The sequence below is a fragment of the Adiantum capillus-veneris genome, chromosome 30, assembly GCF_014529385.1.
Source record: "Adiantum capillus-veneris isolate H3 chromosome 30, ASM1452938v2, whole genome shotgun sequence".
Lineage (NCBI taxonomy): Eukaryota > Viridiplantae > Streptophyta > Polypodiopsida > Polypodiales > Pteridaceae > Adiantum > Adiantum capillus-veneris.
The window spans coordinates 70,300,771-70,372,859 of record NC_140960.1 but is presented as its reverse complement, the minus strand read 5'-3'; the positions used below and the strand labels follow the sequence as shown (position 1 = coordinate 70,372,859).

Here is a 72,089-nt window from a genome sequence, read left to right as displayed (position 1 = left end):
ATTAAGAACAATTGTAACCTTCCTTTAACATGGTACAAGGAGTTGTTAGCTTATGTGATCGTATTTCTAGTAGGGGCCAACTCAACTGAAGAGAGAAACTAAGTACCCCAAATCAGAATCTGCAACAACACATATTCACATGTCATGCAACATCGGATCATAATTGCAATGATTTGGAAAGGGCTATCCAACATCTTGTGCAACATTTGCAGAATCCTTAATAGAGAAAGAGGCCTCCAAAACAGCCATGTTAGCCTCTTTCTTTTCACCTCTTTTGCAAACAACTTAAGACATTGGTTAATGACATGATCATTAGCCTTTTTGCAAAATCAAATTTTCTTAGGTTTCTTCTCATCCTTATCACTAGTAGTTGCAACTTTCTGCTTATTTTCTAGTGACAAATACAAATCTCAACTTACTAATAGAAGAAGCTAGCATAGCCTAATATGCAACACACATCTATTGTTCCCATTTTGCTTGGATTGCTCCTCTTACTGTGATATCAAAACCAACTCGTAAAGTGACTGGGCATTTGGATTCCTTTCTTTGTCAAACGGAGCATAGATGCAAAAATATGATGATAATCATGATAAAAATTGAAAGCAGCTTGCCCAAGCTGAATGTCAGACAATATTTCATTTACAACATTTAATTGCTCCTTGAAATTGTGCATCTTTGTCAAAAACTTGTTAAGAGAATCACCTCACTCATATCCTCACTCTTTGTCTGCTCATAGAAATAAGGAGCAAGAGCGTCACTCTTGACTCGATGCATATTTGCAAGTGTATTTCATGCATCATCAACTGTCTTGTTCAAGCGAACATGTGGAATGAGAGAGTGTCTAGCAAATAATGCTATTGTGGCATGAGTGTGATCATCTTTACCATGCCAACAAATGCGCTCAATAGTAGGTGTGTAGCATTGACACTACTTCTGTAAGAACTTGTAACTCCTAGAGTAGCATTGGGATTGGAGGCTTCAAAATCCTCAAATGTACATGACTCTGTAACATTTATATTTGCACTTAAAACCATGATAAGCTCTACATCAGTCCCATGCACATTATGTAACAATCCATTTGCAACCAAGCTCTGATACATCATATACACCCACAATGGGTAGTTGGTTCCATACAATTTGTCATCCACAACCAACATACAAAAAACATAATGGTTGTCAGCCATGGCCCTTGATTGCACCTAATGAGAAAAGTGCATGTTTGAAGGGAAAAATTGTACAGAACCACTATGTGCTAAAGACTAGATCCCACACACTAATCGGCGCTATATTGCAGAACGAAAACCTTAAAAAAAAGTGTGCACAAAGGAAAAAATTGCAAGTGACGTACAATAGTGGAACTAGAGGCTAAAACATGCTTTAAAAAAATTATAATAAAATCAAGCTCTATGATCTTACTAGAAGAATCTTTTGGTGCAAAAAGGCTCATCGAAAGTGATTGCACCAATCAAAGACAATGAACCAAGCGTTGGTGACGTTGCCCACGAAGTGGAAACCTGCTCTAATCCTCAAAGTCACTTGCAACACACCATCTCAAGTGGCTTACCCTTGTTGAACCCCAAACATCTGGATCATCCTTTTTACTTCCATTAAAAGATGGAAAAGAAAATTTAAGATCAGTGATCTTTTTCCTAATCATTGGTTGGACAAAGTAGCCTTGGTCCACTTAAGTTTCTTCATTGCTAGAGCTATGCTAGACTTCATTAGATTCCTGTTTTGATCCTTCCACAACAATACTTATCTGATTTTCCTTTTCAATAAGTACTCCGATGGTTCTTTGACTTCTTTTTGGACGGGCATGGTGGGTGGACCACTAACTCTAAGTCAAAATTGGGAGAATGGATTTATGACGAGCTCTAGGCTCACTACCATTATCGCCGAAATGGAAAGAGCTAGAGCTTAACAACTCTTTGAGAGATAGACTTGAGAGTTCTTGACTAGAAATCTTAACACCAATGGAACTTGGTAAGATCTGATAGTGGTCCATATCCTTCAATCTTAGATGACCAGATTACATAGAAGCAGATAAGATAGAGATCAAACTATAGGCTAAGCGGAATCAGATAAATCAAAGACATCACACTAATAATACTTATGACCCGAAACATGGAACACTAGAGTACTCAAATAGCAAAACAACTGAGGAATTCATATTAGAGTGTTAAGTAAGTGAAAGTGCAACTCAAAAGCATAATTTAGATTACAACCACAATGATATCTAAACATAAGGTGGACTGGTACTTTTATAATGGTTTGCTCCTAAGCAGTAAGCAACGATAACTGAGATTACAACAATTGAGAAACTCTAAATGAGATTAACCAAAAAGCACAAAAAACAAGATTTGTGGGTCCTATTCATAGGTGTCAGCATCTATAATATTCAACTCTATGTTGCTTGCATCTTTAGGTGGCCACTTTGTCGAAGATTGTTCCCACATTCTACAAAACATCATGATTTTTTGGTAAGCTTGAGAGATGTTTTGAAACCCGTAATGCTCAAAAGCAGCATTTTCAGGCTTACCTAATTCCAACATCTGAACCGCTACTAAAGATCTAAAAAAACTTTGAGCTAAGGTTTTGATCATCAACTTGGCTAAAGTTCATAGGCAAACAGTTGTGCTAAGGTCATAGTCAACCAACTCTAAATCGAGAAAATTTTCATAAGCGAGTGAGATTATGCGAGAGATCTCATTTTGAGCGAGTTTCACCATGTACTACTTGTACTAAATGCTGGCACTGATAGTACAATTTAATTACACCATGTCCACTTATAAGATAAAAGATGCAAGACATGCTCGACAACTCACACCTATCTTTAGTGAGCAAAAGTAGCTTAGAATGGCCACTAATATTTGTGAGGCTCAATATAGGGCAGCTTTCACAGCTACGATTCAGTGCATTTCCCTCAAATGCCTTATTATTGACTCGGGTTTTGGCAATTGTCCTATCAAGCGCAAAAATTGACATGAACTTCTTCTCAATCCCTAGTGCATACAAAACATCTCTAAGTGCCAAGTACCGCTAGAGCATTAAGAACACTTGTAACCTTCCTTGAACATGGTACAAGGAGTTGTTAGCTTATGTGATCGTATTTCTAGTAGGGGCCAACTCAACTGAAGAGAGAAAATTATGTTGCGAGCTTAGTGTTTCCACTATCTAAGTACTCCACATTAGAATCTACAACAACATATATTCACACATCATGCAACATTGGATCATAATTGCAATGATCTGGAAAGGGCTATCCAACATCTTGTGCAACATTTACAGAATCCTTAATAGAGGAAGCGGCCTCAAAAACAGGCATGGTAGCCTCTTTTTTTTCACCTCTTTTGCAAATAACTTAAGTCATTGCTTGATGACATGATCATTAGCCTTGTGGAAAAATCATTTTTTATTAGGTTCCTTCTCATCCTTATCACTAGTAGTTGCAACTTTCTGCTTATTTTCTAGTGACAAATACAAATTTCAGCGTACTAATAGAAGAAGCTAGCAAATCCTGATATGTAACACACATCTATTGTTCCCATTTTGCTTGGATTGCTCCTCTTGCTATGATATCAAAACCAACTCCTAAAGTGACTAGGCATTTGGATTCCCTTTCTTTGTCAAACGGAGCATAGATGCAAAAATATGATAATAATCATGATGAAAATTGAGAGCAGCTTGCCCAAGCTGAATGTCATGCAATATTTCATTTACAAAATTTAATTGCTCCTTGAAATTGTGAATCTTTGTCAAAAACACTTGTTGAGAGAATCACCTCACTTGTATCCTCACTCTTTGACTGCTCACAAAACTAAGGAGCAAGAACCTCACTCTTGACTTGATACATATTTGCAAGTGTATTTCATGCATCATCAATTGTCTTGTTCAAGTGAACATGTGGAATGAGAGAGTGTCTAACAAATAATGCTATTGTGGCATGAGTGTCAGCATCTTTACCATCCCAACAAATCCGCTCAATAGTAAGTGGTGTAGCATTGACACTACTTGTGTAAGAACTTGTAACTCCTAGAGTAGCATTGGAATTGGAGGCTTCAAAATCCTCAAATGTACTTGACTCTGTAACATTTATATTTGCAATTGAGACCATGATAGGCTCTACATCAGCCCCTTGCACATTATGTAACAATCCATTAGCAACCAAGCTCTGATACATCATATACACCCACAATGAGTAGTTGGTTCCATACAATTTGTCATCCACAACCAACATACAAAAAACATAATGGTTGTCAACCATGGCCATTGATTGCACCTAATGAGAAAAGTGTCTATTTGAAGGGAAAAACTGTACATGACCACTGTGTGCTAAAGACTAGATCCCACACACTAATCGGTGCTATACTGCAGAATGAAAACTTGAAAAAAGTTTGCACAAAGGAAAAAATTGCAAGTGACGTACAATAGTGGAACCAGATGCTAAAACATGCTTAAAACGAAATTATAATAAAACCAAGCTCTTTGATCTTACTAGAAGAATCTTTTGGTGCATAAAGGCTCATCGAAAGTGATTGCAATCGAAAGTGATTGCAATCGAAGACAATGAACCAAGCGTTGGTGACGTTGCCCACAAAGTGGAAGCCTGCTCTAATCCTCATAGTCGCTTGCAATACACCATCTCAAGTGGCTTACCCTTGTTGCCCAAACATCTGGATCATCCTTTTTACTTCCATTAAAAGATGGAAAAGAAATTTCAAGATAAGTGATCTTTTTCCTTCTCCTTGGTTGGACAGAGTAATCGCTATCTATTTTTGAAGGTGTCTCAGATCCTTTTATTGAAGTTTTGATGAAGGTTCTAATTGCTTTGATTTACGTCCTAAATGATTCATTGGTATCATTTTTTGCCATTGGCTTACCTTTCAAAGTAGCTTTACTGGTGTTATTGGAGGGGAAGTGTTGTTCATATCTTATTGGATGTGCTCTTCCAAAATGCTTAGAGTTATTGAAGCTCGTGGTGGTCCAGCTTCCTTGTTGCCTTGGTCCACTTACGTTTCTTCATCGCTAGAGCTATGTTGGACTTCATTAGATTCCTGTTTTGATCCTTCCACAACAATACTTATCTAATTTTCCTTTTCAGTAAGTACTCCGATTGTTCTTTGACTTCTTGTTGGACAGGCGTGGTGGGTGGACGACTAACTCTAAGTCAGAATTGGGAGAATGGATTTATGACACAATCTCTAGGCTCACTACCATGATCGTCAAAATGGAAAGAGCTAGAGCTTAACGACTCTTTGAGAGATAGACTCCAGAGTTCTTGACTAGAAATCTAAAAACCAATGGAACTTGGTAAGATCTAATAGTGGTGCATATCCTTGAATCTTAGATGACCAGATTAGAAGCAAATAAGATAGAGATCAAACTATAGGTTAAGCAAAATCAAATAACTCAAAGACATCATACTAATAATACTTATGACCAGAAAAATGGAACACTAGAGTACTCAAATAGCAAACAACTGATGAATTCAGATTTAGGGTTAAGTGAAAGGGCAACTCAAAAGCATAATATAGATTATAACCACAATGATATCTAAACATAAGGTGGACTCATACTTTTATAATGGTTTGCTCCTAAGTAGTGACGGGAGCAAAGCGAACCCCGAACCCCGACGGCCTCTAAAACACCGGGGACCGAATGGCGCGCCTCGAGCCTGTCATGGTAAAGCAAACAGGGGGCACCACCTAGCTTCAGCGGCTAGGACGCAAACAACACACCACCATAACAAAGTTTTCATCCAAGAGAGATGGATGCTTGGGAGTAATGATGAAAAGGAAAGGGAATGAGATCAAGTGAGAGAGAGAGAGTGTGTGAGGGAGGGGGTATAGCGGCTTAGTACTTAGGCATCACAAAAGGATGGCGAATCCGCACACCCTTCACATATACACAAGCTCACTCCAAAACACAAGACTAGGTGGCGATTCCGCACACCTCACATGGGCAAAACATTGCAAGAAAACATACTCACAAAACCTCAAGATTTATTTAGAGAATTAGGCGATGAAATGGGGAGCATAGGGTAGGGGAATGAGAAGGGAGAGAGTGGTAGAGCACATGGCGGATAGGTGGGAGTTGATGGCGAAGACTCGCACGAGGATTATGGCCATCATCCTTCATTTAGTTGCCCTTCATCTTCCATAGCCAAGGGTGTAGAGGTCATGCTCAAGACAAGCATGGTGATTGCGGTGATGGTGATGGTGTGGGTGTGTGTGTGTGTACTAGGCACACACAGTGCCTAGTGTGTTCTTTGGTGATGTTGTGTGTTTTTGTGTGATGGTGACCCCTCTTTATATAGGGGAGGAGGGGGGAGAAAATATAGAATTTAGAAATGAAGAAATCATTATCTACATAGGCCATGTGACTGTGGGCCCCACTTGTCTGGCTGTGTGTATATGTGCCAGAACAGCAGTCTCATGAGAGAGAGACTAAGTTAGAGAGATGGGTTGATGAAAAAAAGTGAGAGGTGACATGGAGAATAAAGTAATTACAAGAGGGGAGAGAGGGGAGTGTGTTCAGAGGTGAATCTGTGTGCAGATGTGTGTGAACACAAGAAAAATCAGGTAACCACCGGGTGGGGATGGGTCTGTGGGCACCTTTTTCAGTGAAACTGAGTGTGTGTGAGTGTGGGGGAGGTTATTTAGCTACAAGACAAGAGACATGGCGCCCTTTAGAGAGAGAGGGGGGTATTTGGGTCATGGGATATGATAGGAGAGAGAAAGAGGGGGTGGGGTATACTATTTTGGAAGATAGGGTAAGTTGCATGTGAGTTGGTGCATTATTGGTGAGTTATAATGCATTATTGGTGAGAGGTGGGGTAGCTTGAGGGGAGAGAGAAAGGAGAAAGGACAAAGGGAAGAGAGAGGGGGTTGACCTTTTGAGTGGAGGAGAGGAAAAGGGACACCCGGCGGGGCAACAGTGAAGAAAAAGGAGGCAAGGTGGGGGTGGGCTACCCCGCAGGCATGAGGTGGCCTATTTTACCTTTCTTATATATTTACATAATCATACTTTATTTTTTTCTTACTTTTTTTCAATGCCTTTTATCACTCCCTCCATAAGAGGGGGTTTTCATGGGGTGGGGACGAGAGAAGAGGGGTATGGGAGCTTGGCTTGTGAAAAGCCCCCATCAGCAGTAAGCAACGATAACTGAGATTACAACAGTTGAGAAACTCTAAATGAGATTAACCAAAAAGCACCAAAAACAAGATTTGTGGGTCCTATTCATAGGTGTCACAACTCCATGTTGTTTGCATCTTTAGGTGGCCACTTTGTAAAAGATTGTTCCCACATTCTACAAAACATCATGAATTTTTGGTAAGCTTGATTGGCATCTTCTTCCTAGAGAAGTTTTGAAACCCGTAATGCTCAAAAGCAGCATTTTCAAGCTTAACTAATTCCAACATTTGAACCGCTACTAAAGATCTAATACAACTTTGAGTTAAGGTTTTGGTCAACAACTTGGCTAAAGTTCATAGGCAAACAATTGCGCTAAGGTCATAGTCAACCAATTCTAAATCGAGAGGAGTTTGATGAAGCGAGTGAGATAATGCAAGAGATCTCATTTTGAGCGAGTTTCACCATGTATTTGCTACAAACGGAGGTGTGGTGCCTCTGCAAAACACCCAAAATAACATGTTGCAATTAATCCATGAAAAGCACAAGTCTACATACCTGACAACTTGCACAAATTCATTATTGAGCTCAACACAAATATAGAGAGACAGAGAGCGAAATAGATTGAGAGAGCACGTGCAGTTGCACCTCCTAGAGCGGAGTGCTACGCTGGCACGGGGTGAGAGAAGAGAGGAGAGGAGAGAAGAACATGTAGACACTGGATGCAATCTCCCCCCGTAGAAGAGTGAGCATTTCTCTCTTGCATGTATTTACTTATAGAATTCTTGAATGCTCAAAGTGAGTACAAACTGACCGGCCGATCATAAATGGCCAAAGCTCATAAGGAGCACGTGAATAATCAACTATACATAAACTGTAATATTCTTTTTCATAATCCATTAGCTGCTAGCTCTTTTTCCACATGTCAGTTGCAGTAAATAGATGATTAACAATTACCAATACATACCTCTCTGTTGGAAAGCAAATGTCCTTAGTTGCAATATATAAGAATCTGCAAACCATACTTGTCAAAAACGGTGATTAGTAATCTGTGTCAAAAATATCGCATAGTCAAAGAAAAATTTATGAAATGAAACAACATTGCTTATGCCTATCGTCATCCACATACTACCTATTCTAGTGTCCCATACCACTAGAATAAGCAGTATATGTCATACCTTGATGAATCAGGATATCATTGGTCACATTCATGATTCAATAATCAACTCTCATCAATCTCAAGTCCAATTCCATAAATATTGTCGCGAAAGAAAAGCATCATATACTCATTCCAAATCATATGTCAAATCCAAGTCCATTTCCCTCTTGCACGTATTTACTTATAGATTTCTTGAATGCTCAAAGTGAGTACAAACTAGCCGGTCGGTCATAAATGGCCAAAGCTCATAAGGAGCACTTAAATATTAAAAAATACATAAATTGTAATATCCTTTTGCAAATTTATTAGCTGCTAACTCTTTTTCCACCCGTCAGTTGCAATGAGTAGATGATTTATCAATTACCATTATAGTATTGCTAGTACTAAATGCTGGCAGTGATAGCCCAATTTTACACCATGGCCACTTATAGATAAAAGATGTAAGACATGCTCGACAATTCACACCTATCTTTGTTGAGCAAAAGTATCTTAGAATGGCTACTACTATTTGTGAGGCTGAGTATAGGGCAACTTTCACAGCTACGATTTAGTGCATTTCCCTCAGATGCCTTATTATTGACTCGGATATTGACAATTGTCCTATCAAGCGCAAAAATTGTCATCAACTTCTTCTCAATCCCTAGTGCATAGAAAACATCTCTAAGTGCCAAAGTACCGCTATTTAGAGCATTAAAAACAATTGTAACCTTCCTTTAACATGGTACAAGGAGTTGTTAGCTTATGTGATCGTATTTCTAGTAGGGGCCAACTCAACTAAAGAGAGAAAATTATGTTGCGAGCTTAGTGTTTCCATGTTAAAGAATATGATGTTAAAGAATATGTCCGTTGTGCTATGGGTGGCCGGACACCGACTATACTATGTTGTAAATATACTTTGGATAATAGTTCAAAGAAAGAAGAGTGAGAGCAGCACATTGAATGGCTGCTTCTGCACGGTAACGATTGTGTGTGTGTGTGTGTGTGTTTAGATGTGTGTTGGTGTATGTGTGTAGTCTTATTTCCTACCTTATCCATCACCTGTGCACTCTACAAAGTGGTATCAGAGCTCAGTTTAAGGAGCTACAGTCAATACACAGATTTCCGCAGCTTTGGAAAATAGCCAAAAAGATAAGTTTTTTGGTCATGACTCCCTCACCCGAACTCGGAATACAGTGATCCAAGAGTCTATCTTTATGTTTTTGGGCATTCTGGACCCATTGGCATACTCAAATTTTCCCAAAACAGAAAATTTTTGCAGCAAACAGCCAGCTCACATAGGCATAGGAGATTTTCTGTTTTGCAGTCGGCAATAGATTTGCAGGTTACAGGTGAAGAATTCAACATTTACACAAGTTTTGGAGAGCGACATAGAGCTTTTGCATCATGATATTGTGTTATCAAAGATTATGTTTTGTTGTTGTGGGTCCGTTATGGACAGCCGCCTATGTAAGAAAGGTTGTGGGAAGAAGTTGAGGCGGTTATATTATCATGTTGGTTATGTATGGATATGCGGTTAATGTAGTTTTGAAAATTGCAGCCTTTGTGAGGGTCGAGTGAGCTTTTTTGAAGCCTTGCCTTGGGAGATTTGGAACCTTGGCAAGGTGGATTAGGTATTGGAGCAAACCCCCGACTGGCCCCGCTAAAGACCTCATATGTCGTTTACGACTATGGGATGAAGGTGCATGTATGGATATGTGGTACAGGACAGTGTATGGATTGCATTTGCATACAGGTCCATGTGAACATTGTTTTAGAGTATTTATGTATAGTATTGAGTTAGTCTGTGGTAAAGTGAGTCAGTGGATTTTCCCTTGGCAGTGAGAGATTTTCTATCAATGTTTATGAGCACTTTGGTTGAGATTGTCGCTTGAGATATTGTCCAAATACAAACGAAACTCTACCGAAATTTTATCAAAATCCTTTGGAAGAAATTGAGAGAGTAAAGATGGCAGAAAGTTCAACTCAAGTCACACAGATTGTTGGAGAGAAGCTGACCAAAGAGAAACACAACATATGGTCTTACAAGATGGAGAACTTTATCATGGGCAAAGGTTTATGGGACTACATTACAGGTGAACAAGAGTGTCCCGAGGTTGGTTCGGAACCAAACAGAGAGAATGTTGAAGCACATAAAACATGGCAAGTAGGAGTAGAAGCTTACAAGAAGTGGATCAAGAATTCAAGGGAAGTGATGCATTGGATTTCACTATGCATTAGTGACTTCTTTATACCACATGTCAAGAAGGCTCAATCTCCAAAGGAAGCATGGGAGATACTAGCAAGAATGAACAGCTCCAATACAGAACCACGAAAAGTTCACTTGAAGCAAAGGTTACATTGTGTATGGCGAGGAAATAGATCCATATCAGATTATGTGACAGAGATAAAGCAAATATAGGAAGATCTTGCGAGCATTAATGTTGAAGTTCCAGATGATGACTTAGTTTCAGTGACATTGAATGGTTTGGGACTGGAATACAAATCATTGGATACATCTATATATGTTCGAGGACACATGCCTAATTTTGAAGAGTTAGTAAACCTTTGTTTGCAAGAAAAGGTGAAGTTAGGCAAGTCATGTCCTTCTACATCAAATAACAATTCCAGAGATCAGGTTTTTTACTCTAGAGGTCGTGTAAACAATAGAGGTGGAAGAGGAAACTATGGTCGTGGAAACAATGCTAGAAGAGGTCAATGGCAAAACCAACAAGGTCAAAGTTACAATGATTACAGCCAAAGAAGCAGGGGGAGAGCCCGACCTCGTGGACGTGGAGGTGGACGATTTGTACATCCTCAAAGAGATGGATATTGTAACAGATGTGGCATTTATGGTGAAAGAGAATGTTATACAAGGCTAAATCAAAATCGTGATCGTGGTGGAAGAGGCCAAGGTTATGGCAGACATGGAGGAAACTTTGCTGGATACAATCCTCGTGATCAAAATATATATGACAATAGATCGAGTGGACATTTATTTCCTATGGAGCATGTTGTTGGAAGCATGGTGGAGCCACATCATACAAATGATTGGTATTTAGATAAAGAGAAGTTAGAAGAGGATGAGTTTGTCGCTACAGGTGATGATACTATGCATCGGATTACGCATGTTGGTTCAGTTCAATTGCTAGAAAAAGACGGGACATAGAACACGTTGGGAGATGTTCTATATGTGCCTTCAATCACAAAGAATTTAGCATCAGTTGGACAAATGACAGATCAAGGGTTGCAAGTCTGTTTTAATCGTTATGGTTGCTTCATAGAGGAGTTTCACGAAGGCAAACTAGGCAAGATATTGGCACGTGGAAGAAAGAAGGTCGCTTGTTCTCATTGGAAGCTGAAGATCCATGTTTACACAACGGTATGTATACAAATAAATCAGCCACTCAAGATAATTAGGTAGAGTTATGGCATAAGAGGATTGGTCATGTCAATTTTAGAAGACTAAAGCATATGCAATCAAATCAAATTGTACGTGGATTACCAAAGTTTGGCAGATTGAATTTTGATCATGTTTGTGAAGCTTGTCAATTTGGAAAGCAATCTCGTTTACCATTTCCAAAGAGGGGGAGAATTAGCCAAAGTCCTTTGGAAATTGTTCATTCAGATATTTGGGGACCTTGTGATCATGCTACGCCAAATGGTTGTCGATATTTTATCACATTCACAGATGATTACAACAGAATGACATGGGTTTACTTTCTAAAGGCAAAGTCAGAGGCATTTGAGGTATTCTTGGAGTTCAAAGTTATGGTTGAGAAAGAGAATGGTTGTCAAATTAAATGCCTACGTACAGATGGAGGGGGAGAGTACATGTCACACAGTTTTGATGATTACTTACGTAAACAAGGCATAAGAAAACAGATTACTTGCAGATACACACCACAACAAAATGGAGTTGCTGAGAGAAAGAATAGAGTCATAACAGAGATTGCAAGAGCCCTGATAAATGAGATGAATATGCCATTAACATATTGGGCTGAAGCAGTTCATATAGCAGTACACATTATGAATCGAACACCAACAGCTGTCATTCATGAAATTTCACCTTATGAGAGACTTTATGGGATCAAGCCAACAATTTCCTACATGAAAGTTTTTGGATGTATTTGCCATGTTCATGTGCCAAATGAAGCAAGAAAGAAGATGAAGCCAAAGGCAGTGAAGTGTATATTCTTGGGCTACCCAGTTGAAAAGAAAGGTTACAAGTGTTATGATCCTACGACAAGACAAGTTTATGTCAATAGAGATGTCAAATTTTGTGAGCATGAACCATGATATATAACAAAGCCAGTGATGATAGAAGATGAGTATGAAGAGCAAGAGAATGTGCGTCATGTTGTTGATAAGCCAGGACCATCAACAAGAACTATTTCAGGACCACATATGGCAGAGGAGAGTACAAGAAGTGTCAACCCATGGAGCGTTCGTTTGCGAGATAAGAAGCAAGACGAGAAAGGCAAGAAGAAAGTGGTTGAGGAGAGTTCTGGAGATGAAAGCCTCGATGAAGAGCATGGTTTACCACATTTGAGGACACTTGGCAGTAAGCATGCTGAGAAATATGTACCCCCATATGCAAGAGTTGAAGACAAGAGTGCACCACAGTTGAGAAGATCAGAGAGGGTGCATTATCCAGTTGATAGATTGACATACAACGGTTACATGCGTACACATTATGCATACATGGTTTCATGTGTGCAACATAAAGAGCTTACATGTTTCCAAGAGGCAATTGGAAAATCAGAATGGGAGTCAGCTATGGATGATGTGATGGATGCTCTTGTGAAGAATGACACTTGGGATTTGGTTTGCTTGCCAAGTGGAAAGAAAGCAATTGATTCAAAATGGGTATACAAAGTCAAGTGCAAGTCAGATGGTAGTGTGGAAAAATACAAAGCGAGGCTTGTTGCTAAAGGTTATGCACAAACAAAAGGTCTTGATTATGATGAGACATTTAGTCCAGTTGAAAAGATGACAACAGTCAGATTGGTGATAGCAATGGCAAGTATGTTCGGTTGGAAGTTATGGCAAATGGATGTCGATAATGCATTCTTGAATGGTGACTTGGATGAAGAAGTTTATATGATACAACCAGAGGGTTATCAACATCCAGAGTTTCCATATTATGTGTGTAAGTTGAAGAAAGCATTGTATGGTTTGAAGCAAGCATCTAGAGCTTAGTGTGAAAAGATAACCAGATTCTTGAAGAAGATTGGATTTAAACAGTCTACTGCTGATCACTCATTGTTTTTAAAGCATGTTGATGGAGAGATCGTCGTTATTGTTATCTATGTTGATGACTTGATTCTCACTGGAAGTCATGATGAGCAAATTTTGCATGTCAAGCAGAGTTTGTTGAGAGAATTCAACATGAAGGACCTTGGTGAGTTGAGATATTTTTTGGGAATTGAAATTGTCGACACTTCATCAGGGATTTGGATGATACAAAGACAACACGCGTTGGATATGCTTGAGAAGTATGGAATGACAGCATGCAAACAGGTTGATACACCTCTTGATCAAAATGTGAAGTTGATTGATGATGGACATTACATTGAGGATGTCACTATGTATCGCAAGATGGTTGAAAGTCTTATTTACTTGACAATAACAAGGCCAGATTTGAGTTATGCAGTGGGTGTTGTGAGTCAATTCATGTAAAAGTCATCTTGATGCAGTGAGACACATTATGAGATATGTGAAGGCACTGTCAGTTATGGAATGTTTTATGAAAAGAATGGAAAGCTTTGTCTTTATAGTTACACAGATGCAGATTGGGCAGGAGATTTTATGGATAGAAGATCTACAAGTGGTTATGCATTTTCCATTGGCAATGGTATGATAAGTTGGAGTAGCAAGAAGCAATTAACTATAGCATTATCAAGTACAAAAGCTGAATATCGTGGAGCAGCTTTGGCAGCATGTGAAGAGTCATGGTTGAGAGTACTTATGGTAGACTTTGGTTTTGACTATCTTGACAGTGTCATTATATATTGTGACAATATTAGCAGCATCATGTTGGCAAAGAATCCAGTTTACCATGCTCGCATTAAACACATTGAAGTACATTATCACTTCATTAGAGAAAAAGTTTTGGCATGTAAGATTGATTTGGTGTATGTGAAGACAAATGATCAAGTTGCGGATATATTTACAAAAGCTCTTGGAAAGGAGAAGTTTTGCTACCTTCATGAAGCATTGGGAATCCATCATATGCAACCTCATTCTAAGCTTGAGGGGGAGTGTTAAAAAATATGATGTTAAAGAATATGTCCGTTGTGCTATGGGCGGTCGGACACTGACTATACTATGTTGTAAATATACTTTGGATAATAGTTCAAAGAAAAGAAGAGTGAAAGCAGCACGTTGAATGGCTGCTTCTGCAGGGTAACGATTGTGTGTGTGTGTGCGTGTGTCTCGATGTGTGTTGGTGTGTGTGTGTGTAGTCTTCTTTCCTGCCTTCTCCATCACTTGCGCACTCTACATTCCACTATCTAAGTACCCCACATCAGAATCTACAACACATATTCACACGTCATGCAACAGGATGTGGGGAGGAGCCCTCTTGTATTACATAGGCTAGGCTTACATTAGGGGATGGAAGCTCAGTTATGAAGGCTCCAACTAGTCACAGTTAGGAAAATCGGAATGGGGTTCGCATCAGGCGGTGGAAGAAACAAAAGTTTCTGCCACATCATGGAAGAAAGAGCTTTTCTCCCCGCCCCCCCCTTCCCCACCCCCCATGCCCCAACTCTTTTCCACCCTTGACACAACAAAAAGGAACTAATGGGATGCCTCCACCATCTCTGGCCCACCCGTATGTAAACACTAGTAGGGTGGAAGAGTTCACTACCTTCAGCTTGGAAGAAGCTCCAACTCAACTTTCTTCCACCCAATTGATGTGAACCCGATCATTAGTTTCGGCCTTCACCTAAGGCCCCTGCCACACTGGGGCGGGTGTCCCCGTAATCTTTTTGTTGGCGACCACCCATTTCGAGTCACATTGGGTTTTAATTAAAAAGTCGACCTTCTCAAGCAGCAAATCATCGATACCTAGGTGGTAGCGACTCTAGGTTTCACGCTAGCTGCCAGAGCTCAATGCAAATCGTGTGCAGTCTCGCCTCGCCTTTTGTAGATGGCCTCCGCTTTGAAATGTTAGCCGAGGGGTTGAGGCAGTCCCTCTAACACGCTTGCGAGGCCAAGACTCCTTTTTCCTACAGTGAATGACTAGCTGCCACCTTGGCTTGGCCACCCTCATCACTATATCACACGGGCATTCTCAAATGGGATCAATGGTGGAGAAGGAATACGCAGGGCGCGTCAATCATGGACCGTCACATTTGATGTTGTCCCGAATTTACTAGTTTGCCCGAATTTACTAATCGACCCACATTTACAATATGCCATACTCGAATCCCCTATATTTCAATGTGCGCATGAGGGCGTAGTGGTTAGTGCACATGGCTCGTGGTGGAGAGGTCGGGGGTTCAAGACATGTGGTGCAGATTGACTCGAATTTACTTTTCTCCCCAAATTTACCAAATGCCCCGAATTTACAAATGTGCATCTGACGACCCAAATCACCCGAGCCGTCGATCCCATTTGAGCATGCCCGTGCGAGATAGGGTGGAGGCTTGACCACCCCTTGGATGCGCCAGTGTGACACGCACCTAAGGCTCACAGGACACTCATTTTAATCATTATGACCTTTTCTGATCGTCCTTTGTCACGATGGTCTTGTCTTCAATTCGTCTTTAAATATCTTGACCCACTCACACGGCTTTTGACTCTTCTGAGTCTTGACCCACTCACAAGATCGTTAGCTTTTTCGACATAGGGTCGATTGAATGGATGCTAGGAATCCGCCTTGCTACACCGCGCCTGCAGGCCAGCAGAGAGAACATGAAAACAAAAGGAAAGAGAGTAGGACATTTTTAAACTAATGCTGCAGAATACAAGCTATGGCGATGGTGAGCCTTGCATGCTCAGCTTCCCTTCAGTTTACCCATTTCTCGCCTCCCTGATCTTTCTCCTTTTTCCAGCGCCCTTGACCACGGAGAAAAGACTTACTTGCCCTCCTGTGTTTCTTTCTTCGTTGAGTGCACATTCTTTTGTGTCTAAAGAGTAAAAGTCTCCTCGTCCTTGCTACTATGCTATATCAGTCCCTTCTGTACGTCTTCCACGTGATTCTGTGGTGTCGGATGCGAGTACCCTTTGCTCTAGCCTTTCAGGATGATCTGTTACTTGTATTTTCTGCATCTTAGCTTGCAAGTTCTACTTTGCAGTGGGTCCGATCAGGAGCTGTGTGCAGTGGGAGCCGAAGCCATGAAATAATGCAAGGTTTGGTCAAGCAGATAGTACACAAGCGGATGTACAGATTGTTTGCGAGATCTTGTTCTGTGAGCTGCACGTACCTGCTACTCGACTGCATTTCACAGGTGCCTTTCTTTTTCATGCAGCCTTCTTTAATTTTCAAGCTATTCCATTCAAATGTAATGGCTTGCCTGTTCATGAGCAAGTAAATTGTGTCTCATCGGAAAAAAGATAAGCTTGTGAGCTCAATTCTCAAAATTAGGTTGACAAGCATGTGGAAAAGAAGCGCCAAGGTGGAACACTGGGAAGTGCTGAGTCGTTTGATTTAGTTCATGAGTGGGACTAGTAGAGAGAGTCAAATGAGAAGGAATACGGACTTCCTTAGTTTTTCATGTTGCAAGTCACTTCCATCTTTTTCTAATCACTGGTATTCTTCATGTATGTGCTCTGGCTTGCTTGGAGTTATGGGGCTTGAAGAGAGAGAGAATTTTTGCATTCTGAAGCAGGAACAGTAGCGAGGATGCCTGCAGGACATTGGCAGTGGTCTCGCACACGTGATTTGGGGCAAGGGTTACATTGTGCTCTCCACCTACCTGCCCACCTACAGGATCGGTGACTATGTGGACATCAAGGTGAACGGTGCACATGCCCCTTAAGTTCTACCATGGCCACACGGGCGTCGTCTAAAACGTTACTGGACAAGCCATTGGTGTTGAAATAAACAAACAGGTGAACATCAGGATTGTGAGGAAGAGGATTTATGTCCGCATCGAACGTGTGCAACCATCTCAATGTAGAGAAGATTTTATTGAGAGGGTTAAGAAGAATGATTTGCTCAAAGCTGAAGTAAAAGCCAAGGGTGAAAAAAATATCACCCAGAAGCAGCCAGAAGGTCCCAAGCCAGTTTTCGTTGTGGAGGGAGCCACATTAGAGACTGTGACCTGCATCCCATCTGATGTCGTCAATGATTTGAAAGAAGGCCATAGATATTTTTCTTGGATCTACTGGTACATGTCTTATCCAGAGAGAGAGAGAGAGAGAGAGAGAGAGAGAGAGCCCGAGCGATGGCATGCCCTGCTGCGCCCGACGCCTTGTCTCGCTTGGTGGCCGCCCAGCCTGCCGCCTCACCTGGTCGATCGTTGTGTGCCCGCTGTCTTCGTTTGACGCACGCTATGTAGCCTGCTGCCCTGATTGGTGTACTTGGCACCTGCCTCACCTCTTGCCTCTATTGTCGTATGACCCACTGCTATTGCTGTCACTGCCCTGCCTTTATTTGGCGCCTTTGGCAATCAGCCCTTCTAAAGCCGCCTCAGTGAGAGCTTTCCCCCCATTCTTTTCGTCTTCTTACGGTTGTAGTTCCATCCTTACTCCAACCTATTCTCCATGTTCCGGACGATTGCTTTTTTAGGGTTTCAGTACCCGATATGTCGTTTCCATCCTGCCGGTGTTGCTTGCCGTTCCTCCCTCAGTTGTTGCCGACGAAGTTTCTCTTCGTCTCCTTCAATGAGTTAGCTTGCAACCTGCTTGCCTTTGCCCCGTATGATGCAGTGTTCTGTTGCTTTCCTTGGTTTTCGTTATTTTGCGGTTTTGGTTTTTGTTTTGTGAGCTTGTCGGTCCCAATTGCGGGACATGTTTGTAATATCTTATGGGTCGTGTTCTTGATGTCTGACTATATATTTATTGAAATCCTTCGGATTACATGTTTGCACGCAGTGCCGACAGTTGGTGGGGACATTTAGTTCCTACTTCCGTAATCAACAACATTTGGAGGCTTCTCCAGTACGGCGTACATCCCTTTGGAGAGCTCCAACCTTGAGGCAGCCCATTCCGATCTTCGTAGGCATGTTGCAAGTCCCTAGGTGGTTCCTTTACTCTCACCTTGAGTATGGGTATTATGTTGTGTATTGGATGTTGATATTGAGTGGGTATGTTCTCTGAAGCACCTGCGGCAAGGACAGACAGTTTGTAAGTTACAATAGTGGGAGTATATGTGCTCTTTTGAGTCTGTACGGAGTTTGGCATATTGTAATTTGTATTGGATTGTTTCATAGGTTTGATCTTGACATATGCGGAGGATTAGGGACGTATAGTTTGATCTCAGGGAGTTTGTTTGAGTAGCTAGTCCTACGGGACCGCTTCTTTTGTAAACATGTTTCTCAGGTGACGACCTTTTCTGATCTTCAGTTTCTCTGCATTTCAACTTTATTGGTGGCGTGATCCTCTTATCTGTCGAGTTTATGAGCCTCAGGTTTTGCTATTTAGTTATAGAGGAAGTAGTTTTACTCTAGATTGTCTCAAATTTCTTTTGGGTCGTACTTTTTTTCTTTTTCTAGGATTGATCGGAAAGGGGGCTTCCTATCTTCAGAGGAGAGCTCTCGGCCTTAGCTTTGGAGCTTCTAGTGACAGTGGCTACTCTATTCTGGCATGGGGTTGAGTCGGTGATTATCTCAAAGTGTACTTTTGAGGATATTTCTCCTTTAGAGAGGGCTTTCGGTGTTTCATTCAATAGAATACCATGCTCAGAGTCTTCTTGTCCTTGGTTTCCTTGCTTGCTTCTTGCAACTTTTAGATGGTGTATTTTTGCCCATAGTGTGCTTAGTATCATGGCGGATGTTTTCTTGAGCCACTTTGGTAGTTGCTTAGTTTTTCGAGTTTGTAGTATGATGATTGCTCTTCCTCATGCATCCGAGCATGAGTTCCTATGTTTCGTCTTCCAAGATTGATCGTTGGAGGTACCCTTTAGGACACACCTACTACTTGTGTCCATAGATTGGCATGGAGTTTCTTATAGGTGGATCATGGTTTTTTGGACTAAGAACTAGCTATAGTTAGCTTGAGCATTCTTCAAAGTGGGAGATGGTCTTTTTGATTCTCCTAGATTCTCGTTCCAGGTCCCATAGGTATATTTTATTGGAATCCCTATCTTGGGTGGTCTTGGTTCGAATGTTCTCTCTTTATAGAGGGATGTGGAACCAGCTTGGGAGTCATTTTTTCCAAGGACTACTTCCTTTCACATCTTGTGGTTCCTCGTGCAACGGACATGATTGATAGTCTATTTTTGGCGGCTTTCTCTAGCACCTTGTTCTTCTCTTGCAGAGCTTGGGAGCAGGGTCTTTTGATCTTGTTGTATTAGCTGAGTCTCAATATTGATGTGTACTTTTTTGTCAAATGGTTGTCCCGGAATCACCCAGAGTGGGGTGATATCCTCACGAGAGGGTTGTAGACAGAGGAAGATCATTAGCAGTTTTCACTTTCAGTTCCAATGGAGTTCAGAGTTCTTTCAGATATATTTTGCAACCACCATGTGGTTGGTGCAGTTCTTTGGTTCTTGTCATTGGATAATTGATATCTCAGTAGCCTTGGTTGTTTGTTTTGACTTCTCATAGCAGTTTGGAGATTCTGACATGTGGTATGTGACCGGAGGTGGAGATTTTCAATGTTTTCTCTCTCCTCTCTCTAGCGTTTCCTGAGCACTGCTCGATCTTTCTCTCTTGTGATCTTTCTCTGTCTTGCTAGTGCTCCCCTCTTCCACCTTGTTGCATTGTTGTTTGTAGGTGTTGCTACTCGAGGCTCGTACGAGGGATGGTTGTTGCATGGAGGACCATATGGAGGGGATCTATCGCGGTAGATCCGAGATCTAGTGGCTGGCCCTCTTTTGAGAAGGCAATAGTAGACTTGATCATCATCCGAGTCGCCTTTTCCGCTGCACCTTAAGAGCCAAGGTGTGCTCTTGAGTCGGATTGATGATTTGTGCGAGTTTGTGGTGCTGATTTTTCGTGAGAAAAGAGGTGTATTACTGGTTGCTTTTGTTTTTCATCCTCTTGGGGCTTATTTGGAGTTGTGGGCTGTTTGAAAGTCCCTCTATATCCAACGTGTCCTAGCCTAGTCACATGCACGAGTTCTCATCGGCAATGTCGCCGGGTGATGGTTGACTTGAACTCGGTCCAAGACGAAGAAGTACGAGAAATTGGTGATGAAGTGACGAGTCAGGAGATTGGTCCTATTTCTACTTTGTTGTAGATCAACCAATCAAGATTTCTACCCTTCTACCTTTCCTATTGATGTGCAATTGAATGGCAACAACTATGCCATCTAGAGAGTGACTATGACGGCGGTCTTTGAATTTTACAAACTTGGAGGCTTTGTCAGTAGCAACTTTCAAAAACGAAGAATTCAATTGGAGGGAAGCTATGGGAGTGTGTCAATGCTCAGCTTTGATCATTCATCATTCTCAATAGTACAACATCTGTCATCAGTTACATCGGATTGATGAAGGAAGCGAAGCAGATTTGGGATCGACTTGCCTCATTGTATGATCGAGTTTGTCCAATGAAGCGGATTGCTTTGGAGGTGCAATTGCGAATCTTGGATGCAAAACATACATCCATGAGGGAAGATATTAATAAGATGTAGGAACTTCATCAAAAGATACTTTATATGGGCAAGAGGATTTGTTCAGTAGACATGCCATTCATCTTTTGGCCTAGTTACCTCCTTGGTGTTTTAACTTTTATTCCTCATTGGTTATGAGTGACTGATTGAACACTGTCACTTGGGACGAGATTGTTCCAATGCTATTGGAGCGGGAGGAGCGATTTGGTGCGGGAAGAAGCCAAGCTTCAAAGCCTTGGCCAATTCTTCCAACAACAACAACAAGAAGCAGAAGGGTAAGAAGAAAAGCAGCAACAATACCAAGAAGACGGATGCTGAAAAAGTTGCTTTGAAAGCTGTTAGGCATTGCAAGTTGCAACCATGTGGAGAAAAAGGCGATTATTGGTGAAAGTGTCCAAAACGAGTTGGTGAGGCTTCTACTTCTTCGGTTGCAATAAAGGGGCTAGCCTTTGTTCATTTGGCAATATACTAAATTGTCCAGGGATATTGGAGGTTGAGACAGCCCTTGTGGTTTTAGATTCTTGGAATTGGATCTTTGATAGTGGTGCTTCATGGCACAAGACACCTTCAAAGGATTTGTTATTCCACATGTGGCGACATCGTGGTTCCAATTTCATTGCTGAAAAATTGGAGATCCTGTTCATAGCGAGGGTACCTCTGTGCAGTCCATTTGCAGAATAGTCTACCTGCTCCCTCGTGTAGATTCGTTGCTGCTGTAGGTCTCGTTATTGCCGCTACTGCTGAGGAGGACGTCGCTTCACAATGTAGTATATATATATATATATATATATATATATATATAGAGAGAGAGAGAGAGAGAGAGAGAGAGAGAGAGAGAGAGAGAGAGAGAGAGACGACACAACTGGGTGTAGTTCTGTGCTTAGAGGTATTGGCCCCATCGGAAGTTGGAAGGGAGCTCCATGAACAACTTATATCTGTCGGTTTCCATTTAATCTCGTCTTCTTCAACAATTGTGGAGTGGGTTTCTTATTGGCTCTGTTCATTCGAGGAGATGGATTGGTTGATTGCGTTAGCCTTTTGCAATTGCACGTTTATTTAAAGTTATTGATGGAGTTATATCCCTATGGAGGATTTGATGTAGGATGTTATGGAGTTTGACTTGACTTGCTCAGATAGATGTGGAGTTTTGGCCCCTCTTCAAAGAGGGGTAGCTTGTCTCAGTTTGCACCTTTGTAACAGGCTGCGGATTTTGGATGACAAAGGGGGATTACTTTTTCCCTACTTTGATTTTTTCCTTTCCATTGAAGATGGAAGTTTTAGTTCCTGCTTTAGTGGCTCTTGTTCATCCGGTGTGGAGAAGACCAAGTGCACATGCTGGTGCATGCGTGGGAGCCGGCTTTGGTAGGCAATGGGGGATTCTTATATCTCCAGTATCACTTCTTGTATAATTATCTGGCTTTAGACGATGAGGTCTAGAGGTGGTGTCACATGCACATTTAACCCTATTTGCATGTGGACAAGCTGACCTACTGCTAGGCCTAGGATGTGTTCTGGCACCTTTGTGAACTTGTACGCAGGACGTGCATGTCCAGGCACTTAAGAGTAGTTGCATACCCCTTTGATTGCATAACCCATGATCACTAGCATCATTACTAGTACCCAGCATGAGCAACATTTTCCACGGCAAGAACCTATTTTTCCAAAGTGCACATGAACCACCTCTTATAAGTCATTTATTAATAAATGACTTTTTGGCAATTAAAAATTATGGAGGCTTAAGAGATGGATGCTCGACCCAGGTAAAAACACCTATATATGAGGCCCATTGGGCGCTAGGAGCAGGAAACACAGAGGAGGCAAGAACCCCAGCGGTGCTAGGTAGTACCTGCATGACCCAGCCTTCCTCCAATGTTTTCTCAGCAAGAACCCAACGTTTTTGGGACTTTAGATTTGGCTTGCCCTTCTGCATCACTGTGATGGTTCGGTTCCGAACCTGGAGAGTTGCATCATTCTTGTGGTGCTAGGGCATGCCCAAGAGAACATTGCAATTGCCCAACTTCATAATGTGGAAATCGGCTTTTCCATAATCTTGTATAGTCACTGGAAGAGGACCAATGAGCGGTACCACTTTCTGAGTTTGCCCCGTGGCTAGCGGAGCTTCAATTTCTTCACCCTCTGCATCATAATCAAGGTGCATCTGCTTCAAGAATTCTGGATGGATGAAGTTCTTCATAGCTCTGGGGTCAAATAAAATAAGGGCTTTCAAGTCGTTGACTTTTCCATAAGCTCTGTCTAATTCATTAAAACTCTCGAGGTGTATACCATAAATATCGGGTACTAGTCCAATAGCAGGTCTAGCCCTCTGGGTTGGAGGTGGCCTCGGGGATCTGTTTTACGTGGGAACAGAAGGTTGCACTGAGGACGTCGAGGCTCGCTCAGGACATGTATTGAACGTATGTCCTGTTTGGAAACATTCGAAGCATCGGCCTTCTTGTAACAAGGCATCTCGTTGACGGTGTGTCAGACGAGGCCGTTGAGGCTGGTTTTCATGGGATTCTCGAGAATTTGTTCGTTGTTAATGGCTGAAGGTTCTTCTGTGGTAAACTCCAACTTTTCCTTCATGAGCTTGTAGCCGATTGTAGCATGATCCATGAGCTCTTGCATGGTGGAGACTTGCTTGGAGACGCAATATTCCTGTAATGGTGATGGTAGTCCAATGGTGTAGCGCTCGCACTGGTCCTCCAAGGAAATGAACTTAAAGAAGGACACGGAAGGTACACGTCGAGAAACCTTTGGTTATAGTCGTCCATGGTTTCGATGGCAAGCATTTTCAAGTTGCCCCACTTTGCCAAAATTCGGACTTCAAACATTGAAGTCATGTAACTACGTGCAAAAATTGTCTTGAAAGCTTGCCAGGTCCTTGGAGCATGGTGGGTTGTCGCGATTGAACTCCACCATTGCATAGCATTATCTTTAAGAAATCCCGTTGCTCGAGAAATCTTGGATTCTTTTGTATAGTTCCCCAAAGCATAGATGTTGTCGAATTGTTGTAGGAATTGCAATGCTTTCTTGCGATCTTCCACCTCGGAAAAAGTGAAAAATTTGACTGTCGTGCCACCATCTTTGAAATCTTTGGGTTGGTTAGGCGCATATCCCGGGTATGGATAATAAGGGTATCCATATGGGCTCCAAGCATTGTAGCCTGGCGGTGGTGGAGGTGGGGGCAATAACGGTGGCAAGGGCGGTTGAACTGGATCAAGGTCAGATGGCTACACCATATTCTTGAAGACTCGCTCGATCGGAACAGACGGTTGAGAAGGTTGCTGGTTGGAAGCTCTCGTACTTTCTGGTGCCGGAGGAGGAGGTACTACCTAGGGCATCAGAGGGGGTAACATGTAGTTCAAAAATTGTTGAAAACTTTGCAGGATTGTAAGATTCTGCTGAGGATGCCGCGAAAGAATGTCGTGAAGCTCGTTGAGCAAAAATTGCAAATATTCTACTGAATCCATGAATTCTATGTCTTGGGTTCTTTATGGCTTATGCCTTGTAAGACATAGCGATGAAGATGGAAGCGTACCCAATGCGCGATGAAGTAAGGGTGGGAGTGGCTAATAAGTCCGAGGTCAGAGCACGAAGGGACTTCAAATAAGATTCCAATAGACTTTTGAAAGCGCCAGTTTGCTCTGTCTGCTCTTTTGTAGGACCGGTATGCTTTCAGAAACGCACACGCCTGATGCTCTGAAACCACTATCACAAGACGAGCACCACGTGCCAATAGAAAAGAACAGACTGAATAGACTTTTAGCACTTCATTAACAGTTGAACTGAAAGAGAGACGACACGTGACATGGAGTGGCGTAATTCCATCCTAGAGAGTATTGGCCCCAGAGAGTAGAGACTCTGCACCTTCTCCAGGAAGCATGCCAGAGAATGAGCCCATGGCCTCATAATTAAAGGCTCTAGCCCCAAAAGCAGTTTACATGAAAAGCCTTCAAACTCAAAAGCTTCTGGTCCAAAAGCAATGCCAAAAAGCTGCCAGCGTAAACCAAGGAATTCCGTACAGCTGCCACATCAACAGTCAGCGCAAAACGCGGAGTGTCCGTACAACTGCCACGTCATCAGTTTTTGCGCGTCTTGGTGTGTGTGTGTATGGGTCCTGCTTTATTTTAATTCCTTTTATGTCACTGGGGCCCCATCGGACAGGGTCCCCATAAGTTGGTAGGACTTCTTCTTCTGTTACTTTTTCTTCTTAGGGTTTAGGCCCCTCGGTCGAGATTTGCAAGTTGGCTCCATTCTTCAGGACTTTGACACGTTAGCAGTTTGTGACAACAACAAAGTGGGAGATCACTCGGCCACTACATAATCATGAAACCCATGATCAAACGCATTAAAACCGATGCTCACATATGCATAAAATCAGCTCCACAATCTGCTTTATCTGCAAGCATACAGTCAGGGACAAACAACTTAACTGAACGTAAAGCGCATAACCATATACGCAAGTAGTGAGCAAACTAGCTTAAAACACATCCCAGAAGAGAAACTGCTCGCAAAAATTTGCAAAAAAACTATGAAATATGTGACTGGCATAGTCTGTAGCCCCACGAGCATATGCAATTCTCACTCCTGCGAGAGTGTGTACAAGGCTGACAAAACCTGTCAAAGTGGGAGTAATACTGTCCACTAAACCGTCAGAGAGTAAAACTGCAGATATGCATGAAACATGGCGAGAATCTGGGAAAAAACCAACAGAGTTTCCCTTGAAAAACTGAGTAAAAACTCAAAAAAATCTCACCAATACCGCATAAAGCATAGACAGCCACTGAGTGTCTCAATAAACAGATCCACAAATGGTATATATGCACTGCCAAAACCCTGGCAAATTGGCTCACTCCTGACCGAGTGGCTCTATGGACGTGTACCTGTCCAAAAACGTTGGAAACCTGAGAATGTGGTACCTGCAAGCTATACCTAGCTCAAGCTGTATCCGCAAATGCATAAATACCATAAATTGCTCAAAATCGTGCTAAAACCACTCTCCGGAACGCCCCACACAATCATACAATGCGTACAAAACCGCATCCGGATGTGTAACAATCTGAAAGTCACATCCCAAAGCATCACTTGTATACACAAATGCAAGGTGAATTCCCTCTCAAATAGCACCACTGTGTGCCATACATAGCTATAGATGCAAACCACACAATGCTCTGCAATGCAGGAATCAAACTGCCAAGCTTTGATATGTTGAGGATGCTGCAGAAAATTTAGCGCTTAGAGTTTCAAAATTTTGATATGATCAACGCGTCCGAAAGGTGCCAAAACCCTAGGATAGACTCCTGGATCACATACACCCGAGTTCGGGTGTGAGAGAGATGCCAAAAACATTCGTTTTCGGTCCAAAAATGGAGCACAAACTTGCTGTTGTTGCACCTATTGTAATTTTGATCAAAATTTTAGAAGATGGACATCACCATCACATTCGAAATGTGCCAAAACGCCAACCTTAACTCCTAAATCATATCTATTCGACTCTGTATGACGAAGATATGCAAAAAACACTGTTTTTGGAGCCGAAAACAACAAAAACGAGATGTAGTACTTTTTGCTCTTGCTTCTTCTTTGCAAAATTCAGCAATGGTTTGCTACACAAGCTCTATACAACGTGAATATACTGCCTAAGCTCAAAATATAATTTGTGCTTCTCGTGCACTGCAATCTGTGTGCACACAATGCAGACGTAGAAGCTTCCGTGTACATGAGCAAAACCGCTCGCAAACCTGTATGCGCACACAGTGCCAAGCTGCTCTCTTCTTCCTTCTCTTGAATCTACTACCGTCAATACGCTTGTCGTTGTGAAGCAGTTGACTCGACCGTCGCACTACACCCGCGCGAAACCGAAGCTTTGATACCATTTGAAGAGTGTTTATGTGTGGATGCGTGCGAATGCGGTGCGGTGTGTGCGTGCGAGAAGGGGAGAGGGAGAGAGTAGATGTTGTGTGGGTGGAGTAACCTCCAAGAATGTAGTGAGGAGCTCCTTCTTCTTTGTGTTTATGAAGAATAAGGAATGCGCATGCACATACAGTGGGTGGCCGGACAACGGACTCCGGCCCCAGGCAAAGACGCAATGCCTTTATGCCAGCACTCTGCGGCCTCTTTTGCTTCTCCTACCGCCCCATGGGCTGCCTTTATAGGAGGATTATGTTGGGTTGAGCAAGCCTAAATGCAGCCTCACGACTAGGCCAATAATAAGCTGAAAATTCACTTATTAATGAAGTGCCAGGTTAGAGGTGGTTCACACGCGGCAAAACACCTACTGTAAGGTGCAGCGGAATGAATGTTGTATTTTCTCAAGATTAGTGATCTTTATTGCTCAAGGTTCCTTTTAGTTCTTAGGGAAAGAGAGAGCTTTCCGTCTTATGGAGAATGCTATGATCATGAACAAAGTGAGTGGATATTGTGCGTGCAAGTGAATGAGACTGAGAGAAGGAGAGAGAAGAGATACGACACCCGAGAGGTTGTAAAACCCTCCTCTGAAGGCCCCACTCTCGTTGGCGAGAGTGGTCTACTTTGATTGCACAAAGGTGTACAATGCGTATGCAATGGACTGATGCAATGGGACTATGGCGACGACGACGACGATGACGACGACGACTTGATGGCTGAAATCTGGGATCTTCTAATCGCTGAATTTGGGGACTGTTTCGGTGGCTGAAAATGACTGTTTTGGCTGCGTTTTCTTGGGCTAAACTTGGGGGGAACTTCTGCAACCAATCTGGGATGTATCTGCTACCTTGCTAAAGGCTGAAAATGCTGTGTATCTGCGGCAGGTTGGGGCTAAAAGTCAAAACGCTGCAGCAAGGCAAAAACGCCAGCAAAAACGCTAGCTTGGCTGAAATTGTTGATGTCAAAATGCTGATTCTGCTGATGCTTTGCAATCCCAAAAACGTTGGGCTTTGGGGGTTGCCTGAAGGGGGAACAAACGCTAGAAAGGGTTGGACTTGAGGGCGATGGTTGATGCTGAGAAAACGTTGAGGATGGGAACTTGCCCAGCGAGGATGGGGATCCAAAACGCTAGGGGTGCTGGGGGGTCATGTTGAGAAGTTGCCTGTTGAGCGGGAAGCTCTTGCTGCCTCTTCTGCCAGAAAGTGCTAACTTGGGTTTGCTTATATATTAACTTAGCAAAATTGCCCTACCTACTTTTGTTGGAAAGTCACTTAAAAATAATAAGTGAAAATAACCAATAAATAGGAAAATAGGCTAAATGCATTGGAAAATTCCCCTAACTGCTGCTAATGGATTCTGATGGGAATTCCGATGATCATGCTGTGTGGTGCAACCGGAGGATATGCATCTAAGCTAAGTGACTGGGCATGTACGGTCTACGAATAGACTCACAAAAGTGCCAGATCACTGCTAATCTAAATTGACTGGACTAACTGAACCCTGCTGTGGTGTAGCTTGTCCACGGACACATAGGGTTGGGATGTGTCACGTGACACCTACATGCTGAAAATGCTATACTGTGCAAGAGAGGGTATGCAACTATGACTGGCCTGGGCTTGCATGTCTTGCTAGAGGCTCACAAAGGTGCTAGGCTAGGTCCTAAGCTAAGACTCATGCTATAGTGTAGCAGAAGCATGTCCACGTAGTGCAAGTGAAGTGCGCACGTGACAAAATGTTGAATGTTGATGCTTCATGCAAAAGCGCTAGCTGATCTGCTACAAAAACGCCGGGGCTGAATCTGATGCAAAACGCTAGGGCTGATCTGATGCTGAGATTGAAAACGTTGGTGTTGAACTACTAGTGCTGAGGGTACGCAGGTATTGGCGATGGAAACACTTGGTGTTTATGCTTAAGTGAGTGTATTGTGTCAGTGAGGGTATGCAATTATGATGTGCTTGATCATGCACGTCCTTCTAGAGGCTCACAAAATACGAGGCTAGATCTTAAGCTAAGTAAGACCGACTCTAAACTCAAGCTTATAAAGGTGCCAAAAAACTTCCTAGGCTGTTCTAACTTCTAAACCCTAGAAGTAGGAGGTAGCTTGTCCACGTGCACATAGGGTCAGATGTGCACATGGCAGATTTTCATAGGCATGTTGCAATTCTCTGTGGTTCCTTTGATATTGGTATTATGTTATGTATTGGATGTTGATTGCACGCACAATTGTGCGGGTCTAGACAAAGTTACAATGAAGATTCTAAGGACGCAGGTTACAACAATAGGAGTATATGTGCTCTTCAGAGCCTATATGAAATTTGCCATATTGTTGGATTGTACCTATAGGTTTGATCTTGACAGAGGCCATAGAGTGGCGGACATATGGTTTGATATCAGGGAGTTTTCTTGAGTAGCTAGGTCGTGGGTGTTAGACTTACACCACTCTGCTGCTTCACACAGGTCTAGGGAACTTCCTTGTACGGCTAGTGTCTCCGGGCTGGCCACCCATAGCATAGGTTGTACCTTGTCCGATCGCCCGAGTTGCCCCCTTGAGTTGGGTGCCCACCGTGGGCACTCATATATATGGGGCCGGGGGGGTAGACATTTCTTTATCATCTGATCATTGTACGGGTCTTTTGCTCTGGTAGTCATGGGGGAACTGATCGCCCCCTTTCCCACACAGGTGTTGTGTTCTCTCTCTCTCTCTCTCTCTCTCTACGGCACACGTGCACTCTCACAGTGGGACCATGCTGGCGTCTTTGGCAAACACGATCCTCAGGTGACGACCTCTGTGGTCTTCCGTTTCTTGTACTTATTCTCTATTCCCAGGATCGAGCGTAAGGGGGGGCTTCTTATTTTTGGAGGGGGGCCTCCATGTATTGTAAGAATTGAACTGTGAACCGTTTCTCCCTTTATCCGATTACTTTGCCTTCTTTGCTTGAAATCCCTGAGTGAAGGTGAATGACAATGTGCATGCGGGTGTGTGGAAATGGCTTGGAGACCAGGCGCTAAAGGTTGTGAATGAAGGGGCCAATACTAAGGTGCAGGCTACGACTGAATGTAAAGGGTTAATGGACAAGGCGTGAGTGCAGGGTATAGCGGGATAGTGATGGGATCATGGGCGGGGCTGAGGTGCAATGTATGTGGCATGTGGTGGATGCAAACAGTGAAGGGATAGCTGATGCGAATAAGCTGAGGTTTGACGGAGAGGCACAGCTGGGTTGTGCGGCTGAGGCTGTGGGTGGGAGGCTGCACAAACGAGCCTATATGAGGACGAAGGAAGAGGAAGTGGGGATAGATGAGCATGCAGGGAAACTCGCAGGTATCGTTTGCTAGTAACTATTGAGGGTCTCTCTCTCTCTCTCTCTCTCTCTCTCTCTTCCCCCCCGCCGCCTCGTGTTGCCCAGCGTCTATATTGCCCTGCTCCCGTTGTTGCCCCTGCTGCTACTCCTGCCTTGTTGCCTCGCGCTCTCCCCCCCCCTCTCTCGCGCCCCTTGCCTAGCCCCCCTCCCCCCCCCCCCCCCCTCCTCTCTCTCTCTCACGCGCGCGCGCCCCCCTGCTCCCGCCCTGCGCACCCCAGCTCCCAACGTACAACCCTAAACCCTAAACCCCCCGATTGTGTAGAGAGAGAGAGAGAGAGAGTCTTTAGAGCGTAGAGAGAGAGAGTGCTAAGAACTTTCAAGCGTAGAGAGAGGATTTAAAAAAAAACGTAGAGAGAAAAAGCACTGTGCGCGTAGAGAGAGAAAAACTGCGCGAGTAGATAGAAAGAGAAACCCCCCCCCCCCCCTAAAAAAAAGCAGATGCACGTAGAGAGAGAAAACTTCCACGCGTAGAGAGAGAAAGAGGAAAGAAATGCACGTAGAGAGAGAAAACCTGCACGCGTAGAGAGGGGGGGGGGGGGAAGTTGGTGCGCTTAGTGTGGGTCCCTTTGGCGTCAACTAAGCATGAGGAAGCAGAATGATAAAGCCGACCCCTTAGAGGATGCCATTCAAAAGTGCAAAGAAGGGACGACGGAAACCATTACCAAGATGAACCGCAACTTGCTGGCCACAATAAAAATTCTCGAAGGACGCATGTTGATCCCAGAAAGTAAAATAGATGTAGTGGAAGATCGTGTGTCGGCCCAAGGTGGAGAGATTGCGTCACTCAAGAAGGATCTCGCTGAAGCACGATCAAGAAACACACTTGAAGAAGGAGAATTGCAACCCTCAGTGATAGAAGAACTAAACACGATCAAGGAGCAACTACGGGCCATCAAAGAAGGAGAAGAGCAGCACAAAGAAATGACGACCTCTTGGGTGGATGTTATTACCAAGACTCAACAGAAGGCGAACGAAGACGAGAAATGGATTGAGGTTGCCAAGAAAGGGAAAGGCAAAGAAATAACGTACACGCCCACACCCACTATTATTAATCTAACACTAGAGGAGGAGCAAAGAAGATGTGTACGCACGTTGTACATGTAAGAATTTGCGGCCTTAAAGACAAAGATAATGTGGACGAAGAAGTAAAAGAACTCATGGCTCTGATGGGGGTTCATGAACAGATGCATACAAGAGCTTGGAGAGTGGGCAACAAGAAAAATGGAAGCAATGGGGAAACCTCGAAAGAAAGGGCACTCATTCTTCGATTTCCGTCCATGGAAGCGAAGGACTTTTTGAAGAAAAGGCCAACTCTTAAGAAGACGGGCATCTTTCTTGGGGATGATCTTACTTTCTCATAGATCGCTCATATGCAGGAGGTAATGCCGGAGATTAGAGCAGCAAGGGAAAAAGGCAAGATTGCTTTCTACCAAGATGGAAGAGTGGTAATACTCGAGCCACCCGCCACATGACGGTGCTAGACCTATGGGACCACACTAAAAGTTGCCGCTTGGAATTGTAATGGATCTATGTGCCTTGATGTGGGTGCCTTTGAGGATAGTTTTAACGGGAGAGACATCATCTTCTACTCTGAGACACATCAGGCCCTTGGGCAATCTATGCCTCACATTAGTGGATACAGATGGGAGATAGCCTGTAGTCAGGACACGCGATCAGAGCACAGAGGGCGGGGCTCAGGAGGAGTGGCAATGTTATTCAGGGAGAGTTTGCAGCCATAGATACATATAGCTCGCAGGGATGAGCAAGCTAGGTACATGTGGGTGAGATTGAGAGCAGAGACTGTCAGATATCTCTACATTGCTATTTGCTACTTTCCCCCAAGCACGTCCGTATATGCACCACCCAGAGGACAGTCCCCCTTCTCTATTTTGGATGATGACATATGGGAATTCTCTAGAGATGGCGACATTATCATTCTAGGGAACTTCAATGCTAGGATTGCCCATCATCAAACAGTATTCTATGATACTTCAGAGGAGATGCTGAGAGAGCTGGATGTTACAGAGACTGGCCTATCCAGACTATCACAAGATGGGAAACATACTGAGTATGGACGGCACTTGATAGACATGGGGACTGCACATGGATTGGCCATCCTGAATGGCCTACAGAGATTTCCCGTTGCGGGAGGCTTAACATGCTTTCCACACAGACATGGTGTAAGGTGCAGCGGAATGAATGTTGAACTTTGCTCAAGATGAGTGCTCCGAACTGTGCTCAAGGGTTCCTTTTACTTACGGAAGGGAGAGTCTCCCGTTCCTTTAGTGAGAGAGTGCAATGGACACAAACAAAACGAATGGACATTGTGAATGGAAGTGCATGAGACTGAGAGATAGTGAAGAGAATACGACACCACAGACGTTGTAAAACCCTCCTCCGAAGGCCCCACTCTCTATGGCGAAAGCGGTCTACTATTGATTGCACAAATCTCTACAATGCTTGAACTTGCTGACGATGTCGACAACGACGAGATGGGCTGAATCTGGAAATGCTAATGGTTGAAATCTGCAAATCTTTATCTGCTGAATTTTGACTCTATGTCGGTGACGACGATGCGACAACGATGCGCTGAAAAACTCAAATGCTGAAATCTGCGTTTTCCGGGCTGAAACTGCAAACCTTGCGGAATCTGACCGTGCGGCGAGGAACTGCTGCGCGAAGGTGAGATGTGCGAGGTTCGGGACTTCTATTGCGATGTCTGACTGCTGAAAACTGAAAACGCTGATCCTAGGGCTGAATCTATCGCGATGATCTGCAAAAAACACTGAGTTGTCCTGCAGATGCAAAAACGCTAGGGCTGAAAACTGCCTTCTGCTCTGCCGGTGGCCTTGCAATGCAAAACGCTAGGCTGATCTGCTGTAGTCTTGTCCAAAAATGCTGGCCAAGCTGCTGTGGAGCCAAAACGCTAGAAGTCCTTGGGGTCCTGCTGAGAAGTTGCCTGTGAGCAATGCTCCTGTTGCCTCTTTTGCCAGAAAGTGCTAGCGCTAGCTTTGCTTATATACAAACTTAGCAAAATTGCCCTACCTACTTTCCAACAAAAGTCACTTAAAAATAATAAGTGAAAAATCTCAAAAATAGGGAAATTAGGTTAAATGCACTGGAAAATTCCCCTGAAGGATTCTGATGGAAATGCTTATGATCATGCTCAGTGCAACCGGAGGATATGCATCTAATCTAATTGTCTGGACATGCACGGTCTGCGAATAGACTCACAAAAGTGCCAGATCACTTCCTATTCTAGACTGACTTGACTGAATTGAACCCTGGTCATGCTGTAGCTTGTCCACGGACACATAGGGTTGGATGTGTCATGTGACACATGGAGCCAGCAAAGTGGATTATGTCATGGCACAACCAAGCCTTATCTCTAGTATCCAGGATCTCATAGCTGGGCCTAGACCTGTTGGGGTGGCAGTGGATCATGCTGTTGTGTCGTTGACCATCTCTTTCCAGTTAAGTGTAGCACACAGTCCATTGGTGGCAGCTCCTACTCGCTATACCTTCACGCAAGAGACCGATTCCGTATACATAGACGGGATCTGCAGGCTGCAGCAGTAGACGCCTAAGCATCGAGGAGCCAGGGCGACCTCTGGAGGAGCTTACTACTATACTGACACAAATATTACTTGATGCAGCAGCAGAGACATACCTACAAACCTTGCTCGAGCATAGACGCTGTGTTGGGAGCATGCCTCAGAACAGCTGGTATGATGTTGAATGCCGACAAACCAGAGCTAGACTTCAGAGGGAAGTGCTTTTGGTGGACATCACTCACAGACAGTCACAGATTGACTTCCGACGCCTGGTGAGGCGAAAAAAGAGGGCTTTTTTGGCTCAACTAGAGCAAGGTCTCTACCAGCTGAGGCATGGTGTCACGGGGACGTGGCAACTGTCAACTATGTCACGAGGACGTGGCAACTGCTAACTTTAGTTGTTGGTTTCTTTCCAAGGGGTTTTGTTTTATTTTTGAGACCCTCTTCTTGAAGAAGCAAACGGTCGGACACTGCATGGCCAATGTGAACGGTAGTTTCACCCGCAGATGGGTAGTGGTCGGCACTGGAATTCGTATGGTAAGAGGATGTGTAGGCTCAGAGCAAGATCATATAGGTCCCCCCGTCGCACTTAGCAAGTTGGTGGATACTAGGAAGTGAACTCAATAAAGGCCTAAAGTCAAGGTGTGACTACCAATTGAAAGTATCCGATAGTTGGGCCACATTGCATTTTTGGATGCGGTCCCAATGAGGATAGATGGTCAGAAGACCAGTGGGAGCCCAACAGAAGCATCTCCTAAAATTTAGGGAACTGCTATTTTGGGCCGAGAAATGTGTTCGCGTCATTACCTCCGGTATGACTAGGGGAACATTTTACAACTTTGCGGCGAAGTTAACTGGGCAACCGGTAAGGATATTTTTAAGCGGCGAACCCGAAACGGGAAAATGCTTGTAAATACGCCAAGTGTCAATTTCTCATGGACTTTCCTCCTACAGAAAAATGGGCGTTGATTTTTAAGCTGGGAGATGCCTTCATTTGCAATTTGTCACAGGTTAAGAGCTATGGAGTGCTTCCTTTCCCTCTTATGTACAATGCGGTGCCAGGTGTGATGCCCTGCACGCTACGCACTGCCCTCTCTCTCCCCCTACGAGCAGTATGTTATGCCCCACTAGTGGGCTTTTCATTTGACCAATGTACAATTATGTGGGTTCATGCGCGATTGCCGAGGCAATAGCCTCTTGCACAGGTACTGGATTAGCTATCGGCTAATCCCCCGCAGGTACAGGTGATTTCGGAGAGGTTTCACACCAGAAATCTTGTCCGATTCAAAGGGCAAGTAGCCCTACAGGTGTGGGAGCTCGAGGTCTTGCTATAGATGCGATCGGCACGCGAAACGGAGCCCAAAACAGGGAATTACAGCCTGCTGTGTATTTTTGCAGGTTTAGGGTTTCGGCCCTAAATGGACCCTAATACCCCCAGGAGGTTCGGGGACGCGAGGGGACCGCTGTACAGGTGAATTGACGCATGTTCGGGGCAGAAAACAGAGAATTCAGCATGTTGCAGATTCTCGCCAGGTTTTGCAAAGTGTCCGTATGCGTCGGGAAAGTCACCTATTGCGTGGGGATATTGACTGTGAAGCGTCCTAGTACAGTTATGTTGCTGAAATGGGGCCAGAACAGGTGTTTCTTAGCCTTGATTGTGCGGGGCAGTTTGTAGGAGAACACAGGTTTTATTCCCTTTGTTAAAGAATAAAGAAATACCGAAAGGGGCGCCAATTTTTGGGGCCTACAGGTTGTCTGCGTCTGCTCGGAGCATTCTAGCTCCCGAGCCGTGTGTGTACTTAGGTGTTAATCCTCGTTACAGGTTACCTTTGCAAAGTACTCTGTGTGTCTAAAGTAAAGAATTTCAGGTGAAAGCCAATGTCTACTGTGCTACGGGCCGGTTTCATGGTTCTGTTGCCGGGACATCAATCACTTTTTCCTTAAAAGTGAGCCTGGATTGTTTTGGGTAAAGACACAGAGTGCAGGAACGCGGGGATTACACTATGGCTGACAAGGGGAAGGGAATTATGGAAGAGGGTTCCTCTTCAAAGGACAGACAGGAGATCCCTATGGTTTTCGAGATTGGCGAGAGCTCACGGCCACGTCAGTTTGTACTTCCGTTCAATGTGAATGTCCCTCCCGTAGTACAGGGCTTTATGACTGTGGAACTTGAGGATGATGTGGTCAAGACTTAGTTAGTTGCTGCGGTGAATGTCTTTTCGTAGCTGGTGCAGAATCCGAGGTTTATGGAGTTCTTGCAAGCGCCACCAACGCAACCGCAAAATAGGCAACCTACGCCGCGTACGGAGCTTGTTGATGCGCAAGCTCAGGTACTTCATGTGGCGCAGGAGGAAAGGGAACACTCGCATGTTGCGGAGTCGGGGGCTCCAAAGCAGGTTCTTCCCGTGTCACAAAATGCGGGCACCACGTGCCAATAGAAAAGAACAGACTGAACAGACTTTTAGCACTTCAATAACAACTGTTCAATAACAACTGAACTGAGAGAGAGAGAGAGAGAGAGAGAGAGAGAGAGAGAGAGAGAGAGAGAGAGAGAGAGAGAGAGAGAGAGAGAGAGAGAGAGAGAGAGAGAGACGACACGCGACACGGAGTGGCGAAATTCCACCCCAAAGAGTATTGGCCCCAAACCTTGGCGCCCCTTTCGGTATTTCTTTATATTACTGCTGATTCGCAAAGTACAACAGCCGGGGAGCACCTCCTTTGCAATCCGTGCGCTGAAGAGTGCCAGAGAGGGCCCCCAAGGCTCATATTTAAAGGCCCAAAGCCTAAAAGCATCAAATATGAAAAGCTGACTCCAAAAAATCACGTTCCTAAAATTTCGGGATTTCCCTAAAAATCCGCCGCGAATTCCGGGACGTCCGTACAGGTGCCACATCATCATATTTTGATGTGCAAAGTCTTTTGAGTGTGTTCTGCTTTATTTTTAATGCCTTTATGTCACTTGGGACCCCATCGGACGGGATCCCCATAAGTTGGTAGGACTTCTTCTTCTGTTGCTTGTTCTTCTTAGGGTTTCTAGAATTAGGGTTTGCAGGTTTTAGGGTTAGGGTTTCCAGAATTAGGGTTCAGCAGTTAGGGTTTCTGGCAAAAATTAGGGTTTGCAGGTTTTAGGGTTAGGGTTTCCAGAATTAGGGTTTCAGCAATTAGGGTTACCACGTCCTCACTCTGTGACACTTCTTCTACTGCTTCTTAGGGTTTAGGCCCCTCGGCCGGCATCTGTAAGTTGGCTCCATTCTTTAGGCTTTGACACGTCAGCAGTTTGTTACATCCCGTGCTTGAACGGGCGGCTAGAACGCCCATTCCACAGGTTATGCCAGTTCAGCCCGCCACCTTTCAGAGCTAGCATGCTGTCTTGAATGGACAGGGAGCTGGATACTAGGCAATGCACTCAGTTTTTCCACCACCCACGATACATCCTGGGTATTTCGGGGGTGGATCAGTGTTCCAAAGTATGGCTGGTCATGCGCCTGGAAGTCAGCCGTACATGCCAGGAACAGTGTTCGGGGGTATGCAAGGCATCATGCCAAACCCCATGTATGGTAGTATCGGCATGCAACAAGGTTTCCACTGCAACCAGGGCCAGTTTGGGGTGCCACAGGGTCATTTTGGCATGGCTGGTTTTTCTGGACAGCAGCTAGATATCGCACCTCTGACGCAAAATGTGAATGGCCAAGATGTGCCGATCATGCCTACTACAGTGCCCATGTTGCAGACCATTCCGTATAACAACTTGGGGGCACTAGAGAAGCCGAAGGCTTACAAAGAAGGTGGTGCAGCGGTAAAGTTCAGTACCTTCAGTGGTTTCGAGGATAAGACAAAGGCCCTCACTTTCCTTCAGCAGTTTGATACAGCTTATGCGGGAGGGAATTTTACAGAGGCCTCGAAGGTCAGGAAGGCTGCCACTTTCTTAAAGGACAATGCGCTTACATGGTGGACGACATTGTTAATGCAAGGACAAGCACCTGCCACTTGGGTTTACTTCAAGCAAATGTTTGCATTTGCTTGGCTGTCAAATGAATTTGAAGCCGACGTCATATGACAGATTGGCACCAACTTACTTCAGCCTCGTGCAAGAGCTTGCTGGAGTACAACAGGAGGTTTTGTAAAGCGTTACTCCTAGTGACCTCCTACAGATTTGTGCCATTGACAGAGCAGATAGAGAAGTACTGTTGTGGGCTGCCTAAAGGGCTTCGTGATTACTGTACAAAGAACAGAGTGGCTACCCTTACTCAGCTTATGGAAGTTGCGAACACTGGTCTTGCCTTGTTGAAAGGAGAGGACAGTGGATTTCCGAGCAGTGACAAAGGAGGGCAGCAAAAGAAAAATTCAGCAAAGAAGCCCTTTGTGAAAACGGCTCCTGATGCGTCACAGGGGTCAGAAAAAGCCACCAAAGACAAGGATTCAGCCGGGACTTCTGGAGCGCAGGCAAAGAAACAGAAAAGGAAGCCTTTTGTGCGCAAGTCGCTCGAGGAAAAGAAGGTCCTAATGGCTGAGAACAAATGCTTTATATGCGAGCAGCCTGGTCACTTTTCTATCAATTGTCCACAAAGGAAAAGACCAGCTGGCTCAGAGGATAAAGAAGACCAGAAAGGCAAGAAGCCTAAACCCACGGCAGGTTTAGTGCCAGACATGGTGGGTGACAGGCCCATCACAGATGCCAGTGAGTTATGCAGGGCATGGGGTAAAGTTAGGGATCAGACGACACTCATCTTTTTTGATCCAGGTGCCAAAGCCAACTTTATCTCACCAGAGTTAGCTATGAAGCTGGGCATCAGAGCTGAAGAGATGGGGTACACAGCAGAGGTAGGGTTGGCATGTCTTGGCCACTCAGAGTGTGTTACTCCCATCATTGGAAAACTGCGTCTGCATATTCAGTCGTATGTGGACACTGAAGAGTTTTACATCATGCTGCTGGAAGGTTGTGACGCCTTGTTGGGGATTCCGTGGATGTTTCGAGTGCATGGAGTCTTGGATGCCTACAACAAAAATATCACTATATAGCATAGGGGCAAAACTCACATCTTGGATGTAAAGCTTAAAGGAGAGTCAATCCCTATTGTATCTGCTTCTGCTATCGCTTCTGTAATAGAGAATCATCTTTCTGTGTACTTGATTTTTGCACGTGATGTCTTAGATAGTGATCAGTCAAATTTATCTATGTTAGATAAAGAAAGGTCAGCATTTTTGCAAAAGTTTAGTGACTGTTTTTCTGATTCATTACCGTCGCAATTGCCGCCAGAGCGGCGCAGCAGAAAGAGATTATGGGCCAGGTTGAGGAGTTATTAGAGAAGGGGCTGATTCAGCCTAGTTCTTCACCCTTTTGCTCCCCAGTGCTCCTAGTGCAGAAGAAGGATGGCTCATGGCGCATGTGTAATGATTACTGTGCGTTGAATAAGAATACCATCAAGAATAGGTTCCCTATTCCTAGGATTGATAATATTCTCGATCGTTTAGAGGGTGCTGCAATTTTCAGCAGGAGAGACCTTAAGAGTGGATACCATTATATTTGTATAAGGCCAGAGGATGTGCACAAGACTGCGTTTAGAACGACATTTGGTCTTTATGAGTTTCTAGTGATGTCGTTTGGGCTAACAAATGCTCCTGCCACGTTCAACAGAATGATGAACCGGATTTTTCGCTCGCATCAACTGTTTGTTGGAACGTTCTTCGATGACATGATAGTGTATTCGAAGAATGAAGAGGAGCATAGGCATCACTTGACCATTGTGTTCGAAGAGCTGCACAGTCACAGGTTACTTGTCAATCCTAAGAAAAGTGAATTCTTCCTCGAAGAGATCCACTTTCTTGGCCACATAGTCTCAAAGGATGGTGTTAGAATGGATCCCGCAAAGGTCGAAGCTATCAAGACATGGCCAAACTTGAACACTGTGCACGATGTCAGAAGCTTCTTGGGATTGTGTTCCTACTGTAGAAGGTTTATCAGAAATTTTGCAAAGATAGCATCGCCTCTTCACGCTTTGCAAAAGAAAGAGGTCACTTTCAGATGGGCCCAAAAAGAGATTTCAGCTTTTAGTCTCTTAAAGGAAAAGTTGACTTCAGATCCAGTTATTGTTTTGCCAGATCTCAGGAAGTCATTTGTGGTCCAGTGTGACGCGTGTGGCAGCAGCATCGGAGCAGTGCTAATGCAAGATGGACGGGTAGTAGCTTATGAAAGCCGAATTTTGCAAGGGCGAGAGAGGACTATGCAAGTCTATGAGAAATAGCTCTTGGCCGTGATTCATGCGCTTTCTAGCTGGAAGCACTACCTCTTAGGTGCTGATTTTGTTGTCCAAACAAATCATCAGACCTTGCGATACTTCTTGACACAATCAAAGTTATCCGAAAAGCATATGCGATGGGCAAACATTCTTTCCATGTTCCACTTCAAGATGATGCATGTGGAGGGCAAGAAGAATGTTGTGGCTGATGCATTATCAAGAAAGCCACAAATTTCAGCCGTGTCAATTCCTTATCATCATGAGTTAGATGACATGAAGGAATAGTATACTGCTGATGAAGATTTTGCAAGGATCTTTGAACAGTTACAAGAGGGGCAACATCAAGAGCACTACCTCCTCAGAGCCGGTTTTATGATGATGCATGGCAGACTTTGTGTCACTAGGCCACTGCGACATAAGGTCATGGAAGAGAGTCATGTCCCACCGTATGCAAGGCATTGTGACATTGATGCAACAGTTAAAGCGGTAAAGTCATTCTTCTATTGGCCTACCTTGAGGAGAGATGTGGATGCCTTTGTGCGAGCATGCATAGTTTGCCAAAAGGTCAAGTTTGACAGGCAAAAGGCACCAGGGTTGTTACAACCACTGTCGATTCCGGATAGGCCATGGGAAAGCATTGCTATGGACTTTATCTTTGATCTTCTAAGGACGCCAACAGGGAGTGATGGTATATGGACCATTATCTGCACGTTCAGCAAGCAGGCCCATTTTATCCTTGTCAGGAAGAAGATAAAATCTGATCAAATGGCACGCTTGTTCATGTACAATGTGTTTTAAGTTTTATGGTATGCCACAATCGACTATCAGTGATCGTGATCCTCGCATGACCAGTTTGTTCTGGAGAGGATTGTTTGAGAACATGGACACTACACTCAAGTTCTCGTCTTCGTTTCATCCACAAATTGATGGACAGTTAGAAGAGCTAATTCTACTGTCTTAGATCTGCTGAAATGCTATGTGTTAGATAATAAGGGCAAGTGGGAACAGTATTTGCCTATGCTTGAGTATGCGTACAACACTACAGTGCATTCGTCTACTGGCAAAGCACCTTTTGAAATTGTTGAAGGCGGCAAAAAGGTTCCTCCCATTTTGCATACAAAGGACGATCTTTGAGGCAGATCGATATGTTGAGAACATGGATGAGATGTATAAGAAGATTAAAGTTGCCTTGGAGAAGACTCGAGCAAAGCAGAAAAAGGTTGCTGATCGTCACCGTCGTGAATTGCTGTTATCACTTGGTGATTGGGTTCTGTTAAGGTTCGAAAAGGCAAGGTTAAAGAAGATGAAGGGCAAGGAACGGTTGTTTCCTAAGCTCAGCATGCGTTACTATGGGCCTTTTCAAGTGCTTGACAAGATCAGCGATGTGGCTTACAGGCTGAAATTGCCTGATGCGTGGAAGATTCATAATGCGTTTCACGTGAGTCTTCTAAGACCCTTCGTGGGTGATGTGCCAAAAGATATGCAAGATGAGGATCAGCCAGAAGTTGAGGAACTTGATGAGATCCTGGTACTTGAGCAAGTTTTGGCACATAAGGACAGAAAAGTTAAAGGACAAGTTGCAAGACGCTATTTGGTGAAGTTCAAGAACTATCTGCCTATGGATGCAAAGTGGATGAAAGAGCATGAACTGTCAGAGTCACCAAATGTATTGCAGCTTTACCTTGAAGCCTTTGGGTTACAGCCTACTTATGCCCCAACCCAGCGTGTGCAAAGGAGGGCTAATGATAGAGCTAGTACATCAAATGTACATATGAATTCAGTGTAATAGATGGAAATGACAAAAGTACGAAGGCTTCATTAAGTCATTTGTATCTATATGTTATGACCTTTCTTGCGGATACATGCGATGATAAAAGAGTGTTAATAGCACAAGATCATCAGTGGCGTGTATTTATGGTATGCAATCGAGGACGTTTGCGATTTCAAGAGGGGGGTATGTCACGGGGACGTGGCAACTGTTAACTATGTCACGAGGACGTGGCAATTGCTAACTTTAGTTGTTGGTTTCTTCCAAGGGGTTTTGTTTTATTTCTGAGACCCTATTCTTGAAGTAGCAAACGGTCGGACATTGCATGGCCAATGTGAACGGTAGTTTCACCCGCAGATGGGTAGTGGTCGGCACTGGAATTCGTATGGTAAGAGGATGTCTAGGCTCAGAGCAAGATCATATAGGTCCCCCCGTCGCACTTAGCAAGTTGGTGGATACTAGTAAGTGAACTCAATAAAGGCCTAAAGTCAAGGTGTGACTACCAACTGAAAGTATCCGATAGCTGGGCCACATTGCATTTTTGGATGCGGTCCCAATGAGGATAGATGGTCAGAAGACCAGTGGGAGCCCAACTGAAGCATCTCCTAAAATTTAGGGAACTGCTATTTTGGGCCGAGAAGTGTGTTTGCGTCATTACCTCCGGTATGACTAGAGGAACATTTTACAACTCTGCGGCGAAGTCAACTGGGCAACCGGTAAGGATATTTTTAAGCGGCGAACCCGAAACGGGAAAATGCTTGTAAATGCGCCAAGTGTCAATTTCTCATGGACTTTCCTCCTACAGAAAAATGGGCGTTGATTTTTAAGTTGGGAGAGGCCTTCATTTGCAATTTGTCACAGGTTAAGAGCTATGGAGTGCTTCCTTTCCCTCTTATGTACAGTGCGGTGCCAGGAGTGATGCCCTGCACGCTACGCATTGCCCTCTCTCCCCCCTACGAGCAGTATGTTATGCCCCACTAGTGGGCTTTTCCTTTGACCAATGTACAATTATGTGGGTTCATGCGCGATTGCCGAGGCAAGAGCCTCTTGCACAGGTACTGGATTAGCTAGCGGCTAATCCCCCGCAGGTACAGGTGAATTCGGAGAGGTTTCACGCCAGAAATCTTGTCCGATTCAAAGGGCAAGTAGCCCTACAGGTGCGGGAGCTCGAGGTCTTGCTATAGATGCGACCGGCACGCGAAACGGAGCCCAAAACAGGGAATTACAGCCTGCTGTGTATTTTTGCAGGTTTAGGGTTTCGGCCCTAAACGGACCCTAATACCCCCAGGAGGTTCGGGGACGCGAGGGGACCGCTGTACAGGTGAACTGGCGCATGTTCGGGGCAGAAAACAGAGAATTCACCGTGCTGCAGATTCTCGCCAGGTTTTGCCAAGTGTTCGTATGCGTCGGGAAAGTCACCTATTGCGTGGGGATACTGACTGTGAAGCGTCCTAGTACAATTATGTTGCCGAAATGGGGCCAGAACAAGTGTTTCTTAGCCTTGATTGTGCGGGGCAGCTTGTAGGGAGAACACAGGTTTTATTCCCTCTGTTAAAGAATAAAGAAATACCGAAAGGGGTGCCAATTTTTGGGGCCTACAGGTTGTCGGCGTTTGCTTGGAGCATTCTAGCTCTCGAGCCGTGTGTGTAATTAGGTGTTAATCCTCGTTACAGGTTACCTTTGCAAAGTACTCTGTGTGTGTCTAAAGTAAAGAATTTTGGGTGAAAGCCAACGTCTACCGCCCTACGGGCCGGTTTTTCATGGCGGCGCTTTCATGAGTTGCCCCCCCCCCCCCCCCCCCCCCCCCCTCCCGCCATTACCTCTACAAAGACTTGGGGTCAGTATGCATCAGCTTTGTACACAATTTCTGGACAGCCGCCCCTTCCCGACCCCCTCGACCCATGCCCACACACATGTGCTTTTTTCACCACCGAGATGGTGAAGAAGGCTATTGACAATATGAGGACTGGGAGAGCATATGAGCATGATGGCTTGGTGGTTGAGCATTTCATGCATGCCAAAGATCTACTAGCAGAGCTTCTTGCAGTCATGTTTAACGGTGCCATGTGCAAGGGCTGGCCTGGTACCTGGAGCCTATCTACGATTGTACTATTTTCAAATCAGGAGACCCTATGGAGCCTGGGAACTATCGCACTATCATGATTGGACACACATTGGCACGGTTGTACGCATCCATTCTTGAGCAGCAACTGAGTAGATGGGCAAAGAGAGAGGGAATGTGTGTAGCTAGGCAGGCAGAGTTCATAAGAGGTTTTTCTACTCTTGACCATATCTTGACACTCAGGGCCATCATCGAGGAGGGCAGATCCCGTGGGAGACGGATCTATTGTAGCTTTGTGGATTTCCGCAAAGCATTTGACACAGTACCCAGAGCTAGACTGATGCGCAGATTACAGGAAATGGGAGTACCCACAGAGCTAATTTGGGGGATCATGGCATTGTATAGACCAATAGTAGGGCATGTACGCACTTCAGAGGGTCTTTCTACACCGGTTCACTCCACTATTGGACTGAAGCAGTGTAAGGTGCAACGGAAGTGAATGTTGAACTTTGCTCAAGATGAGTGCTCTTAACTGTGCTCAAGGTTCCTTTTACTTACGAAAGGAAGAGCCTTTCGTTCCTTTAGTGAGAGCGTGCAATGGACACAAACAAAGCGGTGAACACTGTGAATGAAGGTGTTGAGACTGAGAGACAGAGAGAGAAGAATACGACACCAGAATGTTGTCAAACCCTCCTCCGAAGGCCCCACTCTGTATGGCGAGAGCGGTCTACTATTGATTGCACAAATCTCTATAATGCTTTGGACTTGCCGACGATGTCGACGATGAGGACGACGGCGAGACGGGCTGAAATCTGAAAATGCTAAGGGCTGAAATCTGCAAATCTTTATCTGCTGAATTCTGACTCTATATTGATGACTATGTCGATGGCGACGATGCGACGACGACGCGCTGAAAACGCAGATGCTGAAATCTGTGTTTTTCGGGCTGAAACTGTAAACTTCGTTGGATCTGACCGTGTGGCGAGGATTTGCTGCGAGAAGGTGAGATCTGCGAGGTTCGGGGGTTCTACTACGATGTCTGGCTGCTGAAAACTGAAAACACTGGTCCTTCTTAATGCCTTGTCGCGAAGAATCTGCAAAACGCTGGTTGGTCTTGCTGATTCCAAAACGCTAGGCTGAATTTTGTCTTCTGCTGCTGCCAGTTGTCTTGCAATGCAAAACGCTAGGCTGATCTGCTGTTCTAATGTCGCCGGGAATCTGCAAGTGCAAAAACGCCAAGGCTGGTCTATGGATGCAAAAACGCTAGGGTCTCTTGCTGATGTAGAAAACGCTAGGCCTGCTGGGGGAGTGCAAAAACGCCAAGGCTGGTCTGTGGATGCAAAAACGCTAGGGTCTCTTGCTGATGCAGAAAACGCTAGGCATGCTGGGGTCTTGCTGAGAAGGTGCCTGTTGAACTGAGTTCCTGCTGCCTCTTCTGCCAAAATTGCTAGCGCTAGGTTTCTATATATACAAACTTATGGGATTTGCCTTACCCAGTTTCCAACAAAAGTCACTTAAAAATAATAAGTGAAAAATGTCAAAAATGGGGAAAATAGTTCTAATGCACTGGAAAATGCTCCTGATGGATTCTGATGGTAGTGCTGATGATCATGCTGTGTGCAACCAGAGGATATGCATCTATTCTAAGTGTCTGGACATGCACGGTCTGCAAACAGACTCACAAAAGTGCTAGATCACTTCCTATTCTAGACTGACTTGATTGAATTGAACCCTGGTCATGCTATAGCTTGTCCACGGACACATAGGGTTTGATGTGTCACGTGACATCTCCTCCTTTTCACAATGAGGTACTGGTACTGAACTGTATGGCGTCGAGGGAGATCGCCAATAACATTCGGAATCTTGGAAAGGACTCTTCGCCGGCCCACTCTGATGTGTGGGTCGTGCGATACTTGAACTTCATAAAGGTCTGCAACGCTTGCTTCTTTGGGCCGCGCCGAAAGCGACACAGAATTCTGTGGCTCCTTCGATGCTTCAACTTCGTCGATAGTCATGCATCTACCTTCTTCAAGAATCTCCGAGGCTGAAAATTCCTGAAACCACTTCCAACCCAAAAACATGAACATACCCATTCCATGTAAAGTGACCGGAAAAGTACTATTCTTTTGAAAAAACTGTGCATGCAATGTAGATGAACATATAGACAGAGTGTCAAACCATTCATCAAACACACGCAAACAATGGGGTCGAATCTTGTCTTTTTGATCTAAAATCAATCAACTGTGGCAAAACTCAATAGAAATGCCTATGCTTGATGCTCAATCCTTCTTGTGCTTTTTCGGATGCTGTGTCATGCCAAGGAAGAGACATGGAATGTAAATTCCTTGAATGCAAACATTTCAGCGTTTCGTGAGTAATCCGCATACATCCGTGCTCATTCATGAGTGAATCATGTTGAGCGTACCATATGTCATGCCTATGAAAAGGGATCACATAAGGACGGTGACCAAAATACAGGAAAGCATCACGAATGAAACACTCGAACAATGCGTGCTGACTAATTATTCGAACACATAATACTTCCTGTGGGGGTTCTTTGGACCGAGGCTCGATGGCAAATATCGGTTCTTCTTGAAGGGGTTCTTTGGACCTAGGCTCGAGAGCCAAGATCGGTTCTTCCTGATTGATCGAATCTGCAATGAGGTTAGCTTCACTAGAAAAAGGATCAGCTAACACATCATCCTTGTGAACAATCACATCATCTTCATTCAAATCATCATGCTCGTGAGAAATCACATCTTGATCATGCAAATCATGCTTGTCCTTATCATCCAAATCATCAGGCTCATCATTATCATGCAATTCATCATGCTTATCATCGTGCAAATCCTGTGTGTCATGCTTTGGAGAAGAAGAGACGAAGGGAGTCTCCTTTTCCAGAATCTCTTGCATTTGTCCTTGCACTTGAGAAAAGAATCGGAACAAGGTAGCTTTCCTTTCGTTGTGCTCACGCTCTATGGATGCCATTCTTTCTTCGTTTTCACGGGCTATGGCTGCCATTCTTTCTTCGTGTTCGCAGGCATTTCTGCATTTCTTTCTTGGTGTTTGCGCTCCATTTCGGCTCTTCTTTCTTTGTGCTTGCGATGCATTTCTGCTTTTCTTTCTGCTCTGCTTTCTTCGCGTTCTAACTTCTTGTCCATAAACAAATGCTTCAACTCCTCCATAGGAGTTAGTGCAATCCTTGGCGTAGATGGGGAAGGGGGAGGGTCGGAAAAACCCTCCTGGTGGGGAAAATTCTTCTTCGCCTCGCATGCTCATCACCTCCAAGCGAAGTATCCATTCCGCTTCGAGTGATGACCATCCACTGAAGTCGTGGGTTCTTGTGGTCTTGGGTTCTTAAGTTCACAAGGAACTTTGGGTTCTTGGGGATCTTGGTTCTGGGGTTCTTGAGTTCTTGAGGTTCTTGAGGTTCTTGCGGGTCTGAGGTTCTTCTTTCGCTTGCAATCTGTGTTAGAGAAGGATCTTCTCTTCACCCAAGTTCTGCTCTTTCCCGCAGGCGCACCCCTTGGCGGCCTTGTGCTCACACCAAGGTTTCTTTTTTCCACCTCACGTCGATTGGCCGGCCGCTAAGTGCACGGTCCGCTCTTAATGAGTGAAAAGAGGCACAAGGGGAGGCTGAACAAGCCCTTCTTTCTTGGGTTTCCTGTCACTCTTCAAAAACACGATTCGACACGCCCAAGAGGTCTTGGGTTACGTGCGACCGCAACAAGCAAAAAAAATTCTTGTGGTTCTTTCCTTGAGTGATACAGAACATTGTCAAAGCTCTGATACCAATGTAAGGTGTAGCGGAAGTGAATGTTGAACTTTGCTAAAGATGAGTGCTCCGAACTGTGCTTAAGGTTCCTTTTACTTACGGAAGAAAGAGCCTTCCGTTCCTTTAGTGAGAGAGTGCAATAGACACAAACAAAGTGGTGAACACTATGAATGAAGGTGCTGAGACTGAGAGATAGAGAGAGAAGAATACGACACCAAAATGTTGTCAAACCCTCCTCCGAAGGCCCCACTCTCTATGGCGAGGGCGTCTACTATTGATTGCACAAATCTCTACAATGCTTTGGACTTGCCAACGATGTCGACTACGAGACGGGCTGAAATCTGAAAATGCTAAGGGCTGAAATCTGTGTCTGCTGAATTTTGACTCTTATGTCGATGACGATGTTGATGGCGACGATGTGACGACGACGCACTGAAAACGCAGATGCTGAAATCCGCGTTTTTCGGGCTGAAACTGCAAACTTCGTTGGATCTGACCGTGCGGCGAGGATTTGGTGCGGGAAGGTGAGATTTGCGAGGTTTGGGGGTTCTATTGCGATATCTGACTGCTGAAAACTGAAAACGCTGGTCCTTCTTGATGCTCGCGAAGAATTTGCAAAACGTTGGTTGGTCTTGTTGATCCAAAAATGCTAGGCTGAATTTTGTCTTCTGCTGCTGCCGGTTGTCTTGCAATGCAAAAAGCTAGGCTGATCTGCTGTTTTAATGTCGCCGGGAATTTGCAAGTGCAAAAACGCAAAGGCTGGTCTGTGGATGCAAAAACGCTAGGCTTGCTGGGGGTGTTGCTGAGAAGGTGCCTGTTGAGCTGAGTTCCTGCTGCCTCTTCTGTCAAAATTGCTAGCGCTAGGTTTCTATATATACAAACTTAGGGGATTTGCCCTACCCAATTTCCAACAAAAGTCACTTAAAAATAATAAGTGAAAAATGTCCAAAATAGGGAAAATAGGTCTAATGCATTGGAAAATGCTCCTGATGAATTTTGATGGTAATGCTGATGATCATGCTGTGTGCAACCAGAGGATATGCATCTACTCCAAGTGTCTGGACATGCACGGTCTGCGAATCGACTCACAAAAGTGCCAGATCACTTCCTATTCTAGACTGACTTGATTGAACTGAACCCTGGTCATGCTGGAGCTTGTCCACGGACACATAGGGTTTGATGTGTCACGTGACAAGCAAGGCTGTCCGCTCTCTCCTACTCTATTTGGTATGTATGTGGATGAGGTTTCTGACTACATTGAGAGAGATGGGGATAGAGGTGCACCGCTAGCGGGGACATGGATCCCGCTATTTCTATACACTGATGATATTGTGTTGATCTCCGACTCTCCGGAAGGGATGCAACGTCACTTGGATGCTTTGCATAGGTTTGCCCATGAAAGTGGTTTGTGTGTCAACCTTGGAAAAACCAAGGTCATGATATTTAATACCACCCCACAGTGGATCAGGAGGTCAACGCCCGCATTCACATACGGCCAGGAGAAGGGGGAGTATACAGATGCTTACACTTACCTTGGAGTGGTTTTTAGTGGACCAGCATTCTCGTTAAGGAGAGCAGCAAAGACTAGATTGACCAGAGCCCATTCAACATTGGGTAGATTGGAGAGGATGTGTTCGTAGGCTCAGTTTCAGGAGCCTCGGATGAAGCTCTGCCTCTTTGACATGCTAGTGGCTTCTGCATTGCTCTATGGAGCTGAGATATGGGGGCCTTCATTGGATCGTTACCGGAGGACAGATCGCATTGATAGATGGGGGGACATGGAGAAGCCCCTGGTCTCTATGATCTCGTGGCTCATTAGAGCCAAGGCCTCAGTACCACGTGCCATTATCCGAGCAGAGCTAGCTGCCCCTCCACTAGTAGTTGAGGCGCTCACTAGATTTGTCTCCTTCATACACCGCATGTGGGAGCTTCCCAGAGACAGATACGCCCACCTTGCACTTGAGTCCTCTCGACAGTTAGCCATGCAGGAAGATACGGCATGTTGGTATGGGGAGATGACATCATGGTTCCAGGCGCATGGGTTCAATATCGACAGATTGCCCCCCTTCCAGTACTCACTGGACGCACCCTCCATGACTCTTACATAGTTCGAGAACACCAGGCTCATCCGCCAGGACCTGATTCAGCTAGACACCAAGAGGACATGGATATAGCCAACACAAAAGCTGGGCACGAAGATGGCTTTCTACAGAGAAGATCTTCTCCAGCTTACGACGGACGGTTTTGTGACGAGGCCCAGATACATGGACACCCACTTGTCTCATGGGATACGGTGCGCTATTGGCCAGATACGCACATGTCACGTGACACCTCCAACCCCATGTGTCCGTGGACAAGCTACAACATGACCAGGGTTCAGTTCAGTCAAGTCAGTCTAGAATAGGAAGTGATCTGGCACTGTTGTGAGTCTATTTGCAGACCGTGCATGTCCAGACACTTAGAATAGATGCATATCCTCTGGTTGCACACAACATGACTATCAGATTTCCATCAGAACCCATGAGGAGCATTTTTACAATGCATAGACCTATTTTCCCTATTTTTGACATTTTTCACTTATTATTTTAAGTGACTTTTGTTGGGAACTGGGTAGGGCAATTTGCATAAGACAATATATAACCTAACCTAGCTCTAGCACAATCTGGCAGAAGAGCAGGGAAGTGCACAGGCAATAAAATTGCAGCAGGCGTCTCCCTCTCTCTCTCAAGCAAGAACTTCCAAGAACCTTGGCGTTCTCGCCATTGAAGGCCTGGCGTTTTTCAGCTTTAAGACCTGCATTTTGAAGCCAGCAAGAACCCCTCAGATTAGCGTTTTGGAGACCAGCAGGCTAGCGTGTTTTAAAGGCAGCTTTTCAGCGTTTTCATAACCAGTATGTGCAGCGTTTTGACAGCTTACCTCAGCGTTTTTGGGACTGCTTGCAGCAGTGTTTTCCATAGCATCAAGGACAACGTTTTTGAACCAGCAAGGCAGCGATTTGCAGCAGCAGAACTCAGCGTGTTAGCAGCAGCAGAATTCAGCAGAAGACCCATCGAATTCAGCAGATAAAGAACAGCCCAGTAGATAGCCTTTTCAGCCGCCGTCTCGCCGTTCTCGTCGTCACTGTCGTCTACAGACTTAGATCCACATTGCATCATAGCCTCACAACTTGCATCAGCATCTTGTACTTGATTGCGCAATCAATAGATTAGACTTCTCTCGCCATCGAGAGAAGGGCCCTTGGAGGAGGGTTTGACAACTTCCTGGTGTCGTATTCTCTTCTCTCTCTATCTCTCAGTCTCAGCACCTTCATTCACAGTGTCTGTTCACTTTGTTTGTGTCCATTGCATTCTCTCACTAAAGGGACGGAAGGCTCTCCCTTCCGTAAGTAAAAGGAACCTTGAGCACAGTTCGGAGCACTCGTCTTGACCAAAGTTCAACAATCACTTCCGTTGCACCTTACAACACATCTTCACACCAGCTGCGGATCGAGAGGGAGATACAATGGAGTACCAGCAGAGGCAAGGACATGCCCCCTGTGTGACCTGGAGCCCGAGACAGAGTTACACTACACATGCCACTGCCCCGTCTGGTACGAGATACGAGGCCGCTTCCATTGCTTGTTCAGAGAGGGCTTTGGACCACTCTCCAAAGTCACGAGGTACGAGGATCGAAGATGCCTGGGTTTGTTTCTGCTCGAGCTGCGTAGACACAGAGGGAGCCTGCTGAGAGGAGAGGTCAGCGAGTCCTAGAGACATATCACAGACTTCTTTAGAGCAGACACCTGGAGGAGCTACTACCACAACAGATCTTATTGCCTCACACCAAAGGCACACTGATCGACCGAGCGATTGAATTGGGGAGATCCAGACGCCCACGAATACGGAAGACTACACAGCATCGACGGAGGCTACATCAGAGGATCCGGATCACTTTGGCTCGGCATGCACAACGCCCGGTCAGATTGCTGACCATGGAAGAGATCGATGAGATCCGCCAGCGACCAATGTTGGATCTCTTGTGACTTGTGGTTTAGCTATCCCAGCTAGCTGCTTATTTCACACCTACAAGCTTAGGATTTCATAGTATTTATATCTCATCCTTTTGTCATTTCATTTCATTTCATTTTGCTACTTTGACTTTGTATGAGATCCACCACATTGTAACACTCTGGTCTCATAGGTCATTATGGCCTTTTGAAGACGTTAATATAACATTTCATTTCATTTCATCTCTCTCTCTCTCTCTCTCTCTCTCTCTCTCTCTCTCTCTCTCTCTCTCTCTCTCTCTCTCTCTCATGCATGTTGCATATACACTTGCAATGTGCTATTCCTATTGACTAATGTGATCTATGATTGGAGATTTGGATGAAGTTAACTTCTACGCATACATTGTTGGCTGGTTGGGAGTGTCATTGGTCCGACAGAGAAGGTCCCCATATTTCATCAAATTGACCAAGTGAAAGGGGGCATTGTTGGCTATTAAATTTTTACGTGGCTTACATAAAAGGGCTTCATAGATTGAAGATCAAGTGAAGAGTCTTTGTATTGGGCTATGTTTTAGATTAGGAAAGTTATGTTAGCTATGGTGGTAAGCCTTTTACCTACAGAGAATAGATGGAATGCGTATGAAGGGCTGATGTTGGAACCTTTAAATGTGTGTAGTATCCTGGGGAATGTGCACTTGAAGAATGTCTTTTAATGGAAAGACATTTGTAATAACAAGGCGGGGTTTGTTGAGTGGATTCATGAGTGATGTAGGCATCTAAAAGTAATTGGTACGGAAGTGCACAGTTCATACAGAGCATGCTTCTTTAGCTCTCTAAAGTTGGGTTTGATGTTTGATTTGTTCAGGCAGTTGTCAAACTTGTGTGACTTTTCTTGCTTGTTATTTTGAAAAGGTTTTTTTAAGTTTTCGTGTCAGCTCTCTATTTTAGTGCTATTTTTGTCAATTTGTTTTGTTTTGATATGCATTTGGTCAAGAGAGGAAGATATCAGCTATGTTTTGCTACTGGATTTACTCCGGTTCAATCTTGTTTTGGGTCTCTTGCTTTGATTCTTGCTAATAATGTGTCTCACCAGGGACCCTTGCACGTGCACTTCAGTTACTTGAAGAGGACTGAAGAATGAACTCCTCACTGTCAATTGGTGTAATCATAGGGATATCCATTGGTGTCGCAATTGGAGTGGTCATTGCAGGTTGTCTTCTCCTCTGCTATCAAGCTCAAAGAAAGAAAAAACAAGTAACAGGTGGCAGTGAACAACGTGGTATGCAACTTCCTATTCGTGTCAATGGTTTCGATGCAAGTTCCATGTTATCCGACACCACAACAGATCATGATTCGCCTCCTCGTAGCAAGGAAAACAAGCACTTTCCTTCTTGGTTTGGAGTGAGTGAGAAGAGCTCAGTTCTATCTCATTCAGGATTGCCAGTTTACCCTTACAAGTGAGCAATGTTCTCCTCTGCAGTTGGTTCCTTCCGCATACTGTATTGTAGCTACAAAGCTGGTGACATCTTTACTGCAGTATTGTGATTTGGCTGGTGTTACATTTTGACTTTTTCTATAGTTAAAGGTTTGTAGACTCATTCTTCAAGGTCCTTTTTGATGGCAAAAGCTCTAGCAAACTTAAAAAACTAATCTGTATGGAATATGCTAGGCTTGGCTGCACTTGAGTTTAGAGCCTCTTTGACAACTTGTGTGATGTCAGCTCGGTATATTATCTTACAGTGCTTAGTCTCTCATGTTATTTGCTCTTGAGCTCTTTGCGACTGTCCAATGAGTTTTGTGCTAGTCACTGTACCATGTCTGTTCTGTATGGACGACTATGATGTGAGCCAAATTTGCCCATGAATGATCAATGAACCGTTTTTTTTTGCTTCCAACTTTGGAGGAACAGCAATTTTCTGGTTTTGGCCATGTTTGTGTTTGTGGAATGGACATCGTCTCATGGGCATCAGCTTTTCTGTATATTGTTGTACACAGGGATTTGCAGAAGGCAACTGCTAATTTCACAACCAAATTGGGGGAGGGGGCTTTTGGTCCTGTCTACAAGGCAATGATGTCAGAAGGTGGTACTTTTGCTGTTAAGGTGCTCTCATCACAATCAAAGCAAGGGGAAAAGGAGTTTCTAAATGAGGTATGCATACATTTGTTACAATTTTTTGTTTTGATGTCTATATGTGAGCCTGCATCATGCAAAGTGCCAGCATGAGTTGCAAGCAGTATTGTTAATGGAGGTTAATAGGCACTGGCCACCCTGAGGATTCAACTATACTTAATATTCTACCCCAGGCAGCATTATATGGCTTATGCTCACCTGCATTCTTTTTGTTGAGCTTTATCATCCTTCCAGAAAGAAGATTTAACATTTCTCGTCTCTGCTTTCTCTTCCTCAAATTTTTCGCCTTGGAAAAGCCTGTGTGTACTTGAGCTTCAGAATCAAGACATCTAAAGGGATTGTCAAAAGACCCCCCCCCACCCCCCCCCCCCCCCCTCCCCCATGAGCAATCTTTTTTACTTACGCAGTTGTTGTTCATGTTTATGTTCTTAACCTCAAAGATGCTTTGTAGGTGTTGCTTTTAGGAAGGCTACATCATAGGAACCTGGTCAATCTTGTTGGGTACTGTGCGGAGAAAGGTCATCGTATACTTGTTTATGAATTTATGAGCAATGGCAGCTTGGCAGAGCTGCTATATGGTACAAAGGCTTCTTTCCCCATGCCAGGTTGTCAATTTTTCACACGTCAGGTTTTGGCTATCTAATAGCGATTTTGGTGTGGTGAAGGTGAAGGTCGAGAACCATTGTCTTGGGACTTGAGAGTTCAGATAGCGCAGGATGTAGCAAGAGGGATTGAATATCTACACGAGGGAGTATGTTGAGTTCTTGGCTCTCTTTGTGCTGCTGCTACATAACATGCATTTAATTTTAGTAGGTAGGTTTAAAGCACAATACATTTTACTTGGTTTCAATCTCTGTTTGCTCATATGCGTATTTACATTGCAGGCAACACCACCTGTCATACATAGAGACATAAAGTCTGCAAACATTTTGCTGGATGCTTCTATGAAAGCGAGGGTACACAAAAGCCATGCATTTCTCTTTGTTTATTTCTGTCATGTGTTCATGTATGCATGGTGCAACAGGCTACCTCATGTGCAGCATTGGCTTAGATGTTCTCTTTAAGTATGCATTTTATGTCGATATTTCAGGTAGCAGATTTTGGTTTGTCCAAGGAAATGCGAACAGAATACCCAAATTCCGGTGTGAGAGGTACTTTTGGGTATGTTGATCCAGAGTATATCTCCACATCTCAGTTCACCCTCAAAAGTGATGTATACAGCTTTGGTATCTTGCTTTTTGAGCTAATAACAGCAAGAAATCCTCAAAAAGGCCTAATGGATTACGTTGGGCTGGTAAGGGGCTCAGTTGTCGGGGCTCATGTGTTTAAACTGTATCCACTTCATGTATGTCTGATGAGGCTGGTTTTGCAGGCTCTGCTGAATGCGGAGGGAGAAGAGGGCTGGGAGGAAATTCTAGATGATAGAATTAGCGGGATGATAAATACAGCAGAGCTTAGGGCCTTGGCCTGCCTTGCAAAGCAGTGTGTGAGTCCTAGTTCTCGCAATCGGCCGCGAATGAGAGAGGTTACTCAACAGCTTGTGAGGCTTGGGATTAGGAGAAATAGCAGTCGCATCGACAGAAATAGAGTAGTGGCCGATAATACATTGCAAGCAGCAATGAGGGCAGCAGAGCTTTCAAGAGCAGATTTGCGCCGCCTTGCGAGCATTCCGGAACGCATAGAGGTTTGATACTCTTATAACCTGATGGAAGGCCTGCCGGTCATATGTGTGCATTTAAAAACATCTTGGGGGTTGTGGAGGGGATGTTCTACGGCACAGAAGCTGAAGAGAACCTATGGGTTGAAGGAGGTTTTGTGCCTCTCCTACAGAAGCCAGTGGAGATGGTCAATGTAAATTAATTATGAGAATCACACAATTTTGAGATTTCTCTTCCTGAGAAGTTGGGCTGCACTTATTCCAGAAATGCTGGATTTGTTGCCACTTCTCTTCCAAATGTAAAGTAAAAATACAGTGAATGTCTTGTAGACTCCATGGATAGCGTGTGTGTTACAGGTTGTGTGACCCTTCATCAACATTGATCGACAGTTTTGGTGTGGCTCCAGGCAACAGGTGACCCTCTTGTGATTTCATGTAGAAATACCTCGATTTGTGGTTGTGTTGGCCGTGAAACTCAGCATTGTGTGTGCACGGTTTTGTCATTGTAGCAGCATGGCTCAACATTCAATGAATCTACCAATGTAATACCCAATGAGGATAGGATTGATGGTACCAACTGTTCTTTATGGTCATTTTTGGTGAAGCAAGTTCTTGTTAGCTGGAACCCATGGCATCATGTGTAGATTTATAAGGACGGCTGTAAATGTTCCTCTTGCAACTCTGCAGAGAGGGACTGAACTTCCACTGAAATGGGTTTGGTGTCTCGATTATATGAGCTTGAATTCGAACCCAATTCAATCGAAGGCTTAGTGAGGATGTGCCAATTGCCCCACTTTGCTCGCAAGGTAGTGCAAGAACTACATGTGCCAAAGTGTGATTTTATTTTTCTTATGGTTTTAATTATGTACATATAGTGGGACTTTAAATTTACTTATAGTTTTTTCTAAATGTAGTGAGCCAGTTGCAAAAGAAAAAAAAAAAAGCAAGATGCGATGATGTCTTGAAAGAATTGGAAAAAGATAAGACCAACAATGATGCCAATAAGAATATGGTGTTGAGAGTGATGAACACTCTCATGATAATGTTATCGTGATATTTGAAAGTGTTAGTGATGAAACAGTTTGGAGATGCATACATTTTGATATTTTCTAAGAAATACACAAACATTTTTGCATTGTTAATTATTATCATTTCAACAAATTGCTTAATGTTTCTACACTTTTTTCCATGAATGTGATTGTAAACTTTTGTCTTTTGTAACTCATTGAATTGTTTGTGTTTAGATACTACAAAGCAAACATGGAAAGTTTAAGAGAACTTTGAATCTCAAGTATCGGTAGTTTCATTACAACAATGGAAGCCTCGTGAATGCTTAGTAGAGATTTGGAAACAACTACATGGATCAAATGTTGATTCATCATTCAGAATCATTTGAATCATTGAAGTCCATAGTTGACAATTTTCATATTGATATATAAGATGTCCAGAGTTGTGGATTAGAAGAAGTAAATAAGTTTACTAATGAAACTTCATCATTAAAAATATAGTTAAATAGGTTAAATGCTACGTTGGGAAGAGTCAATAATGTCAAGACTAGAAAATATCCAATAGTAATTTTCTTCACAAACTATATTAATTGTACTTTACCCCTCTCTCTCTCTCTCTCTCTCTCTCTCTCTCTCATTATGCTGGTAATTATATCCTACTTTGTATGTGTTTTGTAAGGAGGTGTTATGCTTCATTAAAAGAGGCTTGTTATGTGTACCAAAGAGTTTAAAAGAATCTTTGAATTATTTAGCCTTACAGTTTTTTTAAAGCCATTAATAGTACCTTTTAATCTACGTAGGGTAGGGTAGGGTAGGTTAAGCAGGTAGGTGGCTTTGGAGGGTAAGACATGAGAGAGACAACACCACAGTCCGCGAGAGAGAGAGAGAGAGAGAGAACCACTCTATGGAAAGCTTCATCGAAGAACTTAAAAATCAAGTCCCCAACGCCTCCAAGAAAATCGATACGCCTCTCCAAAACCTAAGTCACTTGTCGTGGTCTAGGTCTCCGATTATAAAGATCAACCCCATGCGATATCGATGGCTTCCATGGTTGGAGTTTGGTGAACACGCCTCTCGTCTTATCTTGCCCCATCTTGCATCGACAAGAAACAAGAAATGTAGGGAAGCGCGAGCGCATGCGCACACACATTCAATGCGCTCGTGCGCATGCGCAGAGAGAGAGAGAGAGAGAGAGAGAGAGAGAGAGAGAGAGAGAGAGAGAGAGAGAGAGGAAGGTGCTTTCATTTTATGATTTTTTCAGGGTAAGAATTTTTATCTATTTTTTTTTATAACTCTAATGCTCTAGTCACTAATTTACAACTCTTTCTTTTTCTCGAATAGGGAGCACCTATTGAGACTATATATCCGACCTCATTGTCTGTATGGCCTAATCACGCGGTCAAATATTTTAAATCTTTAGTCAGACGATGAGGTTAGTTATATAGCTTCATTAAATAATGCCACTGATGTTGCATCCTTTAATTGCCTCTGCGCACAGAAGGCCGCAAGTGAATGCTATCGACGACAGCTTGCTAGGCTCTCCCACGACCTACCCTCGACCTCGATGTCAGAGCCGTTGCATGCATGCGTGGCCGCACCCAAGCCCACCATTGCGCCCACCTTTTGCGACCAGCAGTGCATCCTCAGTGCGCTCTCTCTCACGCTTATGTGCGCCCATGAGAACACATACACACAGGTATTTGAAGAGCGAGCAACCCTCTGTCATTCGTCCGCCCCCAACCTTTTGCCTCTTGCCCGTCTGCCTGGCTTTTGCTCCCTCCTCCTACCCCCAAAGTTAAAGTTTCTATTATAATAATAATAGAAACTTGCTATTATAATAAAATAGCATCTCCTTTCCTTTCAATTCTGAAGCTTTAAATAACATAATCTTTTGCTTTTGTGGAGAAATAAATACAAACCTAAGGTTTGGGTGCTCTATTGAGTTTCAAAATTTCCATAAGTTGGGTGGTAAAAACTCTGAATACCTTGAGGAGAGTAGAAAGTCATGGAAGATGGAATGTGAGTAAGAGAAAGCTCTCTCTCTCTCTCTCTCTCTCTCTCTCTCACCCACACACACACATCCACACTGGCTCTCTTTTCTCTTTTGTAAAAGAAAGAGGCTAATTTTTATTACACGAAAAATCCGGCAAAATGCCCAAATTCTAAGGGCAAGAACATAACCATTCATAAAGCAGGCCTGAAAGCAACAAACTTGTAAAATTGGATACAAGTAGCCACATTGTTGGGGTAAAGGCGACATGTGCCTTGGCTTGAGACGAAATGTCCATTATCAGACCGTTCACTGATTTCAGTGACCACTAACCTTATTTTTTTAAACATAAGAGACTAAGGGGTCTCACTCATTGAGTAGTGAGTGCTCCACCACTCTATACTCACTGCACGCGCACGTGCATCGCACACAAATTTTGCACTGCCTTGCTCTTCACCCACACACAGTCTCATGTATGAGACAATAATGGAGATGTATGGGTGATGCATGTGACGTATTTACATAGGTTAGGGAGGGGATTAAGTATGTTAGTGACAGTGATGTCACGTTTATCTCTATCGTTCCTCTTGCTTACATGTCTGCACAGGTGGCACTTCGTTACTAGAGGTAGATGCCGTTTTCCATGTCACATCATGTCGTGAGTGGTTTGGTACCTTCTCTAGTGGAAGGCTTGGCCGTTTTCACTTGACTCATGGCTCAACATATGACATAGATAGAGGGTGTAGGAGATGTATTCTTATCATTACCTAGTGGTGCATCTTTTATGCTATGGAGTGTGCGTTATGTTCCTAAGGTTGCATAGAGTTCGATCTCGGTGACGTAGTATCAGATTATGGATGTCGTATTGTTTTGAGAAATATTTCCACGTGCATTGCATATCGCTTGCAATTGCGAGAGGAGCTGCTTTTTTGCTCCATTGTACGTATCTAAGGTTCAAAACAGTTTGATCTTGATTGCATCACTGACATATGGTATGCGAGAGATGAAACGTGTCTCATTTGCAAGTGAGGTATAGTATGCTCAGGAGGATCAGGAGACAGAGCATGTAGCTATGTACGACATGTCAGTGGTGGACTTTGCAGAGGAAAAGATAGAGCAAGATTGCTTAAATGAAACACGTGTGTCGTCTGAGTCTATGTAGATATAGGTAGGGCGGGTTAGCTCCCTAGAGATACACATAGGAAAAGATAGAGCAAGATTGCTTAAATGAAACATGTGTGTCGTCTGAGTCTATGTAGATATAGGTAGGGCGGGTTAGCTCCCTAGAGACACACACATAGATGACATGGAGTTCTTTGATATGCTAATGCTAGAGGTGGGTGAGGTGATGATGGGACATATGGTTCCACCAATGAATGATACTCGATGTCAATGATGACACATCCATATAAGCTGGAGTAATCCTGATGATGTAGTGTATGCATATTGTGTTGAGGAGGCTAGTACAGTCAGGATTGGACAGATAGGCTTCTCACGTACGATCTACTAGTGTCAAGGCTTGACCTAGCAACTGTAGTGGGAGCATTTGCAGCAGGTATTGTCAAATGTACGATGATTGACACTAGCATGATGCATTGTGGAGCTATGTAGACCACATGCTCATCTATCAAGAGCCGATACGCCTGCATTGTGGAGCTATGTAGACCTCATGCTGCATCTATCAAGAGCAGATACGCCTGGATGTGGATGGAGCGATTGAGCAAGTAGATGTAGGCTATTTGAGAGACTATTTTGCCTATATTAATTTGTATATACTAGTAGTTAGCTTGTAGGACCCACTTATCGCCACATTCGCCTTTAAGTGGAAGTATGTTAGGATACAAGCGGCATGTGCCTTACCTCGAGGTCGGACATCCGATGTCTGACCGCACTGACCATTGACCTTATTCTCTCAACATAAAAGAATAAGGGGTTTCACTTATTTAGTAGTGAGTACACTACCCGCACACAAGGTTTAACATTGTACACTCACCGCATGTGCACATGCATTGTACCGTTTTCACACTATTGTCGTGCTCTTCACACATGGAAAAATTGTCAATATCGAGGGCGAGGAAAAAACCTCTCCTAAAGACACACACACAGACGCGTGTACACATACATTTGGGCTACCTTTTCTTCTTTAGCAAAGAAAGAGGTTGATTTATATTACTTGAGAAATCCCTTAGAATGCCCAAATGGTGTTGATTGTGAGGCAAGTACATTACTCTTTACAATGCAGACCCGAAGGCAACAAACTTGAAAATGTAAAAACAGGATACAAGTAGTCACATGGGCAAGATGTAGGAACCAAGAGCCATGGAAAAACCCTCTCCTAAAGAGAGTAAAAAGAAATGGCAAGGTAAGTGGAGAGAGAATGATATCAGCCTCTAAAAGTGAGGTACTTCCACCAAAAGCACGCTTTACAACTGTATATCAAAAACTTGAACCACCAAAAGCTACCAAGGATGGAAGGACTCGATGTCTAGCTAGTACCATTTGACACACACATGCTCTCTCTCTCTCTCTCTCTCTCTCTCTCTCTCTCTCTCTCTCTCTCAAACAACCAACATACTTTTATTGTTGGATATTCCTTAAAATGTCGTGGCATGGTCAGGATTGAAGAAAAGGTTCATAATCTAAGCATAAGTGTTGGAATTAGGCTGTAGGAAAACACACACATCTTGGAGAAGACGAAGGAAGCACAAGGCACACAATAGAGAGTGTATTACTTAGTGTGAAATGGAAAGATTAGTTAGCCCTAGAGTGATGGGCATATATACAACGCACGAGGAGGGGGGGGGGGGGGGGGGGGGGGGGGGGGGGAACCTCCTAGTGAGGGAAAAAATGCCCCAGCTATCCTAAGTGTGTTTAGATACATTGTTACCACATGTATATGGTAACAAAACCCCCCTGGAGTGATGCGGTGAACGGAAGTTGACACATACAGTAAAGGGAAGTGCCATGCCCTGAGGACATGATCATTCCACAAAGGGGAGTAAGCCCAAAGCTTTGCAAAAAGCTTCGAACTTCTCATGAGACAATGCCTTTGTGAAAAGATCTACAAGGTTGTCCTGTGTGGGCACATAAGCCAAGTTGACCTCTCCTACTGAGTGTCTCTCTTGGACATAGTGGTAATGCACCTCAATGTGCTTTGTGTGAGCATGAAAAAGTGGGTTTCTCGCAACTGCCAATGCACTGTGACTATCAGTGTAGATAGTGTTGGCAGTGTCTTGTCCAACACCCAAATCAACCATAAGGTGTCTGAGCCATACACACTCAACCGTAGCTGTGAAGACTGCCCTATACTCAGCCTCACAAGTGGAAGTGGCCACAGTAGGTTGCTTCTTGCTTAATCATGTTATGCATTAGCTTCCAAGCATGAAACAAAAACCACGTGTGGACACTCGTGTGTCAAAACAACCAGCCCAATATGAGTCCAAAAAAGCATGCAAATCTGGCGACAATGATCTCCCCTTGGGATAAAACAAGCCAAGATGTAAAATGCTACTCAAGTAGAAAAAAATCCTCTTGATGACCTACCAATGCTTAGACCCTGGGCTATGCATGAATCTGTTGACCTGAGACTGCAAATTGAATATCCGGCCTCACGTTGCATACATAAATGACGCATCCAACATCACTTTGGTAAAGAGTGACATCTTCAGGATCATCAGCATCATGAAGACTCAATTTCAAACCTTTTTCCATGGGAGTGGCAATAAGTTTGCAATCCTCAAGTCCAAACTTACATAGCAATGTCTCTATCTGACTTTTTTGACACAAGGCAATACCACCATCACACTGCTTAAACAGTATACCCAAGTAATGATGCAATAACCCCAAATCTTTCATCTTGAAAGTAGCATTCAAATCAGCCTTAAATTCAATAACGTGTCTCTCATTTGGTCCAGTGATCAACAAATCATCCACATAAAGAACCACAATGAGAAGTACATCATCCTCTTGCTTTACATACAATGTTCTTTCTATTGGACTGTTACGAAAGCCTCGTTTGACCAAATGAGTGTCTGCCTTCTCATACCAAGAACGAGGAGATTGCTTCAACCCATGCAAAGCTTTGTTACATTTGCACACTTTATCCTCTTGTCCTTTCTTGACAAAACCGCGAGGCTGCATTACATAAAGTTCCTCAAATATGTCACCATTCAAGAAAGCAGTAACAATGTATGATTGATGTACATCCCAACCAAAATGAGCCGCAAATGCACATAGAAAACGCACAGTAGTCATACGACAAGTGGGAGTAAAAGTCTCTTCATAGTCTATGCCCTTTTGCTATGCATAACCCTTCAACAAGTCGAGCCTTATTGCAATCAATCTCATCATCCGCATTGCATTTCAACTTGTAAACCCACTTCGTATCAATGGCCTTTTCTCCAGGAGGCAAACACATAAAGTCCATGTGTCGTTTTCTATAAGTGCATCATATTTTGATTGCATGGCAGTCATCCAATTTTTTGAATTCTGTGCTTCATCAAAAGACAGAGTTTCCTCAACATAATGTAAGCTAGACACAGCCAAAGCATAACAATCTGATGCATAAGATGCACGGCGAGGTCCTGAACGAGTCTGACTAGACAAAGGTGCATCCAATTTACTATCACGCAATGTACGCACCGGCCATTTTGGCATATCTCTAGCGTGCTCATTTTCAGCCCTTTCCTCATCAAGTACATCATGTACATATGCATCAATGTTTGGCTGATCTAAAACATTTTCAGAAACCCCCATAGGCTTTACATTTGTCTCATTGGAATTTACATTCAAACTTCCACCACTAAAAAGAGGCAACAAAGTGTCATAAATGTCCTGTGAGCTTACATTACTGTCTCTAGTACTTGACATCAACGGCTGAACAAAATCTTCCACAAACACAACATCATGTGAAACCAGAATACGCTTTCTTTGTGGGTGATACAACCTGTAACCTTTGCTTTCAACACTACAACCAACAAAATTACATTTGAGAGCCTTATCATCCAATTTTTTGTCTGTATTTATGGCACCAAAGCATATGCCAAACAGCCAAAAACACACATGTGCTAAATAGAAGGCTTTCTATTATGCCAAGCTTCATATGGAGTCATAGTGTGCAAAGCTTTTATAGGACACCTATTAAGTACATAAGTGGCACACATGATGGCCTCAAACCAAAATGAATGTGGTAAAGGTTGACTTTTGATCATACATCGTGCCATTTTCATAATTGACCTATTTTTCTTGTCAGCAACACCATTTTGTGAGGCGTATAAGGCTATGTACATTGGTGTTTTATCCCATGACTAGCAAAAAATACATCAAATTCATGAGACATATACTTCCCCCCTTGATTGGAACAGAGGGTGTCCATAGTACATTTCGAGACATTTTCAGCCATAGCTAGAAATTATTTGAAGCACATAAATACTTCAGACTTTGCTTTAAGTGGATATATCCACGTATGCCTGGAGTAATCATCAAACAAAAGTCACAAAGTAAAGGTAATTGCCCAAGGACAGTTGCCCAAGGACAGAGTTTGCATGGGCCCACAAATATTACTATGCACAAGTTGCAACTTGCATGTGGCCCTAATTGAACCATTCTATGGAAACTTAGAACACTGTATCTTACCCAAAATACAGCCTTCACAGACATGTTTGAATGGTGTTGGAGTTAGGGTTGCAGGAAAACACACACAGCTTGGAGAAGACGAAGGAAGCTCAAGGCACACAATTGAGAGTATATAACTTAGTGTGCAATGGAAAGACAGATAGCCCTAGAGTGATGGGCGTATATACAATGCACGGGAAAAAAAACCTCCTAAAGAGGGAAAAAATGCCCCGGCGGTCCTAGTGTGTTCACACACATCACTACCACATGTATATATGGTAACAAATCCCCCCCCGGAGTGATGCGGTGAACGAGAGCTGGCACATGAGTAAAGGGAAGTGCCATGCCTTGAGGACATGATCAGTCCACAAAGGGGAGTAAGCCCAAAGCTTTGCGAAAAGTTTCAAGCTTCTCACGAGACAATGCCTTTGTGAAAAGATCTGCAAGGTTGTCGTCTGTTCGCACATAAGCCAAGCTAATCTCTCCTGCAGAGAGCCTCTCCCTGACATAGTGGTAATGCACCTCAATGTGCTTTGTGCGAGCATGAAAAACTGGGTTCCTTGCAACTGTCAATGCGCTCTGACTGCCACTGTAGATAGTGTTGGCAGTGTCCTGTCCAACACCCAAGTCAGCCATAAGGTGTCTGAGCCATACACACTCAACCGTAGCTGTGAAGGCTGCCCTGTACTCAGCCTCACAAATGGAAGTGGCCATAGTAGGTTGCTTCTTGTTCAACCATGATATACATGAACTGCCAAGCATGAAACAAAAACCACTTGTGGACACTCGCGTGTCAAAACAACCAGCCTAATCTAAGTCCGAAAAAGCATGTAAGTCTGGCGGCAATGATCCCCCCTTGGGATAAAACAGGCCAAGATGTAAAGTGCCACTAAGGTAGTGGAAAATCCTCTTGATAGCCTGCCTATGCTTAGACCCTGGGCTATGCATAAATTTGCTGACGTGTTAGACTGCAAATTGAATATCTGGCCTTGTGTTGCATACATAAATGTGGCAGCCAACAACCGTTTGATAAAAGAGTGACATCAGTAGGATCACCAGCATCGTGTAGACTCAACTTCAAACCTGTTTCCATGGGAGTGGCAATAGGTTTGCAATCCTCAAGTCCAAACTTACATAGCAATATCTCTATGTAACTTTTCTGACACAAGGCAATACCACCATCACACTACTTAAACTGTATACCCTAGTAATGATGCAACAACCCCTAATCTTTCCTCTTGAAAGTAGCATTCAAATCAGCCTTAAATTCAGCAATATGTCTCTCATTTGGTTCAATAATCAGCAAAATCATCTACATAAGAACCACAATGAGAAGTACATCACGTTCACGCTTTACATACACTGTGATTTCTGTTGGACTGTTACGAAAGCCTCGTTTGACCAATGCGTGTCAGCTTTCTCATACCAAGCACGAGGAGATTGCTTCAACCCATACAAAGCCTTCTTACATCTACACACTTGGTCCTCTTGTCACGAGGCTGTGTTACATAAACAACGTCTAATTGATGTACATCCCAACCAAAATGAGCTACCAATGCACATAGAAAACGAACAGTTGTCATAGGGAAAGTGGGAGAAAGCAGTAACAATGTCTGATTGATGTACATCCCAACCAAAATGAGCTGCCAATGCACATAGAAAACGAACAGTAGTCATACGGCAAGTGGGAGAAAAAGTTTCTTCATAATCTATGCCTTTTTCCTACGCATAGCCTTTTGCAACAAGTCGAGCCTAATGGCGATCAACCTCACCATCCGGCTTGCGTGTCAACTTGTAAACCCACTTTGTACCAATGGCCTTTTTTCCAGGAGACAAATGACATGAAGTCCATGTGTCATTTTCTATAAGTGCATGATATTTTGATTGCATGACAATATCTGAATTCTGTGCTTCATCAAAAGATAGAGATTCCTCAACATCACGTAAGCTAGAAACAACCAAAGCATAACAATTTGATGCATAAGATGCATGGCCAGAGCCTGAACGAGTACGACTAGACAAAGGTGCATCCAATTTATTGTCTTACAATGTATGCACCAGCCATTTTGGCATACCTCTAGCCTGCTCATTTTAAGCCCTTTCCTCATCAAGTACATCATGTACATCTGCATCAGTAATAGGCTGATCTGTAACATTTTTGAAAACCCCCATAGGATGTACACTTGTCTGATTGGAATCTAGATTCAAACTTTCACCAATGAAATGAGGCAACAAAGTGTCATTAATGTCTTGTGAGCTTACATTACTGTCTCTAGTACATGACAGCAACGGTTGAAAAAAATCTTCCACAAACACAACATCCCGTGAAACCAAAATACACTTTGTTTGTGGATGATACAACCTGTAACCTTTGCTTTTAGCACCGTAACCAACAAAAATACATTTGAGAGCCTTATCATCCAATTTTCTGTGCTGTATTTGTGGCACCAAAGCATATGCCAAACAACCAAAAACACGCATGTGCTCAATAGAAGGCTTTCTATCATGCCATGCTTCATATGGAGTCATAGTGTGCAAAGATTTTTTAGAACACATGGTAAGTACATAAGTGGCACACATGATGGCCTCAAGCCAAAATAAACGCGGTAAAGGTTGACTTTTGATCATACATCGTGCCATTTTCATAAGTGACCTATTTTTCTTGTCAGCAACACCATTTTGTTAGGCGTATAAGCTATGTACATTGGTGTTTTATCCCACGAATAGAAAAAAATGCATCAAATTCATGAGACATATACTTCCCCCCTTGATTGGAAGAGAGGGTGTCCATAGTACATTTCGAGACACTTTTAGCCATAGCCAGAAATTTTTTGAAGCACATAAATACTTCAGACTTTGCTTTAAGTGGATATATCCACGCATGCCTGGAGTAATCCTCAAATAAAAGTCACGAAGTAAAGGTAATTGCCCAAGGACGGAGTTTGCATGGGCCCACAAATATTAGTATGCACAAGCTGCAACTTGCATGTGGCCCTAATTGAACCATCCTTTGGAAACTTAGAACACTGTATCTTACCCAAAATACAGCCTTCACAGACATGTTTGACAGGTGTTGGAGTTAGGGTTGCAGGAAAACACACATAGCTTGGAGAAGACGAGGGAAGCTCAAGGCACACAACTGAGAGTATATTACTTAGTGTGCAATGGAAAGACAGATAGCCCTAGAGTGATGGGCGTATATACAATGCACGGGGAAAAAAACCTCCTAAAGAGGGAAAAAATGCCCCGGTGGTCCTAGTGTGTTCACACACATCACTACCACACGTATATATGGTAACAAATCCCCCCCGGCGTGATGCAGTGAACGAGAGCTGGCACATGAGTAAAGGGATGTGCCATGCCTTGAGGACATGATCAGTCCACAAAGGGGAGTAAGCCCAAAGTTTTGCGAAAAGTTTCAAGTTTCTCATGAGACAATGCCTTTGTGAAAAGATCTGCAAGGTTGTCCTGTGTTGGCATATAAGCCAGGCTGATCTCTCCTCCAAAGAGCCTCTCCCTGACATAGTGGTAATGCACCTCAATGTGCTTTGTGCGAGCATGAAAAAGTGGGTTCCTTGCAACTGTCAATGCGCTCTGCCTGCCACTGTAAATAGTGTTGGCAGTGTGCTATCCAACACCCAAGTCAGCCATAAGGTGTCTGAGCCATACACACTCAACTTTAGCTGTGAAGGCTGCCCTGTACTCAGCCGCACAAATGGAAGTGGCCAGAGTAGGTTGCTTCTTGCTCAACCATGATATACATGAACTGCCAAGCATGAAACAAAAACCACTTGTGGACACTCGCGTGTCAAAACAACCAGCCTAATCTAAGTCCGAAAAAGCATGTAAGTGTGGCGGCAATGATCCCCCCTTGGGATAAAATAGGCCAAGATGTAAAGTGCCACTAAGGTAGTGGAAAATCCTCTTGATAGCCTGCCTATGCTTAGACCCTGGGCTATGCATAAATTTGCTGACGTGTTAGACTGCAAATTGAATATCTGGCCTTGTGTTGCATACATAAATGTGGCAGCCAACAACCGTTTGATAAAAGAGTGACATCAGCAGGATCACCAGCATCGTGTAGAATCAACTTCAAACCTGTTTCCATGGGAGTGGCAATAGGTTTGCAATCCTCAAGTCCAAACTTACATAGCAATATCTCTATGTAACTTTTCTGACACAAGGCAATACCACCATCACACTACTTAAACTGTATACCCTAGTAATGATGCAACAACCCCTAATCTTTCCTCTTGAAAGTAGCATTCAAATCAGCCTTAAATTCAGCAATATGTCTCTCATTTGGTTCAATAATCAGCAAAATCATCTACATAAGTACCACAGTGAGAAGTATATCACCTTCACGCTTTACATAAACTGTGATTTCTGTTGGACTGTTACGAAAGCCTCGTTTGACCAATGCGTGTCAGCTTTCTCATACCAAGCACGAGGAGATTGCTTCAACCCATACAAAGCCTTCTTACATCTACACACTTGGTCCTCTTGTCAAGAGGCTGTGTTACATAAACAATGTCTAATTGATGTACATCCCAACCAGAATGAGCTGCCAATGTACATAGAAAACGAACAGTAGTCATATGGCAAGTGGGAGAAAGCAGTAACAATGTCTGATTGATGTACATCCCAACCAAAATGAGCTACCAATGCACATAGAAAATGAACAGTAGTCATACGGCAAGGGGGAGAAAAAGTTTCTTCATAACCTATGCCTTTTTGCTACGCATAGCCTTTTGCAACAAGTCGAGCCTTATGGCCATCAACCTCACCATCCGGCTTGCGTGTCAACTTGTAAACCCACTTTGTACCAATGGCCTTTTTTCCAGGAGACAAATGACATGAAGTCCATGTGTCGTTTTCTATAAGTGCATCATATTTTGATTGTATGACAGTATCTGAATTCTGTGCTTCATCAAAAGATAGAGATTCCTCAACATAAGGTAAGCTAGAAACAACCAAAGCATAACAATTTGATGCATAAGATGCATGGCCAGAGCCTGAACGAGTACGACTAGACAAAGGTGCATCCAATTTACTGTCACACAATGTATGCACCAGCCATTTTGGCATACCTCTAGCCTACTCATTTTAAGCCCTTTCCTCATCAAGTACATCATGTACATCTGCATCAGTAATAGGCTGATCTGTAACATTTTTGAAAACCCCCATAGGATGTACACTTGTCTGATTGGAATCTAGATTCAAACTTTCACCAATGAAATGAGGCAACAAAGTGTCATTAATGTACTGTTAGCTTACATTACTGTCTCTAGTACATGACAACAACGGTTGAAAAAAATCTTCCACAAACACAACATCCCGTGAAACCAAAATACACTTTGTTTGTGGATGATACAACCTGTAACGTTTGCTTTTAGCACCGTAACCAACAAAAATACATTTGAGAGCCTTATCATCCAATTTTCTGTGCTATATTTGTGGCACCAAAGCATATGCCAAACAACCAAAAACACGCATGTGCTCAATAGAAGGCTTTCTATCATGCCATGCTTCATATGGAGTCATAGTGTGCAAAGATTTTTTAGAACACATGGTAAGTACATAAGTGGCACACATGATGGCCTCAAGCCAAAATAAACGCGGTAAAGGTTGACTTTTGATCATACATCGTGCCATTTTCATAAGTGACCTATTTTTCTTGTCAGCAACACCATTTTGTTAGGCGTATAAGCTATGTACATTGGTGTTTTATCCCACGAATAGAAAAAAATGCATCAAATTCATGAGACATATACTTCCCCCCTTGATTGGAACAGAGGGTGTCCATAGTACATTTCGAGACATTTTTAGCCATAGCCAGAAATTTTTTGAAGCACATAAATACTTCAGACTTTGCTTTAAGTGGATATATCCACGCATGCCTGGAGTAATCCTCAAATAAAAGTCACGAAGTAAAGGTAATTGCCCAAGGACGGAGTTTGCATGGGCCCACAAATATTAGTATGCACAAGCTGCAACTTGCATGTGGCCCTAATTGAACCATCCTTTGGAAACTTAGAACACTGTATCTTACCCAAAATACAGCCTTCACAGACATGTTTGACAGGTGTTGGAGTTAGGGTTGCAGGAAAACACACGTAGCTTGGAGAAGACGAAGGAAGCTCAAGGCACACAACTGAGAGTATATTACTTAGTGTGCAATGGAAAGACAGATAGCCCTAGAGTGATGGGCGTATATACAATGCACGGGGAAAAAAACCTCCTAAAGAGGGAAAAAATGCCCCGGCGGTCCTAGTGTGTTCACACACATCACTACCACACGTATATATGGTAACAATTCCCCCCCGGCGTGATGCAGTGAACGAGAGCTGGCACATGAGTAAAGGGAAGTGCCATGCCTTGAGGACATGATCAGTCCACAAAGGGGAGTAAGCCCAAAGATTTGCGAAAAGTTTCAAGCTTCTCACGAGACAATGCCTTTGTGAAAAGATCTGCAAGGTTGTCCTGTGTTGGCATATAAGCCAGGCTGATCTCTCCTACAAAGAGCCTCTTCCTGACATAGTGGTAATGCACCTCAATGTGCTTTGTGCGAGCATGAAAAAGTGGGTTCCTTGCAACTGTCAATGCGCTCTGCCTACCACTGTAAATAGTGTTGGCAGTGTCCTATCCAACACACAAGTCAGCCATAAGGTGTCTGAGCCATACACACTCAACTGTAGCTGTGAAGGCTGCCCTGTACTCAGCCTCACAAATGGAAGTGGCCAGAGTAGGTTGCTTCTTGCTCAACCATGATATACATGAACTTCCAAGCATGAAACAAAAACCACTTGTGGAAACTCGCGTGTCAAAACAACCAGCCTAATCTAAGTCCGAAAAAGCATGTATGTCTGGCGGCAATGATCCCCCCTTGGGATAAAACAGGCCAAGATGTAAAGTGCCACTAAGGTAGTGGAAAATCCTCTTGATAGCCTGCCTATGATTAGACCTTGGGCTATGCATAAATTTGCTGACGTGTTAGATTGCAAATTGAATATCTGGCCTTGTGTTGCATACATAAATGTGGCAGCGAACAATCGTTTGATAAAAGAGTGACATCAGCAGGATCACGAGCATCGTGTAGACTCAACTTCAAACCTGTTTCCATGGGAGTGGCAATAGGTTTGCAATCCTCAAGTCCAAACTTACATAGCAATATCTCTATGTAACTTTTCTGACACAAGGAAATACCACCATCACACTACTTAAACTGTATACCCTAGTAATGATGCAACAACCCCCAATATTTCATCTTGAAAGTAGCAGTCAAATTAGCCTTAAATTCAGCAATATATCCCTCATTTGGTTCAATGATCAGCAAAATCATCTACATAAGAACCACAGTGAGCAGTACATCACCTTCACACTTTACATACAATGTGATTTCTGCTGGACTGTTACGAAAGCCTCGTTTGACCAATGCGTGTCAGCTTTCTCATACCAAGCACGAGGAGATTGCTTCAACCCATACAAAGCCTTCTGACATCTACACACTTTGTCCTCTTGTCACGAGGTTGTGTTACATAAACAATTTCTAATTGATGTACATCCGAACCAAAATGAGCTGCCAATGCACATAGAAAACGAACAGTAGTCATAGGGCAAGTGGGATAAAGCAGTAACAATGTCTGATTGATGTACATCCCAACCAAAATGAGCTGCCAATGCACATAGAAAATGAAGAGTAGTCATACGACAAGGGGGAGAAAAAGTTTCTTCATAATCTATGCCTTTTTCCTGCGCATAGCCTTTTGCAACAAGTGGAGCCTTATGGCGATCAACCTCACCATCCGGCTTGTGTGTCAACTTGTAAACCCACTTTGTACCAATGGCCTTTTTGCCAGGAGACAAATGACATGAAGTCCATGTGTCATTTTCTATAAGTGCATCATATTCTGATTGGCAGGATCTGAATTCTGTGCTTCATCAAAAGACAGAGGTTCCTTAACATCATGTAAGCTAGAAACAACCAAAGCATAACAATTTGATGCATAAGATGCATGGCCAGAGCCTGAACGAGTACGACTAAACAAAGGTG

The 72,089-nt window shown here is 43.7% G+C and overlaps 1 protein-coding gene and 1 pseudogene across 6 annotated transcripts; both read left to right on the top strand.

The window, feature by feature from the left end:
• Positions 1 to 16,106: 16,106 nt before the first annotated feature.
• On the top strand, positions 16,107 to 55,999 carry LOC147418161 (calcium/calmodulin-regulated receptor-like kinase 1). 6 transcript variants are annotated; one of them, XM_086507611.1, is made up of 9 exons: positions 16,107 to 16,257; positions 16,573 to 16,725; positions 52,732 to 53,095; positions 53,634 to 53,787; positions 54,221 to 54,347; positions 54,435 to 54,520; positions 54,654 to 54,725; positions 54,860 to 55,063; positions 55,142 to 55,999. In XM_086507611.1, exons 3-9 carry the CDS (start codon positions 52,776 to 52,778, stop codon positions 55,457 to 55,459), a joined length of 1,281 nt encoding a protein of 426 aa, XP_086363737.1. In that variant the 5' UTR covers positions 16,107 to 16,257; positions 16,573 to 16,725; positions 52,732 to 52,775; the 3' UTR covers positions 55,460 to 55,999. The 6 variants fall into 6 exon arrangements, 4 of the variants coding, with proteins under 4 accessions (XP_086363737.1, XP_086363738.1, XP_086363736.1 ...); XR_015187364.1 differs by having other exon boundaries at positions 16,145 to 16,725; positions 55,142 to 55,840; positions 55,939 to 55,999; XR_015187366.1 differs by having other exon boundaries at positions 16,145 to 16,725; positions 55,142 to 55,840; positions 55,936 to 55,999.
• Positions 16,740 to 21,720, top strand: LOC147418162 (large ribosomal subunit protein eL21x/eL21w pseudogene; annotated as a pseudogene).
• Positions 56,000 to 72,089: the final 16,090 nt, after the last annotated feature.

What these genes read in the sequence shown, in the direction of transcription:
- LOC147418161 (XM_086507611.1), top strand. Translation starts at nt 52,776, where the DNA reads ATGAACTCCTCACTGTCAATTGGTGTAATCATAGGGATATCCATTGGT. An exon ending in TTGCCAGTTTACCCTTACAA is followed by an intron (nt 53,096 to 53,633) that starts GTGAGCAATGTT and finishes TGTTGTACACAG; the next exon opens with GGATTTGCAGAAGGCAACTG. An exon ending in TTGAATATCTACACGAGGGA is followed by an intron (nt 54,521 to 54,653) that starts GTATGTTGAGTT and finishes TTTACATTGCAG; the next exon opens with GCAACACCACCTGTCATACA.